Raw genomic sequence first — 60,948 nt, forward strand, 5'->3', positions numbered from 1 at the left:
GCATTTTCCGACGTTGTTTCCCCTTGTCAGTGAGGCAGGGCGGAGGACAAGGAAAACTGTCTAGTCGTTCGGATGGGACGAAAAACCGAGGCAAAAGATCCCTTGGCAGTTGGAATTCAAAATAAAAGTAGACCATAGTGCCGCTGTCCGGGCAAAATGTCCCTCATAGTACATTGTATGGCGTATGCCCGTCTTCATTAACTCAAGTCGGAGCAGAACAGTAGGACGTTAAACTCCATTTCATTTCGTTTCTATTACCAAGTCACGTGATATGGAGTAGTAGTAGTACTAGTTGATGTTGATGAGATTAGAACCCCAACACGTGAGATGGGGAGATAAACCATTTACCATTTTATTGTTACACACTGTTTAATTCCTTTAATTAAATCGCTCCACGAGATACTACCAACTGATATCACCATTGACGACCCTTAATTCCTCTCTAAATCGCTTTTAATGATAGGGGGAGCGATAAAACCGCTTTCACAAGAATGACGATAAGCTTAGCCCCTATAGTCCTAATGAGATAAGAAATGAATGGTCATTTAACTTTCACTGAATTAAGTGAATTAACTTGAGCCCGATTTCTACTAGGATAAGTACAAACTTGTCAGCAGTAAATATTCGCTTAGACGCTACTATTACCGGAAGGGATGACATCCGGGCGAGTTAATTATGTAAATTGATTTCTTAAACAATTTTTTAAATAATAAAGAATAAAATGGTGTTTGAAGTATATCTGGATAAAAAATATTTCCTATTTAGTGTAAATGGGTATATAAAATAGTACATAGAATGATTAAACAACGCATGTGCTATCGACGCCATATGACGTGACGTCACACGTAGACCAATATTGCACATGAACTTAAAGGTTAGTCATCTTGTACAGGATAAAAAGAAGGATTTCGCATTACGGCTGTGAATAAAGTAGAATAAAGTAAAAATTGAGTGATATGGCTAGGTCGAACTCAAAGTTTATTATTCGAATATAGTTATTGTTACATTGAATAACATTGTATGTCGATCGAATGACATTTAATTGAATTGTTTTACAAACATCGGTAGCCCATGGCCCATAGACCTATTCTTTTTTGAATGTTTCTGCTCGGGTGGGGTTTAACGGGGGAGGGGGCGTTGGTTCACTACCCAGGAGCTCAAGAATGTTCCTGGGGATTTTTCAGCGTGGCGTCGTCTTGTCAGTGGTTCGGACAGAGTGTGTGTGAAAGAGCCCTTGACGGCTAGAATTCGATGAAGAGCAGACCGCGTCGCCAACATTTTGCCCGTCTTCATTAGCTCCGTTGAAGCAGATAAAGGAAATAACACACATTCACGGTAGTTGTGGCGGTGGTGTGACCTGTCTGGCAATAGTGGACAAAGGGAGACAACTGCTATAAATAACCCCGTTGTTTGTACTTTTCTTGATATTTTTACAGATCCAATATTCTTGTCAATTATCTGGTCTGTTGATTTTGTTCAGTACATATTACACTCTAATCATATCTTCATGTTTTAGAGTATATAAGGCCCCTATCCACGAATTTGATTTCCTGTTTTTCTGAACACCTGTAAAAAATGACCTTATTTCTTCGGGAAAAAAAAATTGTACTGTATATACCAAAAGTACTTCGAAAACATCCTTCACGTGATTCACGTGGACATTTTGTTTATCAAGGCCCCAGAAGAACAAGAAATCAAAATGGAGTGACTTATAAAATATGAATCATATCGAATCATTCTCATGGGCTAGATCTATTTTTTAAGACCAACTCAATTTTTGTCAAGATCGCTGAGATGTAAATAAGGTTAGGGCACGTGATTGTTGGCGAGATTGTAGATTAGGGTTAGGGTAAGCGTTAGGGCTAGGATTGGGATTAGCGCTAACCACAAATTATAAGCATGGCGGTTCACGTTTAGAAATGCGACGCTATCTTTGTTTTTCTTTGGAATATTTTGTTCGGAGCGATTAAAATCACCGTATCGTAAATAGTTCAATTAACGATACATTATGTCAGAGTTTGAAAAAGAGCTGACCGTGCTTAATATAATAGTTCAAAAATAAATAATGAAAAATGAATATATTGACAATTTCATTCAAATTACTTTATTCTGGGTGAAGTTATCACTGTTTGAAGATGTAGCGCATGTCGTCTATTATCGTAGCAACGGTATTTGACAACCGATTAACCATTTTATGGTTTTAACCAAAATTTTTAAATCTATTGGACATTCTAATCCATTTAAATATCGGCCATACAATGTCCAAGAGAGCTGATTGTAGGTTTGTCATGTTTCAAAAATAGTTTTTATTTTATGATCAGTAGTGGAATACCGCGTTTTATCAGTGAAATAAAAGTGTTATTCCACTGGCTAAAGTAGTCCATGTTGTTTTTACCTAAAATGATTGTAAAATCATAAAATAAATAGAACATTTGTCATTTTGTCGTGGATAACATATTTTATTTCATCTCTAAGCAAGAAAATATAAGTTTAATTGCTTCTCGATGAAATAAAATATGTTATTCACTCTAAAACGACATATATCCTCTATATATAACATTTGAAACCAAAAATAAAAACCTGTAATACGCAGATTTAGCTCTTACATAATGCATTAAGTATTTTTGAATCAATAGATTTATAAAGCAGTATAATTAGAGCATCAGTAGATATACGATGGCGGGGAAAGAATAGATGAAAAATCCATCCAGAGTCCAAGAGTAACTATATCCTCTTATGTATTTAAAGCGAGAATTTCATATTTTCTAAGAAAGTCAAAACATAATTATTTCTATGGCTTTTGCTCAATAGGTTATCAACTCACTATTATACGATAATGGGCATTATTTCCCATCCTAAAAAATCATTGACACGGGAAATAATAACACAATTACCTCCCTTGTTTTCCTATTACCTCCATGGAATAGCTATGTTCAAACGTTTGAATTTGAAGCTGAAAATGATATTTTTGCCAATTTCTCAGCTGGCAATAGTGAATTATAGGATTATTCTTTAATAAGGTAGGACTGTTTATGGATACCATCTATTTTAAGGCTTTATTTTAATAAATTTTAAAAATATAACTTAAAAATATGAAATTGTTGCTTTAATAGAATTAAAATTTATTATCAGTGAAAGGAAATGATGTTTATCTTGTGTCTGCGTAACATCCGGTCTCCAGATGTTCTCTAGTCCAAACAATCATCTCCACACATGGCGAAACAGCAAGTCAGAAAACCTGGGTTAGCCACGCTGCCTCCAATTCTAGGGGGATACATACCCCCTCCCATTCCTGGATTCATACCACCTCCAACTCCCATTCCAGGATTCATACCACCTCCAACTCCCATTCCGGGATTCATACCACCTCCAACCGAGCCACCTAAAATGACAAGTAAAATATTTATCGCCTTGAATAGAGTTATCGCCCTTTACATAAATGAAACGGGGTTTAACTTCCCCTCCATTTCTGCACCAACCGGACTAACGAAAACAAGCATACTTTATTCAGTGTGCTATAAGAACAATTTTATCCGGACAGCGGCGCTACGGTCTACAGATAATGTTACGCACACTACATACGCGAGATCCCATTATTCGTCTCATCCGAACGGCTAGACGCAATTCCTTGCCAGACCACCGCCCACCACTGTCAGAGGAGAACCACAACCGGAAAACCCCGAGGAACTTCTTCAGCCCACACAGAAATTGAACCCGTGACTTTATTAGCGAGTCAGCATTATCAGATCACACGATATGTTTTTGGTCTGGCAGCGCAATGTGTTACTGCAGTAGCATCTTAGAAAACTAGGCAACCACATGTTTACAAAACTGAACACTATTTTATCAAATTCCAACTGTCAAGGGTCCTTTTCCTGCACACCCAACTGTCAAGGGTCCTTTTCCTGCACACCCAACGTGTACACTGGACCTCGGGTTTCCGTCTCATCCGAACGATTAAACACTGGCATTGTCGGGCCCTCCATCCTGCACCACTGAAAACGGAACGTTAAATCGAGTAAATCTATTATCTTACCATTGTTACAGAGCAACATGGCTGTCATTCTACATCCATCTCGTCCTGCAAGAAATAATAAAATAGTTGAAATAGGGTTTAAAGAGCCTTTATGTAAGGTTTAGACAAATTAAATTATGACTGTTTGAAGTTTTGTCAAGAAATAGCCCAAATTGTCCACGACGGCCGTCGTCTAGTAACAGTTTTTATTCGCGATTGTCAAGTATTATTGTCACGACACTAAACAAAGTCTCAATTTTCAGTCCTATCGGCATTCTCCGTAAGTGCCGACCATATTCGTGTTAACTCAGATTTGGTGGGCATTAATTATTCCACTCAATATCTAAGCTTTCTACTAATGGCCCAGAGACTTGGTTATGGTCTTGGCAAGTAAATAAATCCATAAATGATATTTTATTTCAATAATTCCCTTGCACGTAGGGGTCTTTAGCAGTTGGAGGAAACCGGAGGACCCGGAGAAAACCCACGAGGTTGGACAGGCGACCCTACTCCCTGTCACGTATATACAACCGGGGAATCGAAACCACGCCAGTTGACTCAATGACAGACCGTACGATATAACGGGACTTTTGATTTTCGTACCACCTGAACGACTAGACAGCTGTCCTTGTCAGTCCCTCTGTCCTGCACCACTGACAAAGGGAAAACACGTCGGAATAAATCCGGATGAACTTTCTCGGCCAGCGTCTTACCAACTTAGACACCCTTGCTCCCGCCCAAGGAAGTGATGACTAATCTATTGGTTAGCAACTAGAACAACTGTGGCTTCCCCGAACCGAACACAGATTAGCGTTATAAAATCCTCCACAGAAAGCACGGGTCGTGGGTCGTCTAACGTTTCCTTCCACTTAACGGGGATCGAACTCATGGCGGCACCCAATCGCCTCGCAATTGTCGGTCCAACGCTCTACCACAGAGCTATCGCTATGGGAAGCGAATAAATGTTAGGGTTAGTTACAACGATTATCAAATACAGTTTATACAGAGATATTTACTTACTGTTTCTGTGTAAAGGGGTGGAGGAAACCAACATACAACACGTCAGCACCAACACCACCACTAGAACCTGTATATACGATTTCATGTTGATGTATAACGTATTAATATATACAGAAATCAACATTCCGCTTCGTTTTATACTATTTTAACTGATCAGTTGTCATAGTAACCAACAGATATTATTGTGATAATTTAAATAATCTAACTGATTGACTGTCAACATACCTATCTGATGTACCAAATGACGCCTTTTGTGTTAACAATTTAGTTTTATATCATATCGTTTGGTGTAGTAAACAGATGCTTGTCTAGTTTGCTGTAACACGCTGTGCTGCCATATCAAAACATCATTTGCAAAGCAGCTAATATACGACCGCAAATAAAGCATTTCGAATTGGGATTTGGGAAGGGGAGGGGGGGGGATATGCTGCAACCTCATAAACATGTTTTCAAAACAACCCTGAATGATAGACATGGTTTTGTCCACGCACTTTACCATCCACATTATGGCCAGATTAGATAAAGATCTGACAGTTCTCGTTATATTAGCGATTCAATTTTAGGCTAGCCTCGATCAGCATTACTAACGTCGATACGATAATAGACAAAGTCTCGATTATCTATTTTTGTTTGTTAAATTAAGCATCACATAGCTTTTCAAATCCACTATTTATCGCAGGCTAGCGATGGCACTGAGAGTTGATTATGGTCTGTATAAGTTCATTAATGTCTAATTAATTTAGATAACATTTCAGGCCTAAAAAAGACATGCAATAGGCAGATTTTGCTCTTGCATAATGTATGTTTAAGTAATGCGGGATCTTGCACTTGGCAGATTAAGCTCTTGCGTAATGTATGTTTAAGTAATGTGGTATTTTGAGTTGTCTGAACCGTGAACATGATGAGAAATGTCGGAAGAAGATTTTCTTTAGTAAGCTCAATAAACTTGATACTAGTAGTAGTTCTTGGTGTTTAACGTCTGCTTCCACATAAGATACTGGGCTAGGCGTAAAGATATAGTGACAAATAAAGGTTTCATTCCATGGAAAACTGAAACATATGTAGGGCGTTTGTCATGCCCAATGGCATCATTATTAAAAATCTAATTTAATCCTACAATAGTAGACCAAGCTGATTTGATTCACAAGATCCGATGATCATAAATAAAAGTATCATTTAATAACAAAAAAGATAGGGTTGCCAAGCAACGAAACATACGCCCACGGCAGCTTAGTCATCCGTGCAGTAATGAAAACATTTATAACACATGCAAATCAAATTACGAGTAATAACCCATGAAGTAATAATCAGAAAACATTAGAATTTGTTTCGATTGGTTGTCTCATGACCGTAAACAATTAATATGAACTTTAGCTTCTAGAGTGTCCACAAGCAATTGTGGACGCCGGACGGACGGACGGAGGGGCGAACCGACGGACAAATGGACGAACGGGGGCGACGACAATGTCGGCATATAAAAATAACAAAAACTTTTGTACTAAAATATTTAGATATAAATTTATTTGATAAATAGTAAAACAAATCACATGGTTTTGTGCAGAGACAACAACTGCATTCCTTTATTACTGTTTAAATATGGACATAAATATAACGATATAAGTCTTAGGCAGGGCATGGTGGCCGGTATATGGAGTAAAAATTAAAAGAACTAATATGGACCGTGGGCTAAAAAGTAAAAGAACTGATAAAACATTTACTACAATCTGTGAAAATGAAAGGCAAGTAGTCTTTTCCTTTTTCAGTCGCACGTTTTGTACCCGAGGCCCCCCCCCCCCTACTTACGGAATCCTGGTTCTTATTTTGGTTTTAATTATTCTTTATAAATATGGGTGTACGTTTCCCGACTATCGTCAATAGCTAAATATTTATTCCAATTAAAATGCATCAAGACTGGCAAAAGGATGGTTAGTCAGTTTGTTACCCACACGGGGGTTTTGGGTTTTTTTTTTAATGAAACACTTGGTTTTAATCATGCTGTTTGATCCTAGATGGGGCTTACTTACTATAGTGAGCAATAGTACAGCCAGGATCATGTGTATGGACCTTAAGTGGATCATGTGTGTGGACCTTAAGTGAACTGCAGCCTGGACTATGTGTATAATATTGTGAACCATAGTCCATAGTACAGCCAGGATCATGTGTATAATATAATATCAGTACTTTAAATGCCATCTAGAAGCACGGTTTACTGAGGTTGTTTCTAGCTATGTTTGATAGTTTACAAAACATTGGAAGTACATGTACATGTATCAGGACCACCATCGACTATCACTTGTGAGGAGTTGATCGATGGGCAGGTCTAAAAATTAAAGCCAACTGCAGATTTGGTCAAAGGTCACAAGATGTAAACAGGGCTAGTGCTAACCCTAAACCTAACCCTTAAAAAAACAAAGCAAAACAAAAACCAAAAACATAACTACTTTCAACTTGACCTGCTTGTGTTACGAAACATCGTTATTAAAATAACAGAGAAGTATGTCCTTATACCGGCATATCTTGTGCTATGTTTTTTGTTCTGAATATAAATAACTATTTACACAAAACTTAATAAAGCACGTGTGTTACGTCGCGTCAATCAACTAGAATTTGATACTATAATCTAACAACTGGAATATATTTTAGAGCATGTTACACATAAATGGTAATATGTCGAACAATTTTAATCAGAATGATGTCAAATTCATGTAAGCTTTATACAGTCATACCACTTTTATATGTTCATTTTATGTGCTCTCTAAATTAACAAATTAATGAAGATTCGATCATCTTCTTGGCAACAAAACTCTCAATCTCATAATTATGCGTTGACAGAATATCTGACACTCAAACTTCAATAATATTAATTTTATCTCAATATATAACAAATATTGTCTGTTAAACATTCAATTCCAAAGTGGCTTCAGTATATATTCTCATTTTATTTGAAAAATTTGGGACTCCTATTTCATGATCTATATGGGACACTTATTGCATGGTATATATGCCCAATACAATAGACTAATACGGCTAACAACTATATTAGGTGGCCCAGAAAAAAACGAGAACACTATTTGGAGTGGAATAATTAACAAATACAAAAAATGGGCATGCACCCAAAACGATAGGGATCATCCTTAGGGTATAAAGAATGAGGATGTAAAATTTCAAGACGATCAGTTAAGAATTGCGGCCTGTAGACGACCCACAGACACACACGCACACACACACAGGGTCCACGGCAATATAAAAAAAAAGTATTGTACCTATATAATAAAGGTTGAAATGTGGTACAACTTCACGCAAAAAATATACCTCAAACGCTAGAATTGTGTTAACATAGTAAACGTTTTAAAAAGGAATGTCAAATTATCTTTTGCCGAATTGATGAATACAATTCGGGCAAAATGCCCAAAAATAAACTTAGAAGAAATAAGAAATTCGATTTCTGGATGGAAAATGCCCTTCGTGCAATAAGGGGACATGTTGCTGACCCTTTGTTAATGTAAACTGGGGGGGGGGGGGGTGAGTGTGGCGTGACTTCTCAGTCCAACAATAGATAATTTGACATTTTGTTAAAATAAAACTTGCCGTGTTAACGCCATTTGAAGGACTACTGTCTGTCTGCTTCCACATAAGTGATATCGCAGACAAACAATACATTTTGAATTATTACATTTTAAATAGTCTACTCATCTTTTTCTGGGACACCCGATGATTTATCTATCACATTTAGAAATGGTTTATAACTGAGAAGAACTCATATATGTGGGTTTGACACTTCCTATATTTAACAAACATCCTATTACAGTTTTTCCACAACCTTGAAACTTTAAAAATATTAAATTGAAAGTTTCTAATCCACATCTATGGGTTTTTATTTTCATCTATATTCCACTTTATTCTTTTGTTTTTAAAAAAAAAAATATGTTTTGAATTTGTAAGAAATGTACATATAAGGGTATTTGCATAAAATTATATATTGCAGCAAGAATTAAATGATAAACAAGAAACTTCAATATAATTTATTTGATATATATATTTACATCCTATCTAACTATATACTGTACACTCTAGTATATACAGTAGATAATATTCATTATAGTATATATATATATTCGATATAACAATACATTGTTCATAATTATACATACATTGTAAACAAACCTATAAACATTGTATACAACAATGCTAAACATTGTACCTAATGTAAACATTGTACTTAATGTAAACATTGTACTTAATGTAAACATTATACATAATAGTATATACATTATACATAATAGTATATACATGTACACTGTACTTATAACAGCATGTACATTATACATAATAGTATATCCATTGTACTTGTGTTAACAATGTACTTAATAGTATATATAATATATATATCGTGTACATTGTACTTAATAGTATATATAATACATTGTACATAATAAAATATACATAATGTAAACATTGTAGTAATTATTATTGTACACAATAAAGTTAACATGGTACACTATAGCATACATTGTACATAATAGGGTGCAGTATGTAAGAACACTTGGTGCAACATTACATTTAGCATAAAGTGTTGACAAGGATGACAGTTAAAAAAAACATGTCGTTCTAACACTGAAAAATGAAATTAATTAGTGATTTTGGGTCAGTTTTTTTTTCTCAACTGATTACTAGAATTATGGGGTTTAACATCCTACTATTTTGTACCAACTCGTCTAATGAAGAAGTGTGCTTTGAGTGAAATTTTGCCTGGAAGCAAGGGTACAACCTATATCAAATTTTAGTGCACATAGATTTTTTCATCCCATCCGAACAACTATACGTTGTCCCTTGTTAGGCATTCTCTGCAGTACATTACTGATGATGCGTCCAGCATCACTGATGAGAGGAAATTTCTCCGCCAACACCGGGAGCAAAGCCAAGACCTCCAGACTAGCGAGTCAGCGTCTTACACACTGAGTCACAGCGGCTCCACAATTTGTCCCTGCACATCCAACCCTGTTATATCATGTTTTGACAAAGGACACTATTTTGACAAGGGAGTAACATTTAAAAGATAACAGCGCCATTTTATGACAAAGGATAACAGACAATACTATATATATAACAGGCAATAACAGACAATACTATATATATAACAGGCAATACTATATAACAAACAATGCAACAGGTAATCAAAACAGTTGTCCATGGGGCATCATATACACTTCTTATACAGTCCTAGAAATTTATGTTTTATTAATATATAACATGATCATCATTTATGTCAACATAATCACATTTCCCCCCAATCGTAGACACCTGACCAGTCCTGAATAACCCTTAATAAACTAACAAAAACAGACTGTTTCATTGATGTATGGCCCTTATAAATACATAATTATTTAGCGACTAGAGATTTCCATAGGATTTACACTTACCATATGTTAGTTTTAAAATAACCAAAGGTATCATGTTGATGAGACATGAACCATATGTTAGTCTCAAAATAACCAAGGTAGTGTGTTGACAAGATGTCAAATCTCATTCAATAAAAGAAAATGTGTTGACCTCAAACCTCGCGTATTTCCAAATCTTGTCATCGAATATTAAGATGCGTGTCACACCAACAATTAATATCCTCGGCAGTCGTCGGAGATACTGTTAGATCCGTTCGTCGTCTGTCAATTGGTGTAGAATAATCCACAGGAATCGTCTCCTCATTTTCCACATAATTAATTATGAAATGGAAAATAGATTTATCCTGAATCTGAAATTAAAAAAATAAATAATAAGACACTCAGATTAAATATTAATATCTTTTAATTTTACTATTGCTATTATTAGACACAGAGAGAGAGAGAGAGAGAGAGAGAGAGAGAGAGAGAGAGAGAGAGAGAGAAATGGGGTTTAACCCCCCCCCCCCGACACAAACTAGGTCATTTCAGGACTAACATATGGTTCTATTTTATTTCAATAATTTGCTTGCACGTAGGGGTCTTAAGCAGTGGGAGGAAACCCAAGGAAAAACCAATGACGTTGGACAGGACTCCTTGCTACGTACAACCAGGGAATCAATACCATGCCAGTTGACTCAATGACAGACCTTATGATACAACCATTCGACCATCCACCCTCCCTCATTACAAACCAAACACACACAATAGGTGTATAAAAACAAGAAACAATATGTGTCACGTCATGTGTCATATCTAATTAACTAGCTTGACAACTTTTCCATTTACACGGCATGCATGGAATTGGAATGCTACAGAATTCAAACTCAAGACACAATAAAAACAGTTAAAATTTGTATGTATAAGCGTGATTTCTATGATGTGTTTTGTCTACTGGGTGATTTCTATAGAGTGTTTTGTTTACTGGATGATTTCTATAATGTGTTTTGTCTACTGGGTGATTTCTATAGAGTGTTTTGTTTACAGGGTGATTTCTATAGAGTGTTTTGTTTACTGGATGATTTCTATAATGTGTTTTGTCTACTGGGTGATTTCTATAGAGTGTTTTGTTTACTGGATGATTTCTATAGAGTGTTTTGTTTACTGGATGATTTCTATAGAGTGTTTTGTCTACAGGGTGATTTCTATAGAGTGTTTTGTCTACTGGGTGATTTCTATAGAGTGTTTTGTTTACTGGATAATTTCTATAATGTGTTTTGTCTACTGGGTGATTTCTATAGAGTGTTTTGTTTACTGGATGATTTCTATAATGTGTTTTGTCTACTGGGTGATTTCTATAGAGTGTTTTGTTTACTGGATGATTTCTATAGAGTGTTTTGTCTACAGGGTGATTTCTATAATGTGTTTTGTTTACAGGGTGATTTCTATAGAGTGTTTTGTTTACAGGGTGATTTCTATAGAGTGTTTTGTCTACAGGGTGATTTCTATAGAGTGTTTTGTCTACAGGGTGATTTCTATAGAGTGTTTTGTCTACAGGGTGATTTCTATAGAGTGTTTTGTCTACAGGGTGATTTCTATAGAGTGTTTTGTCTACAGGGTGATTTCTATAGAGTGTTTTGTCTACAGGGTGATTTCTATAATGTGTTTTGTCTACTGGGTGATTTCTATAGAGTGTTTTGTTTACAGGGTGATTTCTATAGAGTGTTTTGTTTACTGGATGATTTCTATAATGTGTTTTGTCTACTGGGTGATTTCTATAGAGTGTTTTGTTTACAGGGTGATTTCTATAGAGTGTTTTGTTTACAGGGTGATTTCTATAATGTGTTTTGTTTACAGGGTGATTTCTATAATGTGTTTTGTCTACTGGGTGATTTCTATAGAGTGTTTTGTTTACTGGATGATTTCTATAATGTGTTTTGTCTACTGGGTGATTTCTATAGAGTGTTTTGTTTACTGGATGATTTCTATAGAGTGTTTTGTCTACAGGGTGATTTCTATAATGTGTTTTGTTTACAGGGTGATTTCTATAGAGTGTTTTGTTTACAGGGTGATTTCTATAGAGTGTTTTGTCTACAGGGTGATTTCTATAGAGTGTTTTGTCTACAGGGTGATTTCTATAGAGTGTTTTGTTTACAGGGTGATTTCTATAGAGTGTTTTGTCTACAGGGTGATTTCTATAATGTGTTTTGTCAACTGGGTAATTTCTATAATGTGTTTTGTCTACTGGGTGATTTCTATAGAGTGTTTTGTTTACTGGATGATTTCTATAATGTGTTTTGTCTACTGGGTGATTTCTATAGAGTGTTTTGTTTACTGGATGATTTCTATAGAGTGTTTTGTCTACAGGGTGATTTCTATAATGTGTTTTGTTTACAGGGTGATTTCTATAGAGTGTTTTGTTTACAGGGTGATTTCTATAGAGTGTTTTGTCTACAGGGTGATTTCTATAGAGTGTTTTGTCTACAGGGTGATTTCTACAGAGTGTTTTGTCTACAGGGTGATTTCTATAGAGTGTTTTGTCTACAGGGTGATTTCTATAATGTGTTTTGTCTACTGGGTGATTTCTATAGAGTGTTTTGTTTACAGGGTGATTTCTATAGAGTGTTTTGTTTACTGGATAATTTCTATAATGTGTTTTGTCTACTGGGTGATTTCTATAGAGTGTTTTGTTTACTGGATGATTTCTATAGAGTGTTTTGTCTACAGGGTGATTTCTATAGAGTGTTTATTTTTACAGGGTGATTTCTATAGAGTGTTTTGTCTACTGGGTGATTTCTATAGTGTGTTTTGTTTACAGGGTGATTTCTATAGAGTGTTTTGTCTATAGGGTGATTTCTATAGGGTGTTTTGTTTACTGGATAATTTCTATAATGTGTTTTGTCTACTGGGTGATTTCTATAGAGTGTTTTGTTTACTGGATGATTTCTATAGAGTGTTTTGTCTACAGGGTGATTTCTATAGAGTGTTTATTTTTACAGGGTGATTTCTATAGAGTGTTTTGTCTACTGGGTGATTTCTATAGTGTGTTTTGTTTACAGGGTGATTTCTATAGAGTGTTTTGTCTATAGGGTGATTTCTATAGAGTGTTTTGTTTACAGGGTGATTTCTATAGAGTGTTTTGTTTACAGGGTGATTTCTATAGACTGTTTATTTTTACTGGGTGATTTCTATAGACTGTTTATTTTTACTGGGTGATTTCTATAGTGTGTTTTGTCTACCAGGAGATTTCTATAGAGTGTTTTGTCTACCAGGAGATTTCTATAGAGTGTTTTGTTTACAGGGTGATTTCTATAGACTGTTTATTTTTACTGGGTGATTTCTATAGACTGTTTATTTTTACTGGGTGATTTCTATAGTGTGTTTATTTTTACTGGGTGATTTCTATAGTGTGTTTTGTCTACCAGGAGATTTCTATAGAGTGTTTTGTTTACAGGGTGATTTCTATAGTGTGTTTTGTTTACAGGGTGATTTCTATAGACTGTTTTGTCTACAGGGTGATTTCTATAGAGTGTTTTGTTTACAGGGTGATTTCTATAGTGTGTTTTGTTTACAGGGTGATTTCTATAGACTGTTTTGTTTACAGGGTGATTTCTATAGACTGTTTATTTTTACTGGGTGATTTCTATAGACTGTTTATTTTTACTGGGTGATTGCTTGTTATAAGAGAGAGTATATTTACCATTTGAACAATAGGAGAATTTTCAAATAGTTCTTTCCATTCTGTTATAGTTGGTTCTGGACGTACTGAACAGATTAAATCTTGACTCTCAGAAAAAAACTTGAACAGACCATTCCTCTCTAAAAAAACCCAACAAATTACAAACATGAAAATAGTTCCATTTTTTTAACATATTTACAGTTGTTATTGAAATGAAATTGAACCATACGTTAGTCCCGAAATGACCTAGTTTGTGCTGAGTGGAGGCTAAACCCCATTTTCTCTTATCTCGCTCCGTAACCTTTTTTATTCTCTATTCTAGTTTGTTCCCTCTCCTAACAGAGTGTAAGATAATGATGGCAGAGTGGTATAATGCTTACACTGCAGATAATAAGATCTGTTGCTGATTGGTGTGCAAGAAAAAGATCCCTTGACAGTTAGAATTTGATATAAGAGTAGGTCGTAGCACTGCTGTTCCGGAAAAACCTAACGTCACATGTACACATTGGAGTGCGCATAAAAGATCCCTTGGCAGATGGAATTCAATATACGTGTAGGCCTAAGCGCCACCGTTCGGTGTATGCCCATCTTTGTTAGCCCAGCTGGAGCAGAACTGTAAGACGTTAAACCCCATTTAATTTCCTTTCTGTTACTGATTGTACACAAGGATTGACGGTCTAACATTTCTAAGGTTCGATCTTAGTATTGGCTGAGGAAGTACCTCAGGATTTTTATATGTGGTTTCCCCTTGTCAGTGGTAAATTATATATGTTAGTTGAATGTGTTTTACCTGATGGAATGTCTTTTTGTAGACGAACTAAAACATTTTTGACATCTTGTTCAATAATTTCTGGATCAGACAGGACAGCTTCCTGTAAATAACAATTAAGTTAGATTAAATGAAATGGGGTTTAACGTCCTACTGTTCTGCTACGAACTGGGCTAATGAAGACAGACATACGCCATACAGTGTGCTATGAGGGAAATTTTACTAGAACAATGGTGCTACAACCAATATTTATTTCAATTTCCAACTGTCTGGGGAAGAGAGAGAGAAATGGGGTTTAACATCCAGTCAACACAAACTAGGTAATTTCAGGACTAACATATGGTTCAGTTTTATTTCAATAATTCACTTGTGCGTAGGGGTCTTTTAGCAGTGGGAGGAAACCGGAGGACCCAGAGAAACTCATGAAATTGGACATGCGACCCTACTCCTTGACACATACAAGCAGGGAATCACACCACTTGACTCAATGACAGACCAATATGATACAACACGCACACGTTAACCATTTGGCCACCTACCCCTTCCCCCCCCCCCCCCCCCAACAGGGATTGAACCTGGGACCTTCTGGTTTGTGATACAATCTGAGCCAATCTGACTCTTTTGATGAGACTGTTGGGATTGGGGTTAGAGTATTGTTGAATTTTAATATACGATGCAACCTTTCACATGCAAGCCTAGACATGCAGTTGATGTAATTATAAATAGCAATTATTGCAAAGACATCGTTATCATTTGGCCCCACCTAATATATATAATATAAAATACACCATACCTGATCCATCCAATCAGCTGAAGCTATTGCACTCAGACCTTCTTGTAATTTATTTAATAAAGCATCTAAAATAAAACACATGTTGAAATTACACCTCTTAAATTGTTAACTGGCGATTTAACATCTGCGTAATATCGCAAATTAATATATATTTTGTAAATTCAAGGCTTGTGCCAGGATCTTTACTTTGGGGGGGGGGGTGGGTGGGGGGGAAACTGGACAGTGGACGATCCAAGTTTTAGAAGGTGTTCCTTTCTCCAGGACACATATTGCAAATTAATACTTATTTAGTAAATTCAGGGCATGTGTAGGGATCTTTTTTTTCGGGGGGGGGGGGGGAACTGAAGTATCCAGGTTTCAGACGGTGCCCCTTTCTTCAGGTCACATACACTCACACCTTGGATCGAACCCACGACCATAAGGCAGAGTTGAATATCCAGCTAGAGCTTAAAGGATGATACTCTAGACCACCATATTGTGATACAAAATAAGAATATTTGACACAAGGTACAATTTTATGGATACACAATTACTGAGTTTAATACAAGCGACGTTTCAACGGGGATACTCTCGTCTGTATCAAGCAAATGATACAGGTATGTGAATAGTAGGCAAATATATACAGAATATGCAACAGAGATAAGAATCAACTACAATAAAAGCTTAACACCTTTGATTAATAATGGCACTATCTCTGCATTGCATTAAAAATGTCAAATTGTTGCATAATCTAATATAATGCGATGCAGAGATAGTGCCGTTATTAATCAAAGGTGTTAATCAAATTTTACCTTGTGTTAATTTGTTCAATTACTAAATGCCAATCAAATAAGAATATATGAATGACAATAAATTATCAACAAACCTCTTTCTTCATCCAGATCAGAACTTCTTGATGCGGTGTTCACTGCTGAACTAGTTGGCCAAGCAGGTGGTTGAGGAGTCCCAGTTGGATTGGCCGTCTGGGCAACAGTAACCACTGGATACTGTTCAGCTTGAGGAATTGGTGCAGATTTCATCGAATGCAGTGATCTGTCTTCTTTCAGATGGGACAAAACTTGATGACGCGGTTTTATTTCAATGTGCAGCTCCGTTCTGTGTTTATTCGGAGATTTCTGTCCTTTGCTATTTGCTTTGTTGTGGTTACTAATACTATGGTTATTCGCAGGACTAGAATTGGCAAGAGATTCAAGCAGTTCCGTGGAACTCATCACCAAACTAGAGTGTTTTGAATACTCATCACTTTCTTCCAGTTTTTCAAAATTCGGCAACATCTGTGGTTTCAGTGACATTAAATTTCTGTCGTGATTTTCGTAAATTTTCAATTCCGGCCTGTTCAAATTGAAACCACTATTAAGCACGTCATCGCTAATAAATTGTTCAAATATTTTCGACGTCTCCTCCGGTTCCGCAAAGTACAATTCCATCGAATCACGCACTTCAGTGTTTGACACAGTCGCACGAGGAGAAAATATCGATAAGTCTGACTTGTCATTGCTACCTACTTGTGTTGGATTGCTCCCATGAATTCTCGCTGTTACATTGCTAGAAAATTGCGTGATGTTATCATCACTTTCTTGGAATTCTTTGGGCCTGGTAGTATCACAAAATGGCTGCTCCTGACGACCCACAGCAGTTGTTGAGGAAAAGTCAGTCTGCTGAATTTTAATTGTCTCAATAGAGTTCAATGTTCGAGGATTTTCTAAGCCCACAGATGCTGGATGAACAGCATTTGTCATTTGTTTTTCGGTATATTGCACCGAATGTCCGTTATTTGAATTTTTGAGAACAGACCCATTGGTTAAAGTTGAAGTTTGAAGACTTGAGCCAAACAGATAATCATCGGCATTCCTGAGAGTTGTCTCCTCATTGTCTTCCTCGTTTGACGGAACTTGTTCAAGAATAGACAGTTTTGGTATGTGTAAATCATCCGAGTCCATACGATTCCTATCGTATTGCGGTATTTGGCTAAACTGGTTAAAGGCTGCTAGATATTCTTGACGTATTTGAAATTTTGGCGCAGAGTTTCCCGATTCAGACGGCCCTTGTGATGAATTGCTTTTTGATTGCATAATGGGTACAGTTGAATTGCGTTTCTGAAAATTAATCTTCTGTTCTAATGTTTGAACCACGGAATCAAGTTCCTGATTTTTCTGCGATGATAACAGTGGTGGTTTTTCATTTCCCAGAATCGAGAAACACGTATCAGGCATATCTTTAACTAAAATGGAAAAGAACAATTACGAAAATAAGAACAGAGAGAGAGAGAGAGAGAGAGAGAGAGAGTAGGTTAATTACAAAAACAAAACAATTACAAAAACAGAACAATTACAAAAACAGAACAATTACAACAATATCAAACACAGAATAATAACAAACACAGAACAACTTTAATAAAAAAATTTAAAAATCGAACAAATACTAAAAATCGAACAAATACTAAAAATCGAACAAATACTGAAAGATAGAAGAGCCCCACCCCTACCCCATCCCCAAAATAGAATAATTACTTCAAAATAGGAAAATTACTTCAAAAACAGAACAAATACTATTTAGAAAGATTTTTGTTACTGAAACTAGTCATTGTTTTCGAAAGATATAAAACTTGTAGTTGTTTCAAAAGAGCTGAAACTGGTCATTCTAAACTTGTCATTGTTTCGAAAGAACTGAAATACGTCATTGGTCAGAAAGAGTTGGAACTCGTTGTTGTTTCGAAAGAGCTAAAACTTGTCATTGTTTCAAAAGGTCTGTAACTCGTCATTTTAACGAAAGAGTGGAAAAACGTCCTTGTTTTCAAGTGTCTCACCAATTTGTTTAAAGACTGGATGTTTGAGTAATTCTTGAGCCGTTGGTCGTTCTCTTTCTTCCACAGCAAAACCCGAACGTATTAAATCCATCATATCTTCTCGAATTGTCTCCGGCACGTCTTCTATTGGCGGAGATTTCTGGAAAATCTACAAATAGATACCAAAATAATTATACATGTGATAAAACAATAATAATAATAATAATATGAAAATTAATAATATCTGAGAGAGAGAGAGGCTTAACGTCCACTCGACACAAACTAGGTCATTTCGGGACTAACATATGGTTCAATTTTATTTTAATAAATCGCTTGCACGAAGGGGGTCTTTAGTAGTGGGAGGAAACCGGACGACCCGGAGAAAACCCATGAGGTTGGACAGGCTACCCTACTCCTTGGCACGTACAACCGGGGAATCAAAACCACACAAGTTGACTCAATGACAGACCTTATGATACAGAGCACTGCCACGCTAACCATTCGGCCATCCAACCCCCGATGAAGCTAAAATAAAGACCTGCAATGGACCACAACCTTTGACTCAAACTGATTAAAATAAACATCTATATATCGATTCAATTTTTTGTATTCTTTTGATGATCTCCACCACATGATTTGACCAGTTGTAGTAGGAGGTCGTGTCAGGGCTTTGATTAACCAATCAACGATGTTTTTTCATGTGGCTATTCCGAAATACAACTTTTGCTTTGTTTTGCTTTCTAGCCAAGCGAATGTATACCCTGAATTTCGCATGTCAGACAATAAGAACTTGACTCAACAGATCATTTGATTGGGTAATCATTGAGATCACCCTTGGGTATTTAACCAATCGTCCAGATCCTTGTGTAGTGAAGACAAGTGATACGCAATTTTGGACTATAAATACACGAAACCAAATAGAATCTGTGTTTTAACTAGATTGCGTCAGATTATCCTTCACGACATGTACTTACAATAAAATGCAACATGGCCGCTTGATGATATCTTTTTAACCACGGAGGATCACCACTCATTATATGGACCAAAACACAAATGGCTGCCCATACTTCTGATGGAAAACCGTGGCCATGACTAGCAGCTTTCTCAGGACTCCACTGCGTCGATGTTCCAGACGGACTCTGTCCTTTGAAATCTTTTTCCTGGTTTATATATCTCGATAAACCAAAATCACAGACGGCTATAGATGTGCTACCTCTTCTTAATAAAATATTATCACCTTCAAAAACACAACAAACAAACCAATTGTAATTAATGTAAAAATGTAATTGATGCAAAATTTGTAATTGATGAAATACTTTGAATTTATTCAACATGTGTAATTGATGCAACAAATGTAATTGATGTAACATTTGTAATCGATACAAAATTTGTAATCAATGTCACTGTAATAGATGCAACATTTGAAATTGATGCAGCATTTGAAATTGATGCAACATTTGTAATTGATGCAAAAATTTGTAATTGGTGCAACATTTGTAATTGATGCAACATTTGTAATTGGTGCAACATTTGTAATTGGCGCAACATTTGTAATTGATGCAACATTTGTAATTGATGCAAAAATGCAAAGCAAAAATTGTAATTAATCCGAAATCACAAATACCAGTATTGCACAAATTGTAATTAAGCAAAAATTGTCATCAATCCCGAAATGCACCACAACTCATTTTGTATCAATAGACTGCATAAAGCAACAAGGAATTGAGACAGTATCATCCATTAGCTCCTAGATGATTGTATGATGATTGTACCATCAGTCACTTCCCATAAAAATGTAGTCGGAAATGAGACATTTTTAGATCTCGTTCACATCCTTCTTACCAAAAAAGTTAGGACAAACAGGAAAAAGCAGCCATGGAAACATTTGGAACCTTGCCATGAATGGAGAGAGTAGGACAACTTGATATCATGAAAACCTGAAATGATGTTGTGATTTTCGTGAAAGTGGAGGCTTACTTTTGATATCTTCATGGATGATTCCTTTAGACTGCAGATACACCAACACTTGTAGTAACTGTTGTATATAGGTCAAGGCCATTACATGACTCAATCTACGATTCATGGCTTTCTGTTCATTAATACATGACGTTAGACTTCCACCTGATGAAATAAACGTTACTTTCTACTGTACATAATCCTTGAATGACAGTTACTGATTCAGCATAATAAATAAACACAATTCATATGGATAACAACTGAAATGAAATGGGGTTTAACGTCCAACTGTTCTGCTCCGACTGGGCTAATGAAGACAAACAAATTATGCCATACGCAGTGTGCTACAAGGGAAATTTTTCCCAGACTGTCAAGGATCTTTAATATGCACGCCAATATGTACAATAGGCAGGGCTGTCGGTAATTTTTCACAGTTGATTAGCAGTACTGCTAATCAATAAGTCCAATTTTGCTAAATTTGATTAGCAAATTTAAAAATTGATTAGCAGTTTTTCAGTTTCAACATAAAACACCTTAATAACAAGATATTACTTTAGTTCATAACAAATATGATTAGATTCCATTCTTACTATTCTTAGATTTTTTTAGCACTGCCACAAGTACTTGTGACAGTTTGTGAATGTGATGTAGACATTTAGTTACATGTAGGTCTTATGTCTGAAGCCAATTCTTAACAGTGACTTCCAAGGCCCCAATCATTTTAATTATTTTTTGTTACATTAGAAATCTTTGTTAGAAAACAATTTCGTCTGCTTTTTATCGTGTATTGCTATTTTTATTCAATCAGGCGCATCTCGATTAACTAGACACACGCGATATTTACGGGAATTTTTACTTTGTTTTATCATTTTACAATACATATATTTATTTTTTTATATTTTATTTACAATACGTAGGGGATACACTGGATTTATTTCTTTCAAAATGAATATGATATACATGTAATTACTTGATGTCTCACAACGTGAGTGGTACTACTTGATTCCCTATTTCCGGTTTAATAGTCCATATTCATAGAGTTATGTCCCTGTATTATACAGTATAATGAATTGTGTCTGGGTAGTTCGAAAAGAAAATGTCCCACGGAGAATTCAGTTTTGTTTATAAAATTTTATTCAACATTTTATACACGTTGAAAGTGTTGAGAAAGCCTTCTAGTCTTCAAATGTGGATTATCTTTGTGTCAATATCCAAAATGACAGGCATATTAATGATTCGCAGTTACTGCAAAAACATTAAATTTTAATTTTTGATTAGCAACGGACAAAATATGTATCGCAAATTGCGCTGCGATACTGGTTGTCGGCAGCCCTGACAATAGGACCTAGTTTTTTTGTCCCATCAAACCAAAAATCTGTTGTCTCTTGCCAGGCTCTCAGTACTGCACCACTGACAAGGAGGAACCACGTCAGAAAATCATAATAAACTTTCTCGGCAAATGCAGGGATCGAACACGGGACCTCGAGGTTAGCGAGCCAATGCCTTACTCACTGAGCCACCGTGGCTCCCTATATGGACAACAATAACTAGTTTGTACACATAGAGCTCGACGATGTTTGGACAAGTGTTGATAACGACAAGAGATGATTTGTGGAGAAGTTGTACTATACGTGTATAAATCAGTCATTGCTTTTATTCCGTTTAAATTGTTCTGTGTTGTTTACTCTGTACATTGTATTTATTTTCTTAAGAAATTAACACAGCACTACTTTCAAGAAAACAAATTAATACAGCCCTGATTGTAAGGAAAAAAATTAACATAGCACTACTTTTAAGAAAACAAATTAATACAGCACTGATTTTAAGAAAACAAATTAATACAGCACTGATTCTAAGGAAATAAATTAATACAGCACTGTTTCTAAGAAAACATATTTGAGATCTTAAAATATTCATACTGAAATAATATTAGTCTATTTATCATATTGCACAATATCCGAGAGTATTTTGTTTTTTTAACAATATTTTATTCAAAATTGAACAGGCATAGTCTATGAGAGACAGAAATGGGGTTTAATGTCCACTGTACACAAACTAGGTCATTTCAGGACTAACATATGGTTCAATTTTTATTTCAATAATTCGCTTGCACGTACACGAGCATTACAAGGAGTTTCTTATTTACAGATCTGAAATAAATTGAACCATTTTTGGACCAATTTTCTTTAAGAGGTTGAACTATCACAATATTGTTGTTTTCAAGGGATTCAAAAAATCTGTCAAGTGACATTTCGACTTGAACATGTAATTTCCATACAGCGCCCCCAAAATTGCAGGCTAACTCTCACTCATGGAACCACACACACACACACGAAAAAAATCTTAAACAGTTTCAATTTGAAATACTTAATAAGTTACCATCTATGAATTCTGCGAATATGTAGATCTTCTCCCCTTGTCGTAAAGCTCCGAATAGATGAACAATATTTGGGTGTTCGAGGTCACACCAAACTTTTAGTTCCTCTTGTTCATAATTATGAATAATTAACTGAAATGAAATGAAATGGGTTTTAATAACTTATAACAACCTGTGCTTGAACAAAGAAAACAAAGTAAAAACTTAATAATGAAATGAAATAAGTTTAATGTCCTACTCCGACGGGGCTAATGAAGACTGACACATGACATTCAGTGTGCTATGAGGGAAATTTTGCCCAGACGTCTTTTATACAAATTTTTGTGTGAAAATAGTATTATTTGGGGGATACTCAAATGATTGTTCCAGAATTGAATTCTCCCGAATGAATTCCGCATAACCCGATTGCAATAATGTCGAATTGTGACGTTCCAGAATGACAATCGAGCACCCCCTTGTTGTCTTGTAAATATAATCAGAAGTGGTAAATGAAATGAAATGGGTTTAACATGTAACGTCCTACTGTTCTGCTCCGACTGGGCTAATGAAGACAGACATACACTGTACGCTATGCTGGGTGCTATGGGAGAAATTTTTGCCTGGACAGGGCACTATAGCCAACCGCAACACCAATGTGTACACCGGGACCTTGGTTTTCCTTCTGATCCGAACAACTATACACTGATCTTTGCTAGGTCCTTCTTCCTGTATCACGGACAAGAGGGAACTACCCAAAAATTCCTGATGAACTTTCTCAGCCAACACAGGGATCAAACACAGAACTTCCAGGTTAGCGAGCCAACGTCTTAAACACTGAGCTATCGTGTCTCCTTGACAGAACGGACTATAGACAATCACTATAGTTCATTTCAACTCGTAGCCAATCACTGTAGTTTATTTCACCTTTCAACTTGTAGCCAATCACTGTAGTTTATTTCAACTCGTAGCCAATCACAATGTATCAAGAGATAAATAAATTGAAACTCACCCTTTTCACACAAAATTTATAATTTGACGTCAGATCCATTGCCAGATGACATTTACCGGCTGCTCCGTTACCAAGGTGACTCAATCTCTCCCACTGACAATGTTTCTGATACTTTGTGCGTAATATACGTAATTTTTTCTGAAATTACAAACAAATAATACAGTGGAATAATCTGACAGAAATCATTAAATTATCTCAAACTTAAAACCTATCTTTTTTAGAAATCTTACCAGGATAAATTAAAACGATTTGAACTGAATGCGCTGTGAGCATGCCTCACTCGGTGTGTGGAGTACTAGCACTATCTAAATGTACAAGTTATTATTACATCAATTACAGCAGGTCCCAAACCAGGGATCTTAATCCACTGAGCTGGATATCATGATACTGTATCATGAAATTAATCTATTTTCGACACGATCAATTACTTATTACTTTTTATCATCGCCCTTTATTTGATGTTCTCACTCATGACATCAACTGACAGACTATAATATCGACATTCAGAAAACAAACACCGTCAAGACAGGTCGCATCACGTCATTCTTGTAAATCAATATTTTTACAGGCCTCTGATGGAGAGCGCAGTGGACGCTCACCGCTGGTCACCTGGATCTATTCACTTGATTTACTATAGTATTTGTTCTTTATGTAATTTGTCTAGTCAGCAGGTTTGCCGTATCAGTCTTGTTTTGTGTATAGTGCGGTTCTCCTGCCTTTACTATTGTTGTCAACTTTAACAGTCGTACCTTAGTGAGAATCGGCACACGGCGAAGGAAGAATGCAGCCTCAATCTGCATGTGATAATAAGTATTCCTGCTACCCATAGCATAGTGTCAAAAGACGCCTGTATGACCCCTGACGCGACCTCCCACTACACCTGATTCGTTAACTTCATGTAGTAGAGGCCATGAAAAGTATAAATAAAATGAAACAAAATATACATCTAATCAGATTGACCCGATACATACTAGGTCATTTTGGGACTAACATATGGCTCAATAATGTTTCAATAATTCGCTCGTGCGTACAGGTCCATAGCAGTGGTAGGAATCCAGAGTACACAGAGAAAACCAACGACCCTACTCCTTGTTGCTTACAAGCGGGAAATCGAAACCACGCCACTTGACTCAATGACACTTTTAGATCTAATGCACACAACTTAAACCATTCGGCCATCCAACCCTAACCCCCTTAATCAAATTAATAAGAAAGAAACAAACCTTGTATTTAGAAATAATAACGCCCTCTTCCCGTGCTTGATAGGGTAGAGTCGTAGTATCTTTAACGGTACCCTTCAATTTACTCCAATAACCTGCCACTATTCTTAGCTGATCTCTCGTGCCGTAAACAACCTCGTTGATACCAGGTATTCCCGTGGGGCGATCCTCCAAAGACGTAAACTGATGATTATCCAGGTTATAATGATGATCCATGGGAAGGCTCATTGCGCCCGATTCGCCGTAAGTTTTCTGGGTGTCGTAGGGATCTTGCGTGAAGGCACTCAGCGGCACTTTGATATCACCGAGTTTAACTTCATGTGACAAGTTAGCAGGCGGAATAATACTGTTGTTTGATTGGCTAGACTGTATGCTGCTACTACCTAAACTGTTTGAGAAGTCCTCTATCTCGTGCGTCTCGGGGAGTTCACAAAGTTTGCTTGCAAGTTCGTTGGAACCCTTCCGTGAAACTTTTAATCGATTGGGTTCTTTTGGTCGTGCTCCCACACCTAGTTGTCGGGGGTCTGGATTCAAATCTTGATATGATCGCGGATTTATTTGAGTCATCCTTGAATCAGGGTTTGAGTCAGTAGGTTTCGATTGCAGTTCTTTTGGATCATCATTCACGGACGCGCTTCGACTCAATGAGCCTAACCCTGTTAAGGGATCACATTCAGGGTTCGTGCGCAGGGTGGCATAATTAACAGAACACGGGATGGTAACAATTTCAGAAGCGGCTTTTTTTAAACGATGCCAAAAGATATCAGAGGTGACATCAAAGCGTTCTACGCCCATGGCTTCCGTTAGCACAAAACAGATGTCCGAAGACGATTTCTTCGTACGCGTTCCATTAGTCTGACAATTTTGTATATGACCCTGCTGCAGACGATATAGTTGCAGACATATGCCACAAGTGTAAATTTTATCTGTACAATTTGCGAAGTGTTGAACGAGGGCATGGATTATGGAACAGAGGGTACAGATTTCATCCTTTTCAGTAACGTCGTGTAATATTTCATGAAAACAGTAAGTTAAACAAGCGTTGATGTTTCTAAGTGTTGATTGGAATATTTCTGATGATAAAACATTATCCGGGGGTTCTTCTTTATTTGACTGAAAAATTTTAAAGATACGTTATGTAAGATTTAGAGAAAGAGCTGGTCAATCTTGCTATAATAGTTTGAAAATAGATAATGTAAAATGAATAGTTTGAAAATTTCATTCAAATTACTCTATTGCGAGCGAAGATATTAACCTTTGAAGGTTTGACAAAACGTGTGCATTAATTGCAACCACCATACTGGTTTTTCCAAGTTAAGTCTCGCTCCTCTATAAATAAATTAAATCAAAATATGGCTGAACTGTTCTAATCCACTTAATATCGGAGATATCCGATGGCATCGAGAGTTGATTATGGTCTTGTTCTGTTAATAAATGTCTAATTAATAATTTATATAACATCTCAGGCCTAAAGAAAAACCTGCAATAGGCAGATTTAGCTCTTGCATAATGTATGTTTAAGAAATAAAAATAACAAGGAGATCCAGTCATGAACATCCTGTGCTCTTGGATATTCTTTCGAAATGAAATGGGGTTTAACGTCCTACTGTTCTGTTCCGAACTGGGCTAATGAAGACAGGCATACGCCATACAGTGTGTTATGAGGGAAATTTTGCCCAGACAGCGGAACTATGGCCTACTCTTATATCGAATTCCACAGGATCTTTTACGTGCATGCCAATGTGTACACAGGACCTCAATTTTTTGTCCCATCCGAACGACTAGACAGCTATTCTTGTCAGACCCTCCGTCCTGCATCACTGACAAGGGAGAAGCACGCCGGAAAATCTGGATGAACTTTCTCGGCCAATGCAGGGATCGAACACCCGACCTCCAGGCTAGCGAGCCAGCGTCTTACCCACTTAAGACACCTTAATCCCCAGGATATTCTTTCGAAGATACAAGGAAGACAATAATGAACAACCAAATTCTAGTTGTGTATTATGACGGGGGATTTGAGTCAAAAGTCAGAGCTATGTTGTAAGTATTTTTACATCTACAATGCTGCAAATGCTGACAGTACTGGGTACTACATGCTGTCTGGGTATAGTGGACAATAATTACAAACTTTGTACTCACATAAACAAGAAAAATAACGGTTCAATATCCCTCCCTAAGTTTGGGGGGTTTCCATTAAAAATGAAGACAATGTATTGCATAATTTTTCGGTTCATAAACGAAAAGCACTTGGATCTTGCATCAGTCAAAATTATTATAACATTTCTTGCCTAAGACACATAAAGATGGCCATGTGAAATCAATAGAAACTTATTTAAATGTTAAATCACCAAGGGGGTGATAGGCCTAATCTCCTCAAATTACGATCTCTCATGTTTCTGGTATAAATCGAGATTTAAAGTAACTTGTGCGTTGACTTGCTAATAATCGTGACTAATAATGTCAAGTTTACGCTATGTTTGATAATGCTTCAGTAAAATATGGAATCATTTGGATTAAAAAGAGGCCCATCAAAAGAATTCAGTGAAAATATTTTGTTCGCAGAGGACGTTGAAATATTTTAAATTCATCTTTGTAAATACTGAACAGGGAAAACCCCCCTGCAAGAAGTTTCGCCCCCACTGCGAAAAAATTGTCGACCATAAAAACAATATAAATACATTGTCCGTCAATTTTACAGTACCCCCTGAGAACACTCCCCCCCCCCCCTCGTTGCTCTGAGCTAGTTACGGCCCTGACGGAGTTTAACTATTTTTGGACTGATATTCCTTTTAGAGATTCATCTTTAAAGTAGCTAAGTCTCTAACTCCATATCATCCAAAATCTTCGACATTGAAAACACGATTTATTTGTCAATTTAAATCAACATTGATGTTGTGATCTTACCGGGAAAAGATGGGCTTCTGATATCCAATATTTAAGACAAAATAAACATTTTACCATTGGTACACGAATCGTGTACCATAATGCATTTCAGGCCTATTCTAACAAGGGACTCGACGAACGAGGCTAGACATTCAACAAGACATGTCAAACGGTGACGGCATATTCATATCGGGAGAGTATGCGCAATAAATACTATGTAGACTAGAATAACCAGAAGCTAGAAATTTTCATTCGATTGAGACTTCAGACATATTTCGCCGAACGTAACCAATATGAAATTAGAGTAAAAATGGAAACGATTGAATGTAAATCAGTTTATATATATTCCTATCACATTATAATATGCGTTACGATCCATTTGTGTCAATTTCTAGGTCCAAAATATTAGCGATTCAGCTCCTTTAACAATATTGTAGTTTATACAGCATTATAATATTCCCTCAAACGACTATCACAGACTCTAATATATCCAAATGTTTTTTCCAAGCACTAAGCCTACGTAGGCCTACTTACCAAGTATCCTAAAAATTCTAGAAATGTATGGAGTGAAACAGTTGTGGGTGGAGTTTCTTCTTGCACTGCGATAACTTCCCTTCTCACTGTCGCAGCCATTTTCAAACTTTCCTCAAGAACTTTTATCAAGATAATTTCTCTTCCATACCAATAATGATTTTAACTTGAAAAAAAATACAAAAATGATTTAAATGTAATGGGGTATAAAGTCGAGTCGACATAACATTTTGGTCAGTTTGCCACATACAAGCTGGGAATTGAAACCACGAGTTATACCATTCAACTATCCATCCTCCTAGATCAGTTCAAGACTGTTTGCCACATACAAGTTGGGAATCAAAACCACAAGTTAGACCATTCAGCCATCCACCCCCTACATTAGTTTGAGACAAGCTGGGAATCGAAACCACAAGTTATACCATTCGACCATCCAACCCCCTAGATCAGACATCATCAGTTCGAGGCTGTTTGCCAAGTACAAGCTGGGAATCGAAACCACACGTTATACCATTCAGCCATTCAACCCCCTACATCAGTTTGAGACTCACATGCTGAAATTTCATTTCTATAAAACATTTCCAATGCTCTGACTGGGCATTCACCATGCAATGTGCTACTGGAGGTATTTTGCTTTGGTATTCTAGTTTTGACAACTTTTTAGTCTTCTGTTGAGCATCTCTCGGCCTAGTTACTATACTTGTAACATTAAACTGTGTGTTTAACGTTACAATTGATACAGTCTAAGAATCCTTACGCAAGTTCAAATAGGTTCAAACGCACAATTGTCAACACATATTACAGTTTGTATTGGAATAAGTAATTCTATGACAAATACTTGAAATAGTGAAGACTGGACCACTAAAATAGTTACCGAATAGTTTTTCTTTGTGGTTATGTGTTCTGCATTTGTATAGCGATGTTTCGTGTAATGACATATTGCGCAAGCCGCCATGACACCAGCAGTTTCATCAAATCATATAATTATGCGGTAAGGCTTCACCTTTATTTCAATAGGAATTGATTTATTATATGTTAAGCTAGGTGCAGTACTGTTTTGGGTCAGTTTATGTGTAAATTAAGGGAGCTATAGGCCAGTAACCTTTTTGTAGTAATTTAACTAAAAAACTTGCGCAAAGGAACTCTGTAGGACGAGCCACTACTGTGGCTGGAGTAAGGCGGGAGACATCAGTAGTGGAACCATTTCTACTCTCGACCCTCCAACGTCAGGCATGTAATTCATCCATCTATATCGAGTGAACCAAATGGAATTCCCCACGACCAAGTCCGTTGGAATTTTAATTAGTTTTAGACTAGGCCTACCCCATTATATATACGAACAATCACACAACACACCACATATATTTACATTCCAGCTACATTGTATATGCAGCATTTATTTAACATATTGAATATTTTATTCAAATTACTTTAATCTAAGCGAAGTTATGACTGTTTGAAGCTGTAGCGCAGATTGTTTATTATCGTAACAATATAGTACTTGAAAATTGTTAAATTTCTAAAAATCGCAGGTTTTTTAATCCATTTTAATTTTAAATCTCTGCCATCCGATGGTCAAAAGAGTTGATTAAAGGCTTGTCATGTTAGAGAGAGAGAAATGGGGTTTAACATCCACTCGACACAAACTAGGTCATTTCGGGACTAACATATGGTTTAATTTTATTTCAATAATTCGCTTGCGTGAAGTGGTCTTTAGCAGTGGGAGGAAACTGGAGGACCTGGAAAAAAAACCACGAGGTTGGACAGGCGACTCTACTAACTGCTTGTCGCGTACAAACGGGGATTCAAAACCACGCCAGTTGACTCGATGACAGGCCTATGATCATACAGCACGCACATGCTAACCATTCAGCCATCCAAACCCCCACCCCACCCGTGTCATGTGACTAAATGTCTAAATAATACAGGCCTAGGCCTGGCTACAATCATATTTATTACTTCTGAAGTTCTCTTGCATAATCATAATAATGTATTTTTATAAGGAAGTAATAAAAATAAAGATGACAAGTTAAAATAACGAATAACGATAAAATTAGAGCTATAAGTTTACCGATTAATATGATATGAATGAAAGAATGACATGTATGATTGCTATGTCAAACGTACTTCCTCAGTTCCTGATCGACAGACACAAGTGACTCGTATGATCATTTTCATATCACATCGCACTCACCTCTCAGATTGTTTATGTCACAATTTTTGTCCAATAAAACTGTGATTAATTACAAATTCTGGAAAACCTTTCGATAAAGTATTCGTATGCTAACTGTCAATGTTTTGATTTTTGGAGAACTGTACAGGACATAGATCTACTTAGTTTTCGATAAATACTTCCTATTTTCCTCGTAAAACGTCACTGAGTCATCCAATGAATCTGCTTAGAGTTATCTTTTCAACAACCCTAATAATTCACAATTTATTACGCATATTTTACTTTGACCCGAGTAATTCACATTTGCTAAGGTTAAATTTACAAGTTATCTCCCCAATTATCTCCCTTTCCTTAATTTGTTTTTAAATGTTTTTATACGCCCACGTTTTCTTGTGGACGTATATTGTCGTCGCCCCTGTCCGTCCGTCCGTCCACAATTTGTTTGTGGACACTCTACAGGTCACAATTTTTATCCGATATTGGCATGTATATCGGACCATAACTTCATGGATTATTGCCCCTGATTGTACGAAAAATCATGATTTTTAGCCTGTGGACACTCTAGAGGTCACAATTTTGATCCGATTTTGATGAAACTTGAAATGCATGTTTATAACCCAAAGATATTGGTTCCTTTCAATATTCGCGCATATCGAATCGTAACTTCCTGAATAGTGGCCCTTGATTGTACGAAAAAATCGCGTTTTGAGCTTGTGTTTCCTATAGAGGTCAATTTTTATCCGATTAAAAACAAAAACGCGTGAATAGATCACAGTTATACACAAATGATGGTTGAGCACGAATTTCGTGAAAATCAGAAAAAAATGACGGATATAATGGCCATCTTTTGTACGCAAATAAGTGTAAAAATATGGTATATCAAGGTTCGACCCTCTAGCTAGAGACCACAGTTTTTATCCGATTTGAATGAAACTTTAAATATATATGTTTTTATCATAAAGATCTTGGTTCCGTTTGATAATCACACATATCCGAGCACCCAGAGAAAATCACAAGGTTGGACAGGCGTGTTCTGCTCTGACTGGACTGAAGACGGTATAGTGCTTTATAAGAACCCTTATTATTATTATTATAATATTTTAAATTCTTTGCAATAAATGTGTTTTTATAATTACATCACCTGCATGTCTATGCTTGAATTGCTTGTGAAAGGTTGCATCGTATATTAAAATTCACTTATACTTTAACCCCAACAACCACATCAAAAGAGTCATATTGGCTTATTGAGTAAGGCATTGTCTCACAACCCAGAAGGTCCCAGGTTCAATCCCTGTTGGTGGGGGGGGGAAGGGGTAGGTGGCCAAATAGTTAACGTGTGCGTGTTGTATCATATGGGTCTGTCATTGAGTCAAGTGGCGTGGTTTTGATTCCCTGCTTGTACGTGACAAGGAATTGGGTTGCCTGTTCAACCTCATTGGTTTCCTCTATGTCCTCCGGTTTCCTCCCACTGCTAAAGGCCACTACGCGCAAGCGATTTATTGAAATCAAATATTGAACCATGTTAGTCCCAAAATGACCTAGTCTGAGTCGAGTTGACATCAAACCCCATTTCTCTCTCTTCCAGCCTGGTTTCCCTTTTTTGCCAGGTGTACAGAAAAAAAGCATAGTTAGGTCAAGTATCCAGAGGGCGATGGGGATTATTGAGACAAACTAGGTCATATTGGGACCAACACATTGGTTCAATTTTATTTCAATAATTCGCTTGCAGGTAGGGGTCTTTAATAGTGGGAAGAAACAGATGGATCCTGAGAAAACCCACGAAGTTGGGCACGCGGCTAAGAAAGGTAGCTAGTATAGGAGGATAAAGTGGGGAAGTTGTTGCACAGGGAAGTATCTTGAAAGGGAAGAATTGGGAACTGTGTTCTTATTGGAATCAACATTTTAGGTCACTTTGAGAACAAAAATAACTTGGGATGTTTATCTCTTTATTTGAGGGTGGATGCTCTCTCTTTCTGAAGCATGGGTATTATTCTCCACTGGTGAACTCTTGAGTAACGAATACGGCATATTGAATGGATTATTGAAATAGAGCAATATCTGGGATATTTTACGGATTTATTTCGGTTTCACCACAAAAACATCTTCTACAAAACATCCTCTACAAGACATCTTCTACAAGAACATTTCACAATCTTATTACAGTATAAATAATAATATTTACAAATTATATCTACCACATAAATAACATGTAACCTAGATATTGATTAAGAATTGGCAACAGTATAATGTAGCTAGGGATGTGGTGTGTTATAGGGACTCCTAGATTGTCCATATATCTGGGGACAACTATTCTGTTCTGTCCTGTGTGTTATGTGACTGTATATCTGGGGACACCTATAGATTTTTTGTATGTCTGGAGACACCTAGATTGTCCATATATCTGGGAACACCTATTTTGTTCTGTCCTGTGACTGTATATCTGGGGACACCAATAGATGTTTCGTATATATGGGGACACCTAGATTGTCCGTATATCTGGGGACACCTAGATTGTCCGTATATCTGAGGCCTCCTAGATTGTCCGTATATCTGGGGACACCTAGATCGTCCCTATATCTGGGGACACCTAGATTGTTCGTATATCTGGGGACACCTAGATTGTCCGTATATCTGGGGACACCTAGATTGTTCGTATATCTGGGGACACCTAGATCGTCCATATATCTGGGGACACCTAGATTGTCCGTATATCTGGGGACACCTAGATTGTCCGTAAATCTGAGGCCTCCTAGATTATTCTGTCCTGACAAACATACTAAAAGTAATAATCCATTCATTCAATCATAACTGCACCATAGTGCTACGTCACATGACCATAAAGCAATTTACCCACACACCCTAAACATGTTGCCAATTCCTGACCAGAAGATACACAAAATATAAAATAAACCAATAAAAGAAGTTATTATTTACTATAGGACCAATCCATATTGGTGTGATAAATACAAAAATTTGGCAAAAAAAATAAGTGTAAAATATTGCACTTGAAAAATAACAAGAAAATTGAAATAAAAAAAGGCATAATAATAAGATTTAGCAAAAAAATGTAGATCTGTCATTTTAGAATCAAAAAATAAAAATAAATAGACCAGTCATTTTAGAATCACAAAATAAAAATAAATAGACCAGTCATTTTACCATCACAAATTGAAAGTAGGAACAAAATATGGCACAACCTGGATAAAGTAAAACAGAACAAAAGCAATAGCAACAAAATCAATCATATAGCAAAGTATAATTATTACTGATTTAATATTTGGTTTGATCATCGAAGCGAGTGTAGGTGATCTACAACTAACAGTAGTTTGAACAAAAACCTATAGTCAATAAACCTCTATTGTCTTTAACCCAATCAGAGCCAAACATTAGAATATTAAACCCCATTTCATTTCCATTACATCAATCAACCAGTATGTAGACATAATACAAAACAACTTGTCCTTGTTATAAAGATACAATCAAACAATAACTATATTACATAGATATATATATATGTTTAAATAATTATATTATCTACCTTTACTTATATCTACATAAATATATGATAATATTACATACCTAATATACGATAGTATTTATAAATAATATTACATATTTCATATACGATAATATTTATAAATAATATTACATTTAATATAAGATAGTATTTATAAATATTATTACATTATTTATAAATAATATTACATATCTAATATAAGATAATCAACACACATTATTTCTATACAATTTATAATTCTTATAGCTGTTTGATTGCTAGGAATTGAAATTGTTTTCTCTTTAACAAGTCCTAAATAAAACAATTTTACGAACCCCAATATTTGATTTCACGAGAGCGACAGAAACACTTTGTTGCTGGTTTCTGTAATAAGAGAAACCTTTGTGGTCATCCAAATAAAATTAATAAACATTGTCATTTAAATTCTCGATTGAACGATTCACATAAAGATACTATCTCATATATTTGACGTCACAGAAATTATAAAAGATGAAAGAAAAACACAGGGATAGTATATTTAATCAACAATTTCTAAGGTGAAAATATTTCACTAGTATAACAACTTTATTGTAACAACTACAATTCACAACAAAAAATATTTTAGGCTTAATCATTGGAATATCTAATGGATATCTACATTGCCCCCGACGTCGGAAGGACATATCACAAGGTTGTTTCAAGGTGAACATCATCACAACATCACGCAGGATTTATCACTCTCTCTATTTAAAAACATTTACATCGAAATCAAAACTTTTTTTCTCCATTCATCTGAAAAATAGATTTAAAAAAAATATAAATTTGGAGGAGTAGAACATTAAAGTTTATGATTTAACTCTATTTCATTTTGGTCAAAAATATTTGGTGGTCTGCATCCATTTCATCTCACAAGAGTTATCCCCCTTGACACATTACACAGGGGATACTCGATTGAACCTTTTGGAATTGAATTCTCTCAATCCCCAATCGATGTGAAAAGGGGTATATCGGGCTACAACCAGGGGCGTGCTGGCAGGGAGTTTAGGAGGACGGTGTCCTCCCAGGCCCCCATTAACCAATAAGTCCACCCGTATAAGCGGGCCCCCCTGAGAGCTCTAATTTTCACGCGGAATCCCCTCAAAAAATTGAGAGTGCGCACGCGAAAAATCATACATACACAACGATTAGTAAAATATATTATGCTGACGTGCAAATGTCTGTCACCTTAAGGTGAAATGGTCTTTGATTAAAAATTTATTATTTGGATAGAAATACATTGAATTAGCATTATATTAAGCAGACCTGTCATGAGTGTCTTGTGTAGTACAGTAGTATGTCTTATAGTCAAAATAGCAGCATAAATTTGGAAAATATGATACCTAGATTTCTCCCAGAGGTGCTTGCAAAACGCGTTTCCCATTGTCAAATTTCAAAAATTTTCTGGGGGGAGAACCCCCCCCTTACCCCCCTACCAGCTGCGCGCCTTCGCCGCTCGGGTCGCCTTTGGCGACCGACGGTGCCCGTCCTCCCGGGCACCTTTGGGGCCAGCACGCCCCTGGCTACACCACATACATCTACTGAATAAGAAAATACCTCAACCAACCATGCAGCTGAAACATATTCGTTGTGTTAACTATGTCACGATTCTACTCACACCACTGACCACTTCTGTTGTCGAAACTGACAGAACTATGACAGAACTGAATTCCCCGTCACTCGATTGCGATTCTGTCAATTCGGAACGTTTCAGACTGACAATCCAGCATCCCAATTGTACACAATACTTTGGTTATTTTGAGACTAACATATGGTTAATATCTCATCAATACAATACCTTTGGTTATTTTGGGACTAACATATGGTTAATGTCTCGTCAACACAATACCTTTGGTTATTTTGAGACTAACATATGGCTAATGTCTCATCAACTCAATACTTTGGTTATTTTGAGACTAACATATGGTTAATGTCTTTAACACAATACTTTGGTTATTTTGGGACTAACATATGGTTAATGTCTTGTCAACACAATACTTTGGTTATTTTGAGACTAACATATGGTTAATGTATCATCAACACAATAGCTTGGTTATTTTAAGACTAACATATGGTTAATGTATCATCAACACTATACCTTTGGTTATTTTGAAACTAACATATGGTTAATGTATCATCAACACAATACTTTCGTTATTTTGAGACAAACATATGATTAATGTCTCATTAACACAATAGTTGGTTATTTTGAGACAAACATATGATTAATGTCTAATTAACACAATAGTTGGTTATTTTGAGACTAACATATAGTTAATGTATCATGAACACGCTACCTTTGAGACAAACATGTGACAATTTTTATTCATATTTTCATAGGTCATGTGACTAGGAGAATTTTGCCTCGTAACTAACAATTTTTCCCCACTGTTCTTCACCTGCAATTTTTGCTGAACTTACTTTGTGTTTAAGAACTGGCCTCTTCTTTGGGTTTGTCCATTTCTTCTGAAACGGCTTCCGGTTGCGTTTCTATAGCAACCTGCTCTGGGTCTGATTCTGCTTGTGGTTCATCACTAAATGGTTCGTCGATCACTGGTTCCTGTTTAGAGAGTTTAGATTTCGGTTTGACACGCTTGACTGGTTTTCTTTGTGACAGGGTGAAGGTCGTGAAATCACGTCTGTAATCGGGACTGAGACGTTTTGCATCGTATTCCTTACAGAATTTACGCATTTTATTGGTCAAGAAAACAGCTTCTTGTCGCGTTTTAACCATAGCGTCGGACAACAGAAGCCATTTGTGTTCCAAACAATCTTGAAGGCTTAATCGGTTCCTGAAATAAGAAAACATTCAATTAGCCAGATATAAAATATAGCACAATAAAAATTAATCGAAGGATTAATTGTACCTTTTTACCAAATAACTAAGGGAAATTTACCAATAAACTTTATTTGCTTGTTGGTGGGGGAGACAAAGTTATCATAAATAATTTGTTTGCCTGTATTCACGTAGGGGTCTTTAGCAGTGGGAGGAAACGAAACCGTGGACCCAGAGAAAACCCACAAGGTTGGACAGACGACCATACTCCTTGTCACGTACAAGCAGGGAATTGAATCCACGCCACTTGATTTGACATGCACGGTTGAAATCATTTGGCCACCCAACCCCCCAGCTAGAACTGGCAGCCCTACTCCTTACCACCCAACCCCCCAGCTAGAACTGGCAGCCCTACTCCTTGCCACCCAACCCCCCAGCTAGAACTCGCAGTCCCACTCCTTGCCACCCCCCCCTCCCAGCTAGAACAGGCAGCCCTACTCCTTGCCACCCAACCCCCCAGCTAGAACTGGCAGCCCTACTCCCTGCCACCCAACCCCCCAGCTAGGACTGGCGGCCCTTCTCCTTGCCACCCAACCCCCAGCTAGAACTGGCGGCCCTACTCCTTGCCACCCAACCCCCCAGCTAGAACTGGCGGCCCTACTCCTTGCCACCCAACTAGAACAGGCGGCCCTACTCCTTGCCAACCAACCCCCCAGCTAGAACTGGCGGCCCTACTCCTTGCCACCCACCCCCCCAGCTAGAACTGGCAGCCCTACTCCTTGCCACCCAACCCCCCAGCTAGAACTGGCGGCTCTACTCCTTGCCACCCAACCTCCCAGCTAGAACTGGTGGCCCTACTCCTTGCCACCCAACCCCCCAGCTAGAACAGTAACAAACCTGGGAAGTCTCTTCATTATTTTAAAGATAAATTTCAGAGCCTCTTTACTAATATTATCGTAGAGGTCATGGGGGTCGTATCGGTTGTATACAATGTTTAATAACGTGCTTTCATCACAATCACCACTGTAAGGTGATTCACCACTCAACCTGAAAACAAAAATCATCATCATCATCATCATCATCATCATCATCATCATTATTAAAGCTATGACGCAAACTACTAGAGAGATAAGAGGTTTAACATCCACTTGACACAAACTAGGTCATATAGGGACTAACATATGGTTCAAGGGGTCTTTAGCTGTGGGAGGAAACATGAGAAGCCAGTGAAAACACAAGTTTGGACAAACAAATGGTCATAATATAGCCTGTCAAAATCACTGCACAGGAAAGAAAGATCTGAAATGAAATGAAATGGGGTTTAACATCCTACTTATCTGCACCAACTGGGCTAATGAAGACAGCCATATGCCATATCGTGTGCTATGACGGAAATCTTGCCCAGACAGTGGCGCTACAGCCTACTCTTATTTCAAATTCCAACTGCCAAGGGTACTGTTATGTGCACGCCAATGTGACCCCAGTTTTTTCATTCCATCACTGAAAAGGGGAAACCATGCCAGAAAATACTGTGCAACTATTATCGCTGCTAATGCCAGGATTGGTTTCAGGATCTACAGGCTTTCGTCCCATCACTGAAAACTATCGAGGCTAACATCGGATCAATCCTGTTACTTACAGTAAGAAAGTAAGGGCAGCAACTCCCCAGATATCAGCCGTTTCTGTAACTCGTTCCTGGGCTATAACTTCTGGTGCTGAAACATAGATTGCAAAAGTCATACTGAATTCTGGTTGGTTTGACAAAATGTTTTATCAGGTTAGCTAATTTAATCTCCCCCAATTCAATCCCCCTCCTTCCCACACATCCCATCACCCTACCCACACCCCCATTCAATCCCATCCACATCACCCGTTCAATTCCCCCTTCTATTCTCACCGAAACCATTTACTTTGCAATCTGCCCACCCCCTCCCACCATATCCATTAAATTCCCCACACTCGGACCAAGTCCCTGACCTGTCATAGTTATTATGACAGATGAGACAGGTTTGGTGATACCCGGTGACAAACTCCCTGGTTATATCCCCCCCCTCTGAACACTGTTTTAGTATGTTTATACAGGTCATGCAACCATTTGGGATGAAACAGGGTGTTTAGTGTTCTCATATTTTTCCACCAACCGGCTAATGAAGAAGGGCGACGGTTAATCTGTGGGCTATTGGGGGCAATTTTGCCTGGGATGGAATTGTTTACGACTGTTCTTCATCTAAGGTTCTTTAACGTCCATGCCAATGAATACGTGGGAGGATGACTGAAGTATTAAAAACTTACGCATAAAGTCTGGATATCCCACTCTAGGTACCAATACTCCATCCTGATTGGGTATCTTCTGCGACAAACCAAAATCAATGAGTTTTACATCCAAGTGACGTCGACTAGCAGTCACAACACTTCCAGGCTGAATATTTAAATGAGCGATGCCGATTCTATGTAAGAACTGTAGAGCGTTTAATACCTGACGTATCACCGTGGCAACATTGTCTTCTGAATAACGTCTTTTATACGCTAATTGTCGAACAATATGATCACCGTAAAGTCTTTCGAAAAACAGGTAGAGTTTACCCGATGCGAAATAGGCGTTGTAAAGTCTAGCAATATTGTTATGTCGCACTTCACGTAGAATACTATATTCTCGATCTTTCTCTGCGTCTGCTTCAGAACTGACAGGAATTATTTTAACCACTCGTTCTGCCTTTGTTCCAACGTTTGTACAATGGCGAACATCCGAAAATTTACCCCTGAAAAGAAAATAATTTATTGATAATGAAAAACATTTTGATACATAGTCCATTATTTACTTCTTCACAGCAGTCGACACAAACTAGGTCATTTCGGGACTAACATATGGTTCAATTTTATTTCAATAATCCGCTTGTGCAGTGGGAGGAAACCGGAGGTCACGGAGAAAACCCACGAGGTTGGACAGGTAACCCTACTCCTAGTCACATACAACTGGGGAATCGACACCCCGCCATTTGACTCAACGAAAGACCTTATGATTTCACATGCATGCGTTAAACCACTAAATCACCGAACCTCCATTACAGTTTTAGAATAAATAAACTAAGAGCATTAATTTCTATTTCTAAAAGGCCAGCCATACTCTACTCACTTCCATACGGAATCTGTGAATTTATAAACAGATTCAGGAGATGATTTCTGAAGTTTTGGTTCCTCTGTTGAGTCGTCAAGGAGATCTGTATCATCTTTAGTCTCACGTCTGCTCGAGTCTGGTGTCAGCTGTTCCTCAGCTTGATGAGATTTAGCTAGGGCAAGTTGCTGTTCTTCATCCAATTGAATTTCACCACCTGATTGAATCAAATAAAACAGGTAAATAGAACAGGTAAATAGTTTGAAGGTGATCTTACTCTCACAACCTACCCTTTTTGTTACGGATCACCATGGTTACCAACTTAGGGTGTCCATTTCTATCATACACTGTTCTAATACCAGGTCCTAGGATCTGTGACCTAGTATGGAAATTCACATTGTGGTCATGTGTCAATGACCTTGTTGCTATTCTAAGCTTTGAAGAGAGAGAGAGAGAGAGAGTTTAGGTCATTTCGGGACTAGGCCCAGAATAGGCCTGATCCCTGTGTACAATAATGTGCATAATGACTCTGTGATAATTTATTATTAGTAGATGCAGTTCCTGTTTTTTTATATGAGGCTCACATTATTTAAATTGATTGGTTGCCATGGAAACTCACCTGATTGTTTGGTGACAACTTGTATAGACGACCAGGAATACGGACTCATACCGAACTGGTTCATACACGACACCCGGAAGCGATATCCTGTATCTGGTTTTAATCCCTTCACTACGGCACATTCGTGTAATATCTTTACGGCTGTCGTCCATCTTTCATCACCTTAAAATACAACACAAACGGTCATAAAATTATAAGAATTTTTTCCGCCCTGCACAGAAATATGTGCAGGAAGTATAGGATTCAAATTAAATTAACTGAATAAAATTCAGCTTTATTTCCACTCTTCTGCACGAGCGACATTAATGAAATGAAATGAAATGAAATGAAATGAAATGAAATAGGGTTTAACGTAATACTGTTCTGCTCCGACTGGGCTAATGAAGACGGGCATACGCCATACAGTGTGCTATGAGGGAAATTTTGCCCGGGCAACGGCCCTTAGGCCTACTCTTATATCAAATTCCAACTGCCAGGGGATCTTTTACGTGCACGCCAATGTATACACGGGACCTCGGTTTTTCATCCCATACGAACGACTAGACAGCTGTCCTTGTCAGGCCCTCCGTCCTGCATCACTGACGAGGGGAAACCACGTCTGACATTAATGAGGATGGGCACATGTGCCAAATATTCATTTATGTGCGTGCCATAGTTGTTATTTGTGTTCCATCCAAACGACCAGACGCTGCCCCAGACGCCCTTTCTGCATCACTTACATGGAGAAAGAGAGATGGAAATTTCTCGGCCAACACGAGGATTAAACATGGAACCTCCTGGTAAGTAAGACAGCGCCTTACTTGCTCAGCCAACGTGGCTCCCTTTTGTAACAGAGATGTTAGAGTATACCAAGTTTGAAACACAAAATCACAGACAGATGAAAATCTTGAATTACAATGAAATGAAATGAAATGGGGTACTATTCTGCTCCGACTGGGCTAATGAAGATCAGCATGCACCATACAGTGTGCTATGAGGGAAATTTTGCCTGGACAACGGCACTACAGCTTACCCTTTTATCGAATTCCAACTGTCAAGGCATCTTTTACGTACACGCCAATGTGAACCCGGGACTTCAGTTTTTTCATCCCATCCGAATGACTAGACAGCTGACCTTGTCAGGTCCTCCGTCCTGCACTACTGACAAGAAGAAAACACACCAGAAAATCAGGATGAATTTTCTCGGACAACACCGGGAGCGAACCCACGACCTCAAGGCTAGCAAGCCAGCATCTTACTCACTTAGCCACCATGGCTCCTTTGAATTACAAACTTACCAAGTCTTTTATAGTCAACTTTATAAAATAGGATATCCGAGTTTCCGTCTGATTTTGGGGCTTCCCAGATAATGAGAGCCGAATCGGATGTAATCTGTGTAACAACCGGTCTCCCAGGACGATTCGGTACATCTAAAAATAGAAACATAATATATTAGAATTATTCAACTAGTCTCCCAGGATGCGTGGATATATCTAAAAATAAAAACATATATATTAAAATTATTCAACTGGTCTCCCAGGACGATTCGGTACATCTAAAAATAGAAACATGATATAATTAGAATTATACAATTATATAGTCTACATGAGGATATCGGCAACATAAAGGTTGGACTAATAACAGTTAAATCTGTTTCTGCTGGATTATTCAGGCGGATTGAGCAGACTACATAGATTGTGGAGTAAAAAGTAAAACAGCTTTACGCATAAAAAATTGGAGTTACTGGTCTGATATTTCATTTCGTTTTTTTAAAACTTCCGATGGCCTACACTACATGAAGATCTCTCCGGTTGTAGTGATAGGTCACGTCATAGGTCATACAAGCGGCTTTTGACCCTATGTCGTCAGACATTTGGTTAACCAATCAGCATTGATGTTTCTAGTGGATTACCCACAGTTCTGTGCGTAACACAGCTAAAGCTGCAATAACAGACCGTTTCATTGGCTAATACCTCACATCATCCAGAACACAATCTGTTGTACTTCTGTTCAATGGGCAGACAACTCTATCTTCATATTGATATATCCTTGTGGTTAATTTATAAAGTCATCACCAATAAGGGTTTAAGGTATTGTAGCTTTCCCATAAACACCTTTATTACATAAAAATTATCAGACAACTTACCCCCAGCAATTAAACTTGGGTTGACCTAATTGGTAGCATTGAAACAACTTACCCCCAGCAAGTAATCTGGCTCGTGAAGTTGCTCGGCCATATTTATTCCTGGCCACGCATTTATACACCCCTCCATCATACGGCTTGGCACTCAATATCAACAACGTGGCAACCCCATCATCTGTCAGATCAATACGAATTCTAGCACCATCTGTCAGTAACTCCTCGTTCCTGTACCATGTGACCGTCGGTGGAGGCGGTCCAACCACTTGACATTTAAACAAGATGTCTTCGCCACAAGAGAATGCTTTGTCTTGTAACTTAGTTTTAAATATCGGTGGTGGCAGCTCGGCTGAAAAAATCAAAAACAATTTATATATAAACAGAGAGACAGAGAAATAGAGTTTTACGACCACTTGACACAAACTAGATCATTTTGGAACTAACATATTATGGTACAATTTTTTTTTTAATAATTCGCTTGCCCGTTCGATCAGCGTGGGAAAAAACCCATGAGGTTGGTCAGGTGACTGTACTTCTTGTCACGTACAAGTGGGGAATCGTAACCACACCACTTGACTCAATGACAGATCCTGTGATTCAACATGTGTTTATTAGACCATTCAGCCACCCAACCCTAAAATGGGAGGCAAGAGAAATACTCTGTAGAAAACGTCTAAACTGAAAAAAATACAAAAGACTTACGTTCACCAGTTATCGATGCAATTGATGATCGTTTTGATGGACAGCTAGATTCAGCGGGATCGTAAATAGCACGATGTTTACGGACACCATCTAACCAATCCATCTCACGTTCAATAGAGGCAGGTAACTCTTCTCTATCCACTGATATTGTACGCCTCTCTTTCATTGTTTTTACCTTTGTCGAGGAATCACCATCAAGTATATCTCGTACCTGAAATACATGAGAGTAATATACAGGTAAGGTATATTGACTCAACGACAGACCTTATAATCTAAAGTACATGTGTTAGACTTTAAGATCGAATATATGACATTGTATATTTTGACCTTTATCCTCAATAGCCATAGAAACTTAATGGATGAGCACGTTATAATCGGTCGTCTGTAATATACAGGTATGATGAAATATTCAGGTATGGTGTAATATACAGATGTAATATTCAGGTACAGTGTAATATACAGGTACGGTATAATATTCAGGTACGGTATAATAGTCAGGTACGGTGTAGTATACAGGTATGATGTAATATTCAGGTATGATGTAATAGTCAGGTACGGTGTAATATACAGGTATGATGTAATATACAGGTATGGTGTAATATACAGGTACAGTATAATATAAAGGTACGGTATAATATTCAGGTACAGAGTAATATACAGGTATGATGTAATATACAGGTACAGTATTATAGACAGGTATGATGTAATATACAGATACAGTGTAATATACAGGTACGGTATAATATTCAGGTACGATGTAATATACAGGTGTAATACACAGGTATGATGTAATATTCAGGTACAGTATTATAGACAGGTATGATAAAAATAAAATAAAACCAAGTACGAACAATCCAAACCATAAGACAAAATTCGAAGTCCTAAAAAACGTTATAGGCAAAATAGTGTATTCAAGCAAAATAGTGTAATCAGCAAATGGACTGCTCCTCGTGTACAAAATACACGACAAACAGTGGTAACAGGTGTCCGGAAGAGTAAGATGCAATATACAGGTACGGTGTGATATAAAGGTGTGTACTATAAATAGTGAGGTCAGGTGATTGTTGTTCCAAACTTGTCTGTAATATTACACTAGATGCAAGTCAATTTTAACCCCACAGTCATAATATGATTCAAGTTTCTGGTAGATGCCAAAACATTTTGATTTCGTAAAGAATGCTGATGTATTTTTTTCATTCTTCAACAAACTCTGTGTTAAAGAAACGATGCAGGATTTGCATTTTGCGGAGAATAATTCATACTAATATGAACTCAGATTGATTATTGATTATTAAAGATGCATCATGTAAAATTAAGATAAAAGAGAGAGAGAGAAATAAATGGGGTTTAACGTCCACTCGACACAAACTAGGTCATTTCGGGACTAACATATGGTTTAATTTTATTTCAATAATTTGCTTGCGCATTGGGGTCATTAGCAGTGGGAGGAAACCGGAGGACCCAGAGAAAACCCACGAGGTTGGACAGGCAACCCTACTCCTTGTCACGTACAACTGGGGATTCGAAACCACGCCAGTCGACTCAATGACAGACTTTATGATACAGCGCGCGCATGCTAACCATTCAGCCATCCAACTCCCCGATTAAGATAAAAATCTGACAGTTCTCGTTATAATAATGAAAAGGGAATATGTTGAAAATTTAAATCAAATTAGGTGTCTTTAACGGAAAAACAATAAATTATTCTCAAAACAAAAAAAATGACTGTTAACTTACCGCATCATCTAATCTTACACCAGATGGCAGGCCTGTATCATCCATATCACCCGCAGCTCTACGATAACCTCTCACCCTTAAACCATAATCTGAATCGTGAGGTGTCTGTAACTGGGCGTCTTGTTGATATCGTGCCTGCCAATCATACCATGTCTCCTCGTCAGCGAATTCACCGTAAGCCTCGGAATCGGGGAACGTTATCTGTCCCGTTACTGGATCGACCTTCGGTTGGAATCCGAGATCCGAGTAATCTCCATCCATCAATCTTCGTAAAGATCTAAGATTGGCGACAGTTCGTACAGCACTGGCTTTCGTCTGTAACATGAAGGGAAAGGGAGATTAATCTTGATTGTTTATTTGTAAAAACAAACCCCTAAAAAATACATCATACCAAAATGAAGGATATTTTGACAAGCAGTTGTTGAAAGAAAATTGACTTTGACCATTGCATTTATCTACCAGTATGTAAACTTATTAGTGTTTTGCTGAATTTTCTAAAAGTTTGATGAGCATTAAAGAACTACTGACTTGGCCATAGCGTTGCGTAAGAGAAAATTTCACTCATACTCATAGCAAGCTGTGAGGCATAAACCCAACTTCATTAGCCCGGTAGGTGCAGAAAAGTAGGCTGATAAACCCCGTGTATAACACTGGCAGTGGATTAAACATAAACCCAACTTCATTAGCCCGGTAGGTGCAGAAAAGTAGGCTGATAAACCCCGTGTATAACACTGGCAGTGGATTAAACATAAACCCAACTTCATTAGCCCGGTAGGTGCAGAAAAGTAGGCTGATAAACCCCGTGTATAACACTGGCAGTGGATTAAACATAAACCCAACTTCATTAGCCCGGTAGGTGCAGAAAAGTAGGCTGATAAACCCTGTGTATAACACTGGCAGTGGATTAAACATAAACCCAACTTCATTAGCCCGGTAGGTGCAGAAAAGTAGGCTGATAAACCCCGTGTATAACACTGGCAGTGGATTAAACATAAACCCAACTTCATTAGCCCGGTAGGTGAAGAAAAGTAGGCTGATAAACCCCATGTATAACACTGGCAGTGGATTAAATATTCACTGATAGTTAGAAATTGGAATAAAAGTAGGCTGTAGCATCGATATCATGACAAATTGTCACTCATAGGACACTGTATGCAGTCTTTATTAGCTGAGAGCGTCTATGGGAAACCGGTCGCCACATCCTACGTGTGACCCATGCATCTTTTCTTACTACATATTTCTGTAGCCTTGTGATCGTCTAGGATTTGTCTCTAGCTGTCTTTACTTCTGCTTCACGTTGTGTATTTACTTCTTCTAGTTTCTTAAGACGTTTGTCTTACCAGGAATAATAATGCATAGTTCGCTTCTACATTTTATATAGCATATAACTGAATACAGGTATACAAGCATAGCACAAATTACAATACTATATAGCTAAAACCACTTCTCCACCCTATCCAGCCTCTCGGCTGTCTAGGAACTCAGATGTACCCTTGATCTCTGGAATCTAATGCAAGTCTAACTTACAGGGTTCCACGGTTTCTTTTAAAGGTAAATGAATATCATGCACCATAAAGCGTGATCATGGCCCTGAACTTGTGTAATTAACAAAATGATTGGTTACTTTAAATCAAATGATGCAATTAAAATAATTCCACTCACGTGTAATTCTGGTGGTAAATGAGTGACATATGTTTTCGATAAATAGCTCTTTTTTATGTGTCAACTGTCAATTACAGACTAAGTTGATTTAAGTATTTAAAGTACATATCACATATTATGCGAATATGTTATTTCTCGAGCAAAAATTCTACTAAAAGTATTACATAGCCCGTTTGGTGCATAACAGTAGGATATCTTTTTCTATTAGTGTTTAACGTCTGCTTTCACCGAAGATGATATTGCACACAAGTTGTCTTATTCGTCTCAGCGAATGCGCAGGGGTCTTTCCGGCGGGAGAAAACCGGAGAACCTGGAGAAAACAAGAGGTTGAGAAGGCGCCCCTATTTCCAAGCACATCAGGGATCAAAACGACAAGCCAGAGGTGATCGGCCAGCTAGAGGTCGAAGCACGACACTCTAGACCATTAGGCCATCCCACCCCTCCGGTGGGTTGTTAATCCACGCTTCATTTTATTTCTAGCCTTACCTGTTGTTGATCGCGATCTCTGTATGATTTCAGGTTATTGGTATCTAACTTTAATCCTGTACCATCAGTTGAAACATTCGTAATCCAGGGATGGTTTAAACATTCTTCTAACGACAAACGATCACTAATAAATATATAAAATATATAATATCACAAAAAACATACTAAAAAAACCCTTGCAAGTTTATCCTAAAGGCAAAAATTGTGACTTTTAGAGAGTGAATAAGCAAAATTATGCTAATTAAAGGGCCATAACTGTGTAATGAAATAGCGATTATGTTCAAATTCATTCCAAATGTCATCTACTCACAAGCATCAATATTCTAAGGTTTTAAAAAAATTTGTCAAATATTGTGGCCCCTAGAGAGCAGACAAGCAAGTGTGGATGGACCGACAGACTGTGTGTGAGTGTGTATAATAAAACATTACACAAACATTTTTTTATCCTGGGTGGCACCCTGTCAACTAGTGGTGCATGTTATTTACTGTGAGGGAATTAAAATTGGAGACTCGTGTCCTTGTTGAAGCACAGTTGATTTAGGGATTGCTAGTCTCTGTCGGTTTGACCATAATTCAGCTTATAAAAAATATATATGTAAAAAACAAAATATTCCCAAAAAGTATTTAAAAAACCCTAAAAATATATAAAATTACTGAAAATTTCTTAAATATATATTGGCACTTAAATGTGCACTCAACACAAACTAGGGCATTTTGGGACTAACACATATATGTACAATATTAATTCAATAATTCATGTGGTAAGGAACTCAACCCTACTGCTTGTCAATACACCTGTGGGATTGAAACCACACCACTTGACTCAATGACACAGACCTTATGATCTAAAGTGCACATAGTAGACCACTCCAGCCTCACCCAACTCCCAACACATAATTATAAAACTTACGTAGGTTCAACCACTAGTAGTTTAGAGATAAAATCTTTGGCTTCCTTGGAAAATTTATCAAAGACAGGAACAAAAATCAACTTTCCTTCCATTATTCTTTCTAATATTTCTGGTTCACTGTCGGCCTGGAATGGGGTCGTTCCACTCAATCTGATAATAAAAAGGAAAGGTTTTAAATTGTTATCATCTAAATTGTTATGAACGGGTTCTTAAATATTAAAATAGGGGATATTTGATTGAACGTTCCAAGATTGTATTCTCTTAATTCCTCGAAAGATATCATTCGTTAAAACAAAAGAATTGCGGCCGACGAGGTATGTGCCATCTGAAACCAACACTATCTCAACCAATGCTCATAGCTGAAACATTTGATTATGTCACGATTTTGCTCAGATTACATCTGTTTTAAGACTAAAAGAACAATGGCGAGAGTTAATTCAGCATCATTCAACTGTAATCATGTCTATTTTGGCAATCCAGGTTGAGACCAAGTAGGCCATTCGCAACTTGGGTTCTAAATGAAAGTAGCAACCGTGTTCTAAATGGAAGTTTCAGCAGGGGCTCTAAATGGAAGTAGCATTCAATTTTGATAATGAGTGTCCAATTTACAAGTGTTTAATTTCTTGATCGCTGTTGATTATTGATGTATAATGATTAATATTTTAACAGTGATTGAGAAATTAAATACTTGTAAATTAGACACTCAATATCAAAATTAATCAGCCAGCTTTAAACTGGACACAAATACAAATTAGGTGATTTTGGAAGATTTTAAATGATTCTTGTCGAGTTTTTAAACAAAGATTTGATATTAAACGAATTTGAAAGAAATTAGTGCTAAATACACAAGATTAAATGATACCCGGGTTACAGTGATCAATAATTGATCTATTAACGAGGCTATAGAATTAAATACTTACAAGGTATATACAAGAGCACCAACAGACCAAATATCAGACGCTGTTGTGATCAGTTCATTATTAACAGATTCAGGTGATGCAAAGTCAGGTGTACCATAATTCATCCAAACCTCGTTAGTGCTTGGTATTTTACGAGCAAAACCAAAATCTATCAATTTTATTTCATTACTGTCTTTGGTTGGGAAGAGAATATTACTGGGCTGAAAAAATAGAAAAAAATAAGAAAAACATTTTATATAGGCCTACTATTAATATCTGATTTTTTAAAATACAAATATTTCCGGAGAAAAATAAAGCATATATTGGGCCCAGGAAGTCACACATGCAGTCTTGGAAAAGCAACAATAAACTCATCAGTCCTACCTTGATATCAAGATGTAAAATATTTCTGGAATGAATGTGACCTAGGGTGTTGAGTAGTTTCTTCACAGTCGCAGCAGCATCATTTTCTGTCCAGTTGTTCTGGTCTATAGCATGATCAACCAGATTTCCCCCAGATAGACTTTCAGGTCGTCAAGGAGAAAACACTTGACTGTAAACATATCACATGCTCTGAAAAACATGCATTCAGGCACAATGGTTGTCATTTATTCAACAATAAAATATGCACAGGGTAGTTAAATAATGAAGATGTCATTTTGTGTGTGATTAATGCTAGTAACTCACAATCGTGATTAATGCTAGTAACTCACAATCATGATTAATGCTAGTAACTTACAATCGTGATTAATGCTAGTAACTCACAATCATGATTAATGCTAGTAACTTACAATCGTGATTAATGCTAGTAACTCACAATCGTTATCAATGCTAGTAACTCACAATCGTGATTAATTCTAGTAACTCACAATCATGATTAATGCTAGTAACTCACAATCGTGATTAATGCTAGTAACTCACAATCATGATTAACGCTAGTAACTCACAATCGTGATTAATGCTAGTAACTCACAATCATGATTAATGCTAGTAACTCACATTCGTGATTAATGCTAGTAACTCACAATCATGATTAATGTTAGTAACTCACAATCGTGATTAATGCTGGTAACAGCAGCATCAAAACATCTTTCTAGAATATCCAATTTCCATCTATTGTTGATGTGTATAGCTTAGGAAGCTAACAATGTTTCAGTTCATTTAATTTAGTATTTAGAGCAAATATTTTCCCACTGCAGGATCAGGACATCTTTGCAAGATACCTACCGGTAATAGCTCATAAAGGTAGAAATATTTCAGGCTATTTTTTTTGCATTTCATGCAAATATTTCCCCACATCATGACTTCTTTCCAGAATACTGTTAGAAATCTTTCTATCCTTTTGTTTTCCAAAATACTTAATAAAGTTGATAAAAGTAGCAAGTTTTCTGGCTATTTTGTATTTCATGCAAACATTTTCCCAACATCCCTAAATGAATATTTACCCACGTCGTTTAGAGAATACCTAAATATCTTTTAAAGGTAGAAATATTTCAGGTCATTTTTTGTATTTCCTGCAAATGGTTTCTCCATATCTCTAAATGGTTATTTTAATTTAAGTGTTATTACAAACCATGCAGCACAAAAAGCACAATCTGTATGGTTTCTGGTCAGATCATGCAGCACAAAGTAACACAATGTGTGATGTTCCTGGTCAGATGTTAACATCATTCAGGATAAACCACCACCATGCAGCACAAACCAACACAGTGTGCGAAGTTTCTGGTCAGATGTTAACATCATGCAGCACATGCCAACACAATGTACAATGTTTCTGGTGGAGGATTAACACCATGCAGCACAAACCAACACAGTTTGAGAAGTTTCTGGTCAGATGTTAACACCATGCAGCATAAACCATCACAATGTATGATGTTTCTGGTTGGATATTAACACCATGCATGTTGATATCAGGATACAGTTCTGTAACGATGATCAGATTCTTCGGTGTCTCGTACGCATCGTGTAGCGCCAAGATGTTTTTATGACTCAACAGGCGAAGAGTTTCAAGTTCATTCTTAAAGAAATCTTTCTCTCCATCTTCCCGCACTGTGATAAATTTAGCAGCGAATTCTGCACCAGTTGATTTCTCTATCACTCTACGAACAACGCCATGACGACCTCTAAAATAAAAATCAGTGAATTTAATTACTGAGCCTGTTTGAATGGTAAGCAATTGGATCTTTTAAAATTAAGGAAATCATTTAGGAGAGAGAGACAGATGGGAACAAGTCATGGGACCTTCAGCCCGAGTTGAGTCCCAAGCCACGGCACCTTCAGTCCGAGTCAAGTTGCTGACTTTAGTGCCGAGACGAGTCCCAAGTCTTCACAAAGTCTGAGTGCCTTTTAAGTCACCAGTTCATCAAATGAGTCAACATTTCATGGCGAATAAGGTAAGTTAGAGTTATGCACCCTCATCACGACTTGAGTCCTTTAAGCTCTATCAGGTCGCGAATTTTCACAACTGCTGAATCTGAGTCGAGTCACGAGTTATGCTCCCTAGAAGCGACTTGAGTCCTAAGCTCTTTAAAGTCGCGAGTTTTGACGACTGCCGAGTCTGAGTCAAGTCACGAGTTGCAAGTCTGGTCATCGATGGGAATTAAGTCCGAATCGATGCGACTTAAGTCTGACTCGAGTTCCCATCTCTGCCCACTGAAACTAATGTCATGCAGCGTGTAACCGTGTTTTAAGTGTACATCAGGTATTTTATTGAATAATAATTACAAAACCCTGATGGCCCCTATTGTGTAAGTATAGGTTGACAGTGGTCTTCAAGTAGGTAAATCCAGATGATGTGTAGCCTACCTTCCTAGTTCCTCCATCACATAATAATAATCCTCTATATTAGCATTCTTAAAGTTGAGATCACACAAAGTTGGTAAACTATCTGTAAAAACAGAAAATATAAAATTGAAGCCAGAATAAAGACCTGCAATAGCCAGATATAGCTCTATAATTCATCTCTAATGTATATATTCATTTCTAATTAACTGAAATGAAATGAAATTGTGTTTAACGCGCTACTGTTTTGCTCCAACTGTGGCCTAATCTTATTTTGAATTACACTGCGAAGGATTCTTTTACGTGCACGCCAAAGTGTACACAGGACCCCAGTTTTTCGTAGCCTCTGAACGACTATATATTGTCCCTTGCCAGTACTGACAACAGGAAACCACGCCGGAATTCCCTATCAACTTTCTCGTCCAAAAAAGGGGTTGAACACGGGACCTTCAGGCCAGTGAGCCAACGTTAGAATGTGAACCAACCGAGTCATAAGAACTATTTACAGTTTGTCAACTAGTTCTGTCAGGTGGTCTAGCTAGTTCTGTCAGGTAATTTCTGGAGGTTTAGAAACTTACCTTCAACTTCTACTCGAGCCGAACAGAAAATTTTACCAGCAACATTTTCAGCTACACAGGTATACTGACCAGCATCCATGCTTAAAGCGCCATCTATTGTCAACGAGAAATAATCAGGCCTTTCGTGATGAATACGAACACGAGACGTTTCTGTGAGTGGACGCCAATCTTTGTTGAATTTTATAGTGGGGTATGGTATTCCGTCAACACGACATTCAATCTTTCCCGTTCCACGATTTAGTAATACCACATCCTTCAAAGGTTCGATAAATGTTGGCGGATCTGAAAAAGAAAGTTGTTTTGTTAAACATTCGCTTAACACAAACTACGTCATTTCAGATCTAAGAATCTAAAAAAAAAAAACCCAGACAATTTGAAATGGTTATTGACTAGGTTTCTATTTCAGACAGCACATTTCACACTTAGATACACGTAAATTGAACAGTTTATTGTGCAAATCCATAGAAATGACACATTTCCAACTAACAAAGTATTTGTGAAATAGAAATGAAATGGGGTTTAACGTCCAACTGTTCTGCTCTGACTGGGCTAATGAAGATGGGCATATGGCATACAGTGTGCTATGAGGGGAATTTTGCATGGACAGCGACACTACTCTTATATCGAATTCCAACTGCCAAGGGATCTTTTACATGCACACCAATGTGTACACAGGACATCGGTTTTTGGTCCCTTCCAAATGACTAGATGGCTGTCCTTGTCAGGCCCCTTCCTCCACCACTGACAAGGGGAAACCACGCCAGAAAATCTTGATAAACATTTTCAGCCAACACAGGGAGCGAACCCGCGACCTACATCCTAGTTAATCAGCATCTTACTCACTTAGCCGTGGGGTTGGATGGCCGAATCATTAGCACATGCGCGCTGTATCATAAGGCCTGACATTGAGTCAACTAGCGTGGTTTCGAATCCCCGGTTGTACATGACAAGGAGTAGGGTTGCCTGTCCAACCTAGTGGGTTTTCTTCGGGTCCTCCAGTTTCCTCCCACTGCTAAAGATCCCTACGTGCAAGCGAATTATTAAAATAAAATGAAATCACGTTAGTCCCGAAATGACCTAGTTTGTGTCAAGTGGACGTTAAACCCCATTTCTCTCCCTCTCAGCTAACCACCGTGGCTTTTATTTGTGAAATAGTAACCTGGTATTTTATAATCTGGTTTTTATATTTTCAGACAATATATAAATTTTCTCAGCTTAATCCATGCTAAATGTACTCACTGATATTTTAACATATAATAAAGAAACCAAACCCAAATATTAACAGTATATAATTGCCTGACTTGGATTCAACAGGATTAAAAATGAGCCCATAAAGATTGCCTGAAAATTTTAAAGTTGGTGAGCTGCGGGTTCCCTTTCTAGTGCAAGGCCCAACTTATAAGTGACACTGACTTATTTTAACAGAAGATGCCAAATGTTGACAAATTTTACATTCATCATATCTTTGCAAATACTGAACCATTTTTGGACAGACATTCCTGCTAGCGATTCATCTTTCCCAATATGACAGACAACAGCAAGAAAGTGACTTTCATTCACTAAAAGACATAAAGCCAATTAATAATCATCCAATTTCAAAATCAACTTACCGGCCATTTTAAGAGGAATAACGCAGCTAGCTGAACCATGTTCATTCTCAGCGACACATTTATAATCTCCAATGTCATCCCAGGTGGCAGCACCGAACTCCAGATCGATTTGTCCAACAGGTGAGGTGTAGGAATTATATCGGCCACCCATCTCCAACTTCTCACCTTTGAAGAACCAGGTGATCTCCGGCAATGGATAACCTTTGACATCTGCACATACCTTACAGCCTCTTGATTCTGCGGCATACTGGTCTTCACCTGACGGCGTCAGGAATTCTGGGGCCGAGGCTGAAATAAAAATGTGGTAATATTTATGGAAGTAACAAATACAAATAAGTAGCTGTAAATAACAATTCTAGATAACCAATTAGACAACAGCAGTAGAGGACAATGACAAGTGAGGTGTGAGATAGCTGGAGACTAATGATCGGAAGACATCTGTTGGGATCTCAGTGATATACAAGGGGTTCATATAGAAGACGATGTAAGATGATACACAACCCGCGTAACCAGTATAAGTCAGATGAACTCCATATTAGTAAACCTTTTGATCATCCCTATGGAGTTAATCTACCTAATTCTAGAATACAATTGAAGACATCATAATATCTCACAGTTGATTGTTGTGAATGTACATGAAAATACCATAATATTGTCCAGTTTGAGTTGTTAGTTATATGAAAATACCATGGTATCATACAGTTTAAGTTGTAAGTTATATGAAAATACCATGGTATCGACCAGTTTGAGTTGTTAGTTATATGAAAATACCATGGTTATCATCCTGGTTGAGTGCTGAACGTGAGGATACCATGATACTTGTTGTTAGATATTTTGATGGATGTGAAATATCATCTAGTTGCTACTTTGATATCATGTGAAATATTATTATATTGACGCTGTAAGTTGAATCGATGTATATGCAGCTGTTTTTAAGAGGCGTAACTAATCACGTGACTTGAGTTGAATTTGGTCGATTGTCTTAAATATAACTAATATAAAACTGTATCTTACGTGTGTAATCGATTTTACGTTCAACTGTTTCCGATCTTTCACGACTTGTTGGTGTACCAATTCTGATCTTTCTAAACGGACTCATAGTGTCCCTGGATCCAGATCGACTTGATTTCGTTCGCGGCTCCTCTGTTGATGAAAATAAAAATTTGAAAACAAGACATAAACAAGTGAGAAAAGAAGAGTGACGTGAAAAACCCATGAGGCAAGACAGGTGACATTATTCTTTGCAGTACATTTGCACAAGAAAACAGACAATCCAGTTTACAGTCTAGACAGACCTATTTGCTTGTTCCCTTCAACCCCCTGGCTACAAGACCAAAAATAGTTTTAGATCGTCATAGTAAACCAATGAAACATAGTCCTTGTAATGTCTGCTTTCTCTGCCTGCATCATCGTTTGATCCAGCAGTTACGCAGCCTGTGCTACTCTTTTAAAGGGAGTGTTGCCGTTCCACCTTTAGTTTCCTTGCAATATATTTTCACAAGAAAACAGACCTTGTAATTCTGCATGATTTGGATTTGACCACTCGATAACCAACCTGCTATAATACCAAAACTAGTTTTTGTTTGTCAAGGTCAAACAATAAAATTATTAAGTGATTATTTTTTTTTTGACTTTACCTCTCTCTCTAAATATCGTAGCTGGTTTGGATCACTTGATAAATGGCCAAAACTAGTATTTGTTTGTAATGGTAAAACAATGAAATCATCATGGGAATTATTTTTTCAACTTTACCTCTCTCTCTGAATAACGTAGCTGGAAGTGTTGGTTCACTCATTCCAAACTCATTCTTCGCTCGTACTCGGAACATGTAATCTTGTTCAGGACGTAGTTTCGATACCTCAAAGTGAGTCTCGGGTAGATCTTCTGTTAACGTGTTCCAGGCGTGACTCGGTGGCTCCCGCATCTCAACAATATATGTGATTGGTGTGTTCTTCAAGTACGATGGCATGCGAGCCTGTTGCCATGACAACAATAGACGATCTTCCGCCTGTTTTGTCATATTTGGACGACCAGCAGGAACTCTTGGTGGAACTGTGAAAATAAAAAGTTATATTACAAATTTTGAAAGTCAATCTGGAGAACATACAAAGAAATGAAATCTTTAGTTGCAAATTTAATTATTAGCAAAGACAGCTACAACCATCTTGCCAACAATCTGATTGGTTGATGTTGTGTTTATACGCTGTACTGATAGACGTCAAGAGAAAGGCTTGTGGTATTAATGCTGGAGTAATACGTTCTCCTCGAATGTGGTCGAGGCCACAGCCATCCAGCCAATCACCAGTGGTGGTCTCAAAATAGATGTTACACAGAAAAATTACCTCCAGAGGTAAAAGAGTCGATATAAGACCTAGCAGGTGATGTGAGGTCGCGATCTCTCTCAAACTCAAACGATGGTCTTCTTATTACTGGTGCTGAAACAATAAATTACATCCATGCTTTAATTTATTACACTTGATTATTAAACATATTAAACATACAGCAAGAGCTAATTCTGCCAATTGCAGGTCTTTCTTTAGGCCTGAAATGTTATCTACACTCTTAATTAGACATTATGATCCCATTTGCTGCTCGACTTCCATTCATAATTTAATCATGAAAAGGATGATTGAGACTATGTTTTTTTATCCTACAGACTTTAGTAATGATGATCGTGGCTAGGCCGAAATTTCAATCGCTTAATTCTCGGTTCATAGTGGATCAATTTGACTGAAATTTTCAGCAAATTGCCTTTACATTATCTAGTTTTTAACTATTATAGTGAGAACTGCCAACTCTTTATCTTATTTTCCATAATGTATCTTTAAGAAAACAAAATCAAGCATATAAACCAATAGATCAAATGTATATGTCAGTGGTTCTCAACCTGTTTTGCCAACGGCACACCTTGGAACACATGACAAAATAGCGGCACATCTGGCTAAATATACATATGAAAAATATTTGAATTTTAGACGGAATACAACTGTAGACAAATACTGATCATAAACACATAGAATGACTCAAACTAAATAAAGAAATACACAGCTATGAAGTTACTTTATTGCAGTGTTTTGAAAATCATCAGTCAAATAGCTGGCTTTTTAGTGAGAAATTTTCTTGGTGTGCCGTTTAAAATTTTGCGGCACACTTATTAAGATTTGGCGGCACACTGGTTGAGAATCACTGGTATACGTTATCATTATCATATCTTTTTTATTGATCATTTCATTTTGTTTATTTGTGTTGATAAATAGTGTTTAATTTGAAAGCATTGGGCGTGACAAGACAAAAGACTATCTTTCTGACATTTGAAGACCTACAAAAGATAGGTTGCCAGGCAATGAAACATACACCCACAGCAAGCAAGTAAATCGTCCAAGCGGTTGACAGGAGTTTTCGCATATTCATTCTTTGTAGGTAATGGGGGGGGGGGGGGCACTTACAAGACAATTTCATACAGATCATGTAATATTCATCATTCGAGGGTTAAAACGTTTCTACAAACTGAAACAAGTGTCTTAAATCTGGAAGTAATATACAGAAATTGTTGAAAGTCAACAGATTTTTTTGTTTTACTAATTTTAATAATGCATACAATGCATATAAATACTCCATTTCATTCATCATTTATAAAATTTGTTTGAAATTGAAATAAGAATGAGTTAAACATTCATTTAAAGAAAAATATAAATTTTTTTAAACAAGCTTACCTTTACTTCTAGTGATTGAGGCCGGTAAAGTTGGTTCACTGATTCCGAAAGGACTCTCTGCTCGAATACGGAACGAATAATCGTGTTTAGGAGTCAGACCACCAACATTGTATGTCGGCTCCGTCAAACCACTGATCATTTTTCTCCAACCTGGACCAATCGGCTCACGGACTTCAACCGTGTAGGTGATAGGTGCCTTTTTAGCGTAAGCAGGAATTCTGGCTGGGAACCATTTTAACGTTAAACGATCATCATTGACATCAAGAAGAGCTGGTGTGTCGATTGGTAGTTTAGGTGGAACTGAAAATAAAATCATAGTTATCAAAGTATAAACGTTTGTGGTTTGCCGTGTCTGTATATTGTGTGTCATGTCCGTGGGTTTGTCTTGTGTGTGGTGTGGTGCAGTCCTCCTTCACTTACTATTTAACTGGAGAAATACATCAAATTCAGTCTTTATTATCCCAGTGGGTGCAGAAACGTTAGATCATGAAACCCCATTCCATTTCATTTTTATATTTCAAATTCAGGTTATGGATTGAAGCCACAGTAAGCATAAGGCACTGGCTTACTAATCATGAGTGGTTGGGTTCGATCCTGGTGTTGGCAGAGACAGTTATTCAGGATTTTCCAGCATGGTTTCCCCTTGTCAGTCGTGCTACGGCCTGGCAAGAAAGAGCGTTGAGTCGTTCAGACGGTACGAAAACGTGAGGCCCCATGTTCACATTGGTGTACGCGTAAAAGAACCCTTGACAGTTGGATTTTGATGCAGATTAAGTAGAACCCTGCTATCCACGTAAAATGTCACTCATAGCACACTGCGTGACGTCATAATATTACACGGAGCAAGCAGGTCTTATAATTCCTCAATGCACTAGGATAAACAATTAAACATAATAGTCCAAGATGGTGTGGTGAATCCATTCCTCATCAAATAGTCTGAGAAGAACAAGAATAGAAATAACGAACCTGATTGTCCAAACTGTGAATCGTAATCATAATCTTCTAACGGTATACCAGTATCTGTTACAAAATATAATTATCTTTATTAAAATCAACAAAAACAGTATCACCCACAATCAACAATATCACTTTATTTATTAGATTAACTTGTTTTATTGGTATTGTCTTAGCTAAAACTTGGTTCTCATTTACCAGTCCAGATTGACTGGCTGTTGATTTCCATACTATCAAATTCCTTGACCTACTACCATTAACAACAGCTGTATAAATACCAATTTTCTGGTCTTTCTAAGCATTTTATACATAATGTTATGAAGCTACAAATCCAAAAAGGCAACAATGATGCCAAGTCTGGTTTCTGGTCCATATATCATAGCCTACTATCATATTTGTTAAATAAGGTCCCTGGGCTACCATTCGAGACGTTGTATAAATGCTAATTTTCTTGTCTTTCAAAGTATTTTACATGTTGACATGAATTCAAAATTTCAAGATGGCAGCAATGTTGTCATGCTCAGTTCTTTGTTAAGTGAGGTCCCTGGGCTCCTATTCCAAAAATTGTATAAATGCCAATTTTCCGGTTGTTAAAGAATTTTTTTTTTTTTTAAAAAAACGTACCTGATTGTCTGTTGAGGAACACAGGAAGTGTAGGTTCGCTCAAACCATAATCGTTAATCGCCCGTACCCTGAACGCATAATCCCATAATGGATTCAAATTCCTGACAGTGTGACTCTGTCCCACAATTCCTGAAGCAACTTCTCTCCAATCAAAACTATTTGGTTGTCGTACTTCGATCCTGTAGTAGGTAGGTGACATCATGGCGGTGGTGGCAGAGACCCGGGCCTGGTTCCAGTTGAGTTGAATCGTATCGGGAGTTATATCTATTAGTTCAGGTTTCTCGATAGATAATCGCGGTGGAACTGGAGATTTAAAATAGAAAATTTTATCAATTACGAGGTGGAACTGGAAATTTAAAAATACTTCATAAATAATCACCCAAATAAAACATTTTGCAAGCAATTACATATTCAATATAAGACAGGTAGTCATCGCGAGGATTCAAATGTGCTTTCAAACTATCCAAATTAGACACATGTCCATGGCTCACAGGTAATTAGGGAGTTCCTTGTTATTTTCCAAGATGGTTTCCTTGTGTCAGACAGAGAGCCCCACATGGAAAAGATTCCCGATGTTTGAATGGGATGTGAACCTGCAGTTTATCTGTAAAATTGTTGTCATGCGCATATTAACGATCCCTAGTCAGTTGAAATTCAATGAAGAGTAAACAGAAACAAGTTGTCTGGGAAAACCATATTACGTAGTTAGCTATTGGTTGTTAATCAGACTATTGACCAGTCATAATTTGGAACAGAAATTTGCTTCCATTAAAGCTGTGTTTAGTGAGATTAACTCTAATCAAATGAAATCCTGCGGGGAGTATGGGGAAAACTTTCTCTTATTTTTACTGCAATTTGTTTGGTTCATTAATTTTACTGAAAGAGAATTGTTTTTATAATTTTGGCAGAAGATTTCATTCAACCCCAATTCATGCAATTACACCTATTTACACCTATTCTTTCAACAGTTAAACTTTCTATATGAGGTCTGTTGGGTAGTGATCTTACCTTTAACAGTTAAACTTTCTATATAAGGTCTGTTGGGTAGGGATCTTACCTTTAACAGTTAAACTTTCTATATAAGGTCTGTTGGGTAGGGATCTTACCTTTAACAGTTAAACTTTCTATATAAGGTCTGTTGGGTAGGGAATAATCTTCCGTGATAAATGGCATCTGATAAATAGGTAGAGGTTCGTATTTCAATACTGAAACATAGAAATAATACACTTTAGATCACAAGGGTTGTCACTGGATCAAGATGTAGGTTTACGATCCCAAACTTGTATGTGACAAAGTTGTAGGGTCGTTGGATAACTTTGTGGGATTTCTCCAGATTCCTGCCACTGCTGGAGACCCCTTAGCGCTAGAGAATTACTGAAATAAAATTGTACCATATTTCCAAAATGTTAAACCCCATTCCTTTGTCTCTCCCATTACAAATATCACATGAAGATAATAAGTGTTTAATTTTTTTTTTTAACAATATTTTTTATTCAGATTTGTATCTGAATAGGGATTGGGGAACAGGCATAGCCTATATTAGACCCCTCTCCCTAAGTGTTCAATTATG

At 37.3% G+C, this 60,948-nt stretch overlaps 1 protein-coding gene and 1 pseudogene across 1 annotated transcript; one reads left to right on the top strand and one right to left on the bottom strand.

Moving 5' to 3' along the window:
* Nucleotides 1–8,183: 8,183 nt before the first annotated feature.
* On the top strand, nt 8,184–13,414 carry LOC130014261 (uncharacterized; annotated as a pseudogene).
* A 19,212-nt stretch (nt 13,415–32,626) lies between these two features.
* On the bottom strand, nt 32,627–60,423 carry LOC130014387 (obscurin-like). The gene is made up of 27 exons (XM_056103505.1): nt 60,387–60,423; nt 59,379–59,681; nt 58,767–58,820; nt 57,801–58,100; nt 56,430–56,522; nt 55,840–56,139; nt 55,102–55,230; nt 54,088–54,375; nt 52,478–52,759; nt 51,924–52,005; nt 51,038–51,241; nt 49,503–49,641; nt 49,140–49,339; nt 48,220–48,369; nt 47,310–47,433; nt 45,162–45,476; nt 43,425–43,635; nt 42,781–43,071; nt 41,881–42,012; nt 40,604–40,765; nt 40,006–40,201; nt 39,165–39,631; nt 38,512–38,587; nt 37,770–37,919; nt 36,518–36,888; nt 33,675–34,852; nt 32,627–33,637 (listed from the first exon to the last, which is right to left on the bottom strand). The coding sequence occupies exons 2-25, from the start codon at nt 59,578–59,580 to the stop codon at nt 36,525–36,527; spliced, it is 4,911 nt and encodes a 1,636-aa protein (XP_055959480.1). The 5' UTR covers nt 59,581–59,681; nt 60,387–60,423; the 3' UTR covers nt 32,627–33,637; nt 33,675–34,852; nt 36,518–36,524.
* Between the last annotated feature and the right edge of the window lie 525 nt (nt 60,424–60,948).

The sequence above is a fragment of the Patella vulgata genome, chromosome 9 (assembly GCF_932274485.2).
Source record: "Patella vulgata chromosome 9, xgPatVulg1.2, whole genome shotgun sequence".
Classification (NCBI taxonomy): Eukaryota; Metazoa; Mollusca; class Gastropoda; family Patellidae; genus Patella; species Patella vulgata.

Coding starts and splice junctions, on each gene's coding strand:
- LOC130014387 (XM_056103505.1), bottom strand. CDS start 59,580: ATGATGTCACCTACCTACTACAGGATCGAAGTACGACAACCAAATAGT. Junction 56,140..56,429: donor CGACTCTTTTACCTCTGGAG/GTAATTTTTCTG, acceptor TTATTTTCACAG/TTCCACCAAGAGTTCCTGCT. Junction 51,242..51,923: donor GTGATGGAGGAACTAGGAAG/GTAGGCTACACA, acceptor TTTTTATTTTAG/AGGTCGTCATGGCGTTGTTC.